The sequence below is a fragment of the Coenobita brevimanus genome, chromosome 104 (genome assembly GCF_032717465.1).
Source record: "Coenobita brevimanus isolate Jiangsu-jjx chromosome 104, ASM3271746v2, whole genome shotgun sequence".
NCBI classification, from domain to species: Eukaryota; Metazoa; Arthropoda; class Malacostraca; order Decapoda; family Coenobitidae; genus Coenobita; species Coenobita brevimanus.
This window is the reverse complement of record NC_137057.1, coordinates 6,306,881-6,378,969: the sequence shown is the minus strand read 5'-3', so window position 1 is coordinate 6,378,969 and position 72,089 is coordinate 6,306,881. Positions and strand designations below refer to the sequence as shown.

Genomic DNA, 72,089 nt, shown 5'->3' with positions numbered 1-72,089 from the left:
GTAAAGTAAATTTATTTCATTGTAATCAATAAATTTACAGTTCTTTTCTCTTGAGCTTAATGTAATGTAAACTCATGTTTTATTTCTCCATTAAACTTATTTCACTTATAGCTCCTAGTTTGCATAAACGCTTTGCATTATTCATAACTGGTACTTAGTCCAATCCTTTTGTATTAAACTTAAAATCCGTTGTGCAACCAGGAGTTAATTACACCAGCAAAAACCTGTTTATCATTAATAGCATTAGTTACTGATTGTGAGGGGTGGAGTCACTTTCTCCAGAGGCCAACAGTACTAATAAACAGCACATGTGAGTGATTAGTCTCTGCTGTCTACTGTTGAGAAAGTTTATAAATTCTCGTTCTTAGAGAATCGGCGAAGTAAGCCGGCATAAAGCAATCATTGCTTGATTTTCACAAGTCAATTCTTTGTCCTGTTCTCAAGTATTATTGAATATTATCTTTTAATATTCCATAATCTCAAAAACCCTGACATCTGGCGACCTCACCAGGATATTAACTCCTAGCTTTAAAGTTATTCACGAGATAAAACTCATTCGCTCATACTTAGGTCTATCTATCTATTGCCAGATGCCTCAATCCCGTTTGGGGTGGCCACAAACAAATCGCCTCCAAGCCGCCCTGTCCCCCGCCATTTCACTGCCCTGCTCCCAACTCACACCCCCCTCTCTCATATACCTCTCCACCCCATCCCTCCATCTCATCCTCAGCCTCCCCCTCCCTCTTCCCCCCCCACCTCACTCACATACACTCTCTTCATCAGTCTTTCACCCTCCATCCTCTCCACATGGCTAAACCACCTCAGTGTGTTCCTCATAACGATTCCTATCACATCCACATCCACACCACACCGCTCCTTTATATCCTCATTCGTCAGCCTGTCTCTCCATGTGACTCCATAGGCTCCTCTTAAATAACTCATTTCTACTGCTCTCACTCTTGACTTGTGTCCTTCCAACAACGTCCAAGCTTCACTTCCGTACGTTAGAGTTGGTATCACAATACTGTCATGTAGTAACTTTTTCACTTCCATGCTCACTTCCCTGTTTCTTATCACTGCTTTCAAAGAACCAGCAACCTTTCTTCCCTGCTGTACCCTTTCAAGCACTTCACCCTCCAAACCTCCATCCTTACTCATCACACTACCCAAGTACTTAAACGTACTCACATTTTCCAATTCCTCACCATCCAACCTCGTTGTACATTCACTGACTTCACCTCTCTCAAAGACCATCACTTTACTCTTCCCTACATTCACCTTTAAATTCCGTTTCTTACACACTCTCCCAAACTCATCCACCAAGCCTTGCAGCTTCCCTTCGTCTTCACTCAACAACACAGTATCATCTGCAAACAACAGTACAAGGAGTTTCCAAACACTATCCTCTCTCACCAGGGCCACTCCAACATCCACTACCCTACCTTGTACCTCTTTTATTACCCCATCCATGTACAGATTGAACAACCATGGACACATGACACATCCCTGTTTCAACCCAACTTTCAAAGAGAAAAATTCACTTAGTTCACCATCCACATGCACTGCAGCCTTTGCACCATCGTACATACTCTTCACAGCATTCAACAACTTCCCTTCTACTCCATATATTCTTAACACTTTCCACAATCCTTGTCTATCCACCCTGTCATATGCTTTCTCCAAATCCATGAAAACCGCATACAACTCCTTTCCCTTCTCTAGAAACTTTTCCACTAAAGATCTAAGAATGATTATCTGATCTACACAACCTCTTTCCTTCCTAAAGCCTCCCTGTTCTTCTCCAACTCTTTTCTCTGTTCTATCTCTAACTCTGTCAAGTATCCTACCATACACTTTTCTATTATACTAAGAAGACAAATGCCCCTATGATTACAACACACTTCTTTTTCCCCTTTTCCCTTGTACAAGGGAATAATTATACCAGACTTCCAATCCTCGAGGACTCTACCTTCCTCCCAGGCCAATCTGCACATCTTCCACATCCATTCGACTACTATCTCTCCCCCATGCTTCAGCATTTCACCACACACTCCATCAATTCTTGGGGCTTTCCCCGATTTAACTTTCTTCATTGCTTCCACAACTTCTATCCTACTGATTTCTTCTTGTCTTCTCACCTCCCTCCTTCTCCCAGCCATTCCCAAGCCACTTATACTCGCATTACTTGCATCCTCTATGTTCAACAATTTCTTAAAGTGTTCTCTCCATCTGCTCACTTTTTCTCCCTTCTCCAGTAGTAATCTATCTTTTTTATCTTTCACTCCCCTGCTAACTTCACTTCCACCCTGTCTTACTCTTTTCACCTCTTTCCAGAACATTTTCTTTCAGTTCCTCCACTTTACACTCAAATTCCTTCCAAATTCCTCATCCACTCTCTTCTTTCTCTTACTAATCTTTTCACCTCTCTCTTTCTTTCTACAAATAACTCTCTCTTCCACCTCTCAACTTCTTCCACGCCCCTATTTCTCATCCATTCATTGTATGCTTTTTTGCTTTGTGCCTCAGCCTGTCTCACCTCTTCAGTCCACCACGCTGGTCCTTGCACCCCCCTCCGTCTTCTCTTCCTTCCACACACCACATCACATGCTGCACATATTTCTTCTGTAAATATCTTACACACACCTTCCACGTCTCCCATCTGCTCCAGTTCATATTTGCCCAATCGTTCCTCCACTTCTCTCTTATACTCTGCCTTTTTCTCATCCTCTTGAAACCTTTCCACTCTCCTTCCAACTACTCCTTCCTCTCGTCTTTCCCTTCTTCTATTCCTCCATCTTACTTGAATTTTAATTCTGGCTACCACCAAGTAGTGGTCAGAAAGTCCACTCCCCCAACCTCTGTAAGTGCTTGCATCCATTACACATCTTTGCATCCTTTCATCCACACGCACATAATCAATCATTGCCTTCCTTTCATTCAGTTCACCACCCACCCTTCTCATCACTCGCCATGTATACCTGTGGATCATTTTATGCCTGAAGAGGGTATTGGCTATGACCAACCCCCTCCCAGCACAAATGTCCACTAACGCACTCCCATTCTCATCTATCTCAGCAGGCACACCCCACTCACCAACTATTCCATCCACCTTCACATTCCCAACTTTACCATTCATATCACCGATCAAAAACACTCTCTCATTCCTTCCAAACTTTTCCATGCCCGCTTATACATTTGTCCAAAACTCTTCTCTCACTCTTCTAGCACGATCTTGCTTTGGCGCATACACACACACAATCGCCCACATTTGTATTCCAACTTTCAACTTTACCCACACAAGGTATTTATCATTAAAGTCTATAGGCACTATCTTACTGGTGATTATTGATTCATTTCTACTAATTTACGTATTAGTTTTTCACAGTCAGTGTTTTGTTTAAATTTCTTGCTTTACCAGTTTAATTAGATAAAGCTGGTCACCACTAACCTGTGCCTATATTCTTTATTCTCGATTATTGGCGTCTTTCTCTCCAAACTGCAGTCAGTACTGGGTCTCTAGTTCATTTAGATTGAGTTAGCATCATGACTACCAACGTCTATGTACAAGAAGCCAAAGATATGAGGCTTACAGGCCCCACAGAAGTAAAAGATTATGTCCTCTCTCGGCTTAGTCATGAGCAGCAACGCGAGAATGAGGCATGTGAAGAGCGTTGAATCCAACGTGAACACAAGCGAGAACAGCGGGAACACGAGCAAAAACAACACGAACTCGAGTTAGAACAACGCAAAAGAGAACGTCAACACAAGTTAGAACAACGTGAGAGAGAACGTGAATACGAGCGTGAACAACGAGACAGAGAATGAGAACACGAACGTGCCGAGCGAGTAGCACGCGAATAACATGAACTTGAAGTGCTGAAGCTCAAGTGAGATTCCTTGGTTTCAGACACATCTGGTGCAGCTGGCCCAAGCTCCACGAGCGTATCCCTGCACATATTATGGCAACCCCACACATCAAGCTTCCTCCATACAAGGAAGGCGAGCGAATCGAGCCATACATTGCTCGTTTTGAAGACATGGCTCAACTTTACCAGCTGGATGACGCAGCTAAGCGGCTTCAGTTTCTTAGCCTGTTTGAGGGCCCTGCTCTCGATATTCTCCACAGAATTCGTGGAGACAATCTCACGTATGAGATGATGAAGGCCGCACTCATCAAAGCATACGGTCTCACAGTTGATGACGCCAAGAGTCAGTTCATGAGAGTGGGTTTACAGGAAAAAGAGACTGCCGTTCAGTTACTTGACCGGCTTACTGCTTACTTAGATGAATGGATGGAGAAAGATGAAACTCCTTCCACGTGTGAGGGGATAATTGACCTTATGCTGTGCACGCAGCTAGAAAAGTCATGGCCTACTGAACTTATGGCTCAGCTTAAGATCTGCCAGGTAAGAGATGCCAGTCAAATGGTGGAGAAGGCTGACGCATTCTTCACTGCATATGGGTATCAAACTCGTAAACAGCATACCTGGAATAGGAAACCTGATAAATCTGGGAAACCATCTCAGACTGAACCCCAGCAACAAGGCCATTCTCAGAATAATGGTCAAGGTCCAAAACTGCAGAAGAAGGACCAGGGGCAAAACACTCAGACACCTGAGTGGAAGGGGTACAACAGATACCCTAACCAGCAGCAGTATCAGCCACGCATCCGACCTTTTCAGCACCAGCTCAAGTGAATAGGTGGCAGGAGGCAAATGCAGCCTTCATTCCTCAGCAGCAGCATGGTGGTCATATCCCTACCAGTACGGGTACTCCCCTACAGTTCTTTAGTCCCACAGCGACAAAGAACACTGCCACAGATGGCCAATGCTCCATCTCCCCAGGCAGTGAGTACGACCCCTCAGGTATCAAATTCTCAGGGCACCATGTTTGCCGCATCATTTATTCAGCAGCCTAATCAGTGGCTAGCTGCTTCCTCCACAGGCCCTCCCACAGCTGATAGTGCCTTCCTTGTTCAGCCAGGGTTTGTGGGAGACATTCCTGTGAAGGTCCTGAGAGACAATGGTTCCTCAGGTTCCTCTGTTAGGCAGAGTCTAGTTCGGCCTGAGGAGTACACAGGTCGACAGATCCAAGCCAACCTTATTGATGAATCAGTGAGATTGTTCCCTGAGGCACGTATCCAGGTGACATCTCCATTTAACACTGGTATGACAGTCGCAGTTGTCATGCCAGAACCTTTATTTGATCTTATCATAGGCAATATTCCAGGTGCCAAGGATAGTTCCACTGAACATGACGCTACTCAGACTTCGGCTACAGTAACACGAGCCATGGCTGAGGCTCCAAACTGTGTCACCCCGGTGACCATTGAATCACCGCAAGATCTGATGTGTAGCCAAATCGTTGTTCAAGAACAACACTCTGACCCAACACTTGCTGCCGTGTGAAGGAAACAAAAAGGTAAAGTGATAAAGTATTCACGGGGAGGTCAAGCCAAGTTCCTTCACAAACAAGGACGGCTGTACCATGCATCATGAACACCCGAGGGCGAGGTTCGACTGCAGTTTGTTGTTCCCGCTAAGTACCGCCAAACAGTGTTAGAATGGGGTCATTGTTCAGCCTCAGGAAGTCACCTGGGCAAAAGGAAAACCCAGGGCCGTATCCAAGCTGACTTTATCTGGCCAGGGATAGGACAAGAAATAGATAGTTTTGTGCATTCCTGCAATGTGTGTCCATGTAACACTAATCAGGGACATGTCCTTCCTGTGCCGTTTGAAACCACACCCGTAATCTCTGAGTCAGCTGAGAGACAGGGCAGTGGTGAAGTGGGTGCAGACCTGACGTCTCGCCCGTTGGGCCCACAGGACATAGTATGTCCAGGGCCTGTACATACATATGTACCGTAAGTTAAGAGGGAAGTTCGAGAACCCCGCAGAGACAGTCCGAGGCTGTGTATGAATTACCTTGTGGAACGTCTCGAGCTGTGAGCCTCTCAGAGGATTCCTGGAGAATGCACATTATCCACATGAGTGTTCACACCCACGGTGGGTGTTAAAATGTGACCTGCCCGAGATTGCGTAGGGATTCTCAGCTTCATGTTATTAATTTTAACTGTAGAGTTAGTTTAACCAGTAAACTGGGTCCCTAGCGAATTGCAGCATTTGATGTCCTGCAGAAACGCCAGTCTTTTCGCTCTTGACCACGTTCCCTTGTTAATTTAGCGAATTGCAGCATTTGATGTCCTGCAGTAACACCCAGTCTTTTCGGTAATTAAGTTTAGGGTTTAACCAGTAAACTGGGTCAGCGTTTGATGTCCTGCAGAGACGCCTTGACTACGTTTCCTGGTTAATAATGTAAAGAGTGTACTTTTTGTAACATAAGTACTGATTGGTAGGCAGAGAGAGAAATGACACTGTTGATGCTCCACCTTGATTGCTTTCGCAGGTGCAGCTGGCGGGTGCAGCATTGCCATGCAGAACAGCTGATCATCCCTGATGCATGCTGCTGCCTCTTCTCTTCTGCCTCATTGTCATCATTTACTATTGACTTGTATTATATCATTTTACATGTAGGTACAGTTACACCACAACTGTCACACCTATACCATGTATTACATACATCATGCTACATAACAATTAGTTGTTAATGTAAATGTAGTGAACTTTTCACTCAGTTTGACCTGAGTACAGGATTTTTCACTGTCGTCACAGAGATTTTTCCTCAAGCTTGCTTCTATTAACGTAAATATGTTTTTTTTTTCGCTCACTGGTGACTGTGACTTTCTCCTGTAGCAGGATAGCATACACACACCACAGTGTGAATCTTGTGTGACTGATTTAGGATTTATATATATGTATATTGAAATTTTTTTTTCCATGACAAAAAGAAAATTCATTTTTGATGGGGCATAATGTCACGAGTAGGAGCGTCCTATATTTGAATAAACTGATGACATTAGACATAGGTGAGAAACTGCGAATCCTAGTGGAATCCCAGTATTTATCACTCAGTTTAACCGTCCCCGTATTTACCCAATCGGGAATGTTTTCAGGACATTTTTCACTGTTTCATAAATGATCGTCTTTGTGTGCGACATTAGCACCTCCGCCTGAGTGATTTGTTATGGGTGTGTTTCGCTCATTCTAGCCATTAGCAAGTGCGGCTCGACTCTAGCTTCTTTAATTTGAATTCAGTCAAGATCTGAGTGCCGTGGAAGTAGGTTAGCAGCGTGTGTGTGGCAGTGTCCTTCCTCAACCGATGCCCAGTTCCCGCCGCTGCCGTTGTCCAGTTCCTGAATTCCCACCTAGCGTGATTTGGCGAGAGACTCAGCGTGTGCAGCGTCCTTCCTCAGCAACGACGCCCAGTCATCTGCTTAGTCCACTCTCTGACCAGTATTTCTTTTCGTTTTCCTAGGTTTAAGAACTTAGCTTTTGAGTGAGCGAGTGAGTGTATTCTCTTTGTTATTTTGAATTCATTTGAAACATGTAAAGTAAATTTATTTCATTGTAATCAATAAATTTACAGTTCTTTTCTCTTGAGCTTAATGTAATGTAAACTCATGTTTTATTTCTCCATTAAACTTATTTCACTTATAGCTCCTAGTTTGCATAAACGCTTTGCATTATTCATAACTGGTACTTAGTCCAATCCTTTTGTATTAAACTTAAAATCCGTTGTGCAACCAGGAGTTAATTACACCAGCAAAAACCTGTTTATCATTAATAGCATTTGTTATTGATTGTCAGGGGTGGAGTCACTTTCTCCAGAGGCCAACAGTACTAATAAACAGCACGTGTGAGTGATTAGTCTCTGCTGTGTACTGTTGAGAAAGTTTATAAATTCTCGTTCTTAGAGAATCAGCGAAGTAAGCCGGAATAAAGTAATCATTGCTTGATTTTCACAAGTCAATTCTTTGTCCTGTTCTCAAGTATTAATGAATATTATCTTTTAATATTGCATAATCTCAAAAACTCTGACAAAAAACAATAAAACACCTAACATATGCACAACTGTATGAACAGTATCCCTCCAAATTTTGGCACCGTTTTCACGTTAATCTGTCATATTTAGATATCCAAACGCACATAGAAATATCCAATGTATTGCTGAACAGCAAGAAAACCATGATAAAAAAAACACTGAAAACCAAAAAACACCCGACCTATGCACGACTGTACAGTATGTATAGTACCCCTCCTAATTTTGGCAGTTTTCAGTTCAGTCTGCCATATTTAGACATCCAGACACACATAAGAATATCCAAAGTAATGCTGAACACCAAGAAAACCATGAAAAAAAACACTAAAAACCAAAAAACACGTGACTAATAGATGCTTGTGTGTACAGTGCAGTAACCCTCCAAATGTTGGCACTGTTTTCAGGTCAATCTGCCATATTCAGACATGAAAATACACATAGGAATATTTAATGTAATGCTAAACACCAAGAAAACCATTAAAAAATACTGAAAAAAAAACAACACCCAACCTATAGGCTACATGACGGTATATACAGTACCCCTCCTAATTTTGGTAGTTTTTCAGTCATTCTGTTATAGTGAAACATCAAAACACACATAGCATTATCCATATTAATGCTAAACATCATGAAAACAATGCATACACCACAAAAATCCACACACAAACTACTGACGACGATTTGAAAATCTATTCTCTGTGACAAGTGATTGCTCCCGGAACCCCCCAGAAAATTCCACGGCCAAATATGCTGCTGGAAATTGGTTATATTGAGATAAGTGTATACCATCATCTTTGCTGGTGTTTATACTATACGCTAATAAAAACACATAATACTGACAAGTAAATGTACAATAAATTCAGCAAGAATATAGTGTTCAAGAGTAAAACTTCCCTTCATATAACTTCTCATCATCCCAGTGCAAAATTCTGCCACACCTTCCAATAATTAAGCATATATCTAGATGCAGAACTTCATGAGGTTTCTCGTGGTTACTGCAGAATTTCTGTGTGACCAATAGTAGTCGAAAAAATCGCAATAAAATTTGAAAACTCATGAGTCAGTGTTATCACCACGGAAGAGGGGAAGGACTGAGGGAGTGAGTGGGGAGCTGGTAGGGTATGGTGGAGGAACGGGAGGGAGGAGGGAGAAGCTAGGCTGTGGGCAGCATTCTCCCCCTTCTATCAACAGGTACACGGGCTCTTCTACTGTACATTTACTCGTGGCTTGTGGTCTGTTAGAAGCCGAGTGGCCACGCGGAAACACAACTCACCATGACGGGGGGACTTTCTACCTTCGGTAGAAAGGTGGACGGTCGCTGTTGCCAAATATGTACTCGTGGCTAGTGGTCTGTGTTCGGTGATGATGGCGGTTGGGAAAGACTTAGCCCCCGTGGCTGCGTGATATTAGACATTCAGTGGAGAATGCATATAAATGTTTTGACATGGCTTGCTGGTTACAGTCATATTACTTGGGTGCTGGAAGTTCGCTGGGAGTGATAGGACGAGTGTGCAACTTTGACCATTCAGTACAGGGGCAGATGGATATTTTAGCTCTGCTTGTGGGTTACAGACTACTTCCTGCTCATGGCTCCAGCCCAGTGGCCATGATATCGAATGTTTGTACATGTTGGCTGGCAGGCCAAAGTTCTTTGGGACTTTTACGTCCGGATCATGGCATGCAAAATCGGATAATGGTTTAATAAAGCCAAGACCCTGCATCTGATAATGAACACGTCCGAATAGTAGTGGTAATAGTAGTAGTAGTGGCAGTAGTAGTAATAGTAGTAGTCAGCGGATGGGAACCCATTCTACATGTACTATTATATCAAAGCAAGATCTGTTCTCTTGTTTTGTATCCTGTACAAGCTTTGTAGGTGAGCTTCCCCATAAAAAAAGAAAATAAATAAATAAATAATAATAATAATAATGGTCAGATATTTCATTCAGTGCAAGACAATGTCAAGGAACCAGACAAACTGACTTTGAGAAGTTTCATTGAAATCCACCTGCTCATTTCCCCCTGTTTCTGATCATTTGTATTTTTTAGAGGAGGTTGTACCCCTTTAAGAATCGTTGGGGGGTCATGCTCCCCAAATATTGCATTACGAATGAGAGTCCATTGTACAGAGTGTACTGAGGTATCAGAGCAATATCTGTCCTCCTTTAACAATTATTGATAACTTTAAGTATGATGAGGGGGCTGAACCCCCTAAAAACCATGGTTGAAAAGCTATATAGTAGGAGACCTTCGGAGTAACCAAACTCACTTGCGAAGTTTCATTCTTAGCCATCAAATATCCTAGAAGTAGTTAAGGTAACTCCCCCCCCCCCACACACACAGAGGCTGAATCTCCCGCAACGGTACAGGTACAGGTTGTGTTGCCGAAAACATCATTCTGCTGCACAGGATTGATACTGTTTCATAGTTCAGAGATGTAACATCTTTGGTAAACACCATTTCTGGCTCAGTGTCTTCCCTTCAGATAAATACAATCAAGTTTCAGTAATGGTGTACATCCACAGTTAGGTATTACAGAAAAAAAGATATATAGTTTTTCTTTTTGGAACAGGTTAAGTCAAATGAATGAAGGTGTCATTGGAAAAAATACTGACTGTGATGTTCACATTTCCATCATATCTGATAAAATACACAGATAAGAACATTTGGGTCTGGAACCACTATAAATGATGACAACAGTGAATAAATAAACTCTTCACATATGATTCCCATTACCTAACGATTTACTATATCCATTGCTGCTTTAAAATGACTCTTGATTCGAGGGTAGTACGATCAAGGGTCAGATATGGAACAGGTCAGGACATGCACACCAGCTTGCGCTGATGAAGTCATGACCTCACAAAGAGTATAACACAAAAGCAGAAAACTTATCAATCTGGATTTGAACTAGGACAAAAATGTAACTCTCCCAGTTCAAAGAATTTTTCTTGGATGAATAAAGCAATATACAGGTATTTCAGTACTGTTTCTTCCCTAGCAGTTATTTCATCCAATGTCTAACGTCCATTTTTCCCGCACTGTAGTAAAACTATATTATAAGTAACGATCTGGTATTGTTTCATACAGGTATCATTGTGCCATGTAATAATCAGTTAGAGGGTCAGTAAATAAAGATTATTTCAAATGATACTTTTCATTTGAAAATAACAATTTATTAATAATATTTGGTCTGTATTACTTATTCTCTTGCCTGTCCCCCTAAGTCTAACTCTATTCGAAACCAACTCAGTTTTCTTTTTCAGTGGTAACCTCCTTTGCTTGCACCTTTCAGCGTGGAATCAGATATTACTTTTAGATACTGATTGTTCTTTTAGCTCAGCTTGCATGCCCTCGACTTGAGGGACCACAAATATAGATCAAGTCATCGTATTTGACGGAGGCCCTCTTCCTGTCCTATGCTTGCCTGACTCTAGCACAGTGTCATCACTTTTGAGATCAAACTAGACACCATGAAGTGAGGTGATCAGACGATGAGCTCTCCCCAAACAACAATCTCGCGCCATCAATATGACTAATTAAGGTTACCGAAAACCTAATATAATATTGGTGACTAATAGTGCTAAAGAATGTTTGAAGAGGTATTTATATAAAGATATTGGGCTGATGAACAGTTTTCTTCTAAGCCATGGGAAGGGCTACATAAACCAGAAACAGGAAAAACAAGAAGGAGTACCCACAGAGAGCACTGTCTGAGACCATTATTTTGTCTAAGGACCGAATATTTGACTTTGCCTTCTGATCTTGACTTCCGACAGATTATTATCAAAATCAGATTACTTCATTTTCCCTTGAACTTAACTCTACCTCCAACCTTTGGTTCGAAACAGATCTAATCTGTTTGAACTGCTTTGCCCAGTGACACTTATCTTTAATCTTTACCGTGACCATGGCCTTTGACTTCCACAAAGTTTGATGTACACTCTTGAAAAGCTGTTTAAATTTACTATTTCATGTGACCTTCACCTTTGACCCATTGTACTAAAAGTCACTAGCTCAAACTTTTGGGTAATCCTCAAGTCCACCAAGTTTTATTAAAAAAGACAGAAAAGATGAAAGTTGTTTTAGCTATTAATTTACATAAAGACACATGGGTCTAAGTTTGTCCTGGGCCTGTGTCCTTAATCTTTGACTCTGTGCTCCAAATCAAATGCTGTCATTCCTGTAAATTTCTCAAGTATATATGTTTTACATTATATAAAAGCTAGTGAAGGTGAACTTGCCAAGTTATCATGACCTTCGAGCTAATGTTCTGAAAAAATACAGATTTACTCCGTAGTTAATCCTGAACCATTCCACGAAATTTGGTTAAAATCGGATAAAAAATATGAATTATTTTGTTGGGTCACACACAAGGGTTAGACCTGTTTGGAATACAATTATTCTGTTAGTCAAATTTTAGCCTACGTCACAGATTCTCATATTCTTTGACCAGAAAAAGCCAAATATCACGAACATTTTCATCTCAGATGAAGGTAAAACCTACCTCAAATGCTATGAAGGTTTAGTGCCCGCAAATTATGAAATACGCATTTTTTGTAATAGATGACCTTGTAGTTTTGGCTATGTCTCCCATAATATTCAACCTAAGACATTATGAATGGAACAACTGTAAAGCCCTCCCCCCATTTCTTTCAGAGAGTGCAAAAATTCATACATAAACGTGAATATTATTACTATTGTTATTAAATAATAACAGGAATATGTGTAAATATGACAGTTCCTCTTCAAAATGTAACAAAAGGCAGGTGTCATTCAAAACTATTTATTAAGAGTTTCTTTTTTCGCAAATTTCAAAATGCTTTTAATGCATTTCCACAGCCTGGTGAAGTTAGGCGCACTGTGTCGGATCTGTGTTGATAACATTACCCAAAATCAGTCATCATCTTGATGCCTCTCTTGACAATATCATTTACCACTTTTACAGAACTGACAAGCTGCTTAACTGTATTAACGCCTCATCTTGTGGCCATTCTTCAGAAGGTTTGCACAACCATTCTGATCCTACATTTAGAGCATGGAAGGCAAAGTGGGAATCTTGGCCTGTGAGGTCAACAAATGTTGTTGGTTTAGATATTAATGAAAAGACTGGTTGTCCACATTTGAAACTTTGTGGTGGATCAGTGCTGCAGAGTTTAGCTGCCATTTTTTCTTTCAGATCATTGGTCACTTTCGCATTTTAACTAAAACGAGTAAAAGCTGCACCCACCTGTGGTTTTTCAACTCATCCAGTACAGCATTGGCTACTTGAGCAGATCGTGTGTTAATTCAAGGTAATTTAATGAAGCATCTACAGCAGATGTGGCAGTCATCCATTTGTAGATGTACAACAAGGCCAGAAATATGTTAACCCTTTTCAGTTTTGCCAGGGTCACAGCATCATATCCTAGTTCACGAGAAAACACGAACATCTTCATACAATACAGATTCCTTACAATCCACTAGCTTGGTGAATAGCACTAGGTCTCCGCTATCCATTGCCACAGGCAGGTTCTTCACCATATGTATATTCTTCTTCTTCTCCTTCGTCAGCTTTATTTACCCATCTTTATATGGGGTCGCTGTTCTTGATAAGCCTCTTTCACGTGCCTCAATCGCCTGCCATGTTGGTATCCAGACCATTCTCTCTCTTATCCGCCACTATGCAACCTTTTCACTTTATCTTGGGTCTTCCTCTTCTCCTCCTTCCTTGTACTTCCATATCCAGTGCTCTCCTCTCGTCACTTTCTCCATCGCTCCTCATGATATGCCCGTATATTCTAAGTCTTACCTCTTGTGCCTTCTTCGAAACCTCCACCACCTTCACTGTTCCTCTGATCCTTGCACTGCTGATTCTGTCCTCCCTTGTCACGCCACACATCCATCGCAACATCTTCATTTCCGATACGTCCATCCTCCTCTCGTTTACCTTCTTCACAGGTAGTGCCTCCGCCCCGTACGTCATTGCCGATCTTACCATAGTTTTGTACACCGTCCCCTTTAATTTCACTGGCATTCTCCTGTCGCACAATACTCCTGATACGTCTCTCCAACTTCTCCATCCTGCTTGGATTCTTCCGATTATTTCCTTATCTTCACTACCGTCTGCTGATAGGGTGGATCCCAGTTATTTAAATGCATCCACCCGCTTCAGCTCCACACCATCCAGCCTAATACTTTCACTTGTATTGTGCACCTGCTCTGTACACATCATATATTCTGTCTTTGTTCTACTTATTTTCACTCCTCTACTCTCCAGTGCTAATCTCCACTCATCTAGTCTGCGCTCTATCCATTCTTTTAACTCACTCACCAAAACCACATTATTCGCATACATCATGTCCCACGGTGTCCCCATTCTTACATCCTTTGTTAACACGTCGAATACGATGTTGAAAAGGAAGGGGCTCAGCGCAGAGCCCTGATGCAGCCCCAACTCCACTCCAAAACAGTCCTCACCATACATACATACATATAGTTATCTATCTATCTATATAATCACACTAGAATGTATTTACTCGTGTGATTATATTATTTGGCAGCTGTGATTTTGAAGACAAAATCATATATACTCTTATACAGACTATAAAATCAAGTAAGTATGAACAAGTCCATAACGTCCGTTGTATAAAATGATATGTTCATGAAGACTATATAATCCATGCCTGTGTCATTTGAGGTTACGAATACAAGTGATAATCATATTACATGTTTTATTCCACAAGGTACATTTGGCAGTTTGACTGCATAACCAACTGATGTAAATTGAGATGGCAACATTCTCATGATGATGCAAGATGGTCTTCACACAGCAGCAATACACTGATATACTTCTCTGCAAATTGCCACGAGAATTACTGATAATACAAGAACATAGAATCTACACTTTGTATGTTTATTTAGTTTGAAATAATGAAAACGGTGTTTGGGGGTGATGACCCAAGGAAAAAATTGTACCAATCTGAAGTGAATTGGTGAAGAAAAGAAGAAAAGAAGGGTACCAAACTGAAACGTTTGGAAGAAAAAAAAAGAAGGAAACTGAAGGAATAGATCTAGTCTCCACACTATGGTTTGGAGACATAAAAATGTGTAGTGGTAAATTTCCATCAATATTAATACAGACTATAGTATGTACTTCTGCAATTTAACACACCACTATTAAAATTCAATAACACTTGGGCAATGCAGCTGAAAGCCATTACACTGAAGTATTAAGCGGTGACATTAGCAGTCCGGGGCGGCTACTTTAGTCTAGTATGTTGGAGAGGTAATAGACTATTCATCTTCGTGGCTGACAATTGCCTCTTGGATACCAAACTCAGGCCTGTGGTAACGCCGACACTCCGACTTCGGTGTTCTGACCACTAGTCTCCCAGGAGCCTACTGACTAAATATATTAGAAAAAAAGGTACCTCTGATGAAACCAACAACAAAGAGATTTAGATACACTGACAACAAAGGATAAAACCATCAGTATAGAAAAAAAATATTCTTGAAGATCAGTGTGGGAAGTTACAAGTGACGAAGTTTATTAGCATAGCACAAAACATTTGTTGACATACCCTGTACATCTCTCACACAGCTGGCAATCTGGACTGGTACAGTGACAATATGTATGGTTCCTTTTACTTTAACATATGAGGAGACGTTTTTTAGCAGCAAACTCTATGCCAAGAGTGAGAGTTGATAACATCACACCAAGCCCCAGAATGTAGAAAGCACTCTGCAAGTCCTCTATACTAAGTGGTCTCCGACTGTCGCCTGTGGAGGTGCCCCTGGTGACCACACGGCCCTGGGCCTTATGGTACTTCGTTATTTCCTCGGCTCTCCATCTGCCCGCCAGGCCACTCTCAATCATGCTTTCCAAGTACCTGTTATCATAATACATGTGTAAATGACAATGGAACCACTCAGCAACATTCCCACAGACTATAGCTCTCAACATTATAATTCCAGAGTCCACATTTATCAAGGATATTAACTATATTCATCGATAAACAAATTTCCCAAGATAACAGTTGTTATTATGAATATTTTGTTGTGTTGTACCTATTTCTAATAATTACAGTAATTTAATTTGATTTTGAAGTGCAAGGTGAAGGTAAAGGAAAAACGAGGAATTTATATACAACTTAAGCCCAGGTCTCTATTTCAGCTGTATGTGGGAACAGTCTGTACACCAAGAATCAAAAGTAGAAACAGAGGTGAACGATTCCAACCGAAAAGTCTCATAATCGACCAGAGAATAGAACTTGTGACCTCTCGTATGCGGCCAAGCAGGAGTCTGATTACGCCACCGGCACCTCCCTCCCTCTTAAGATCTGATGATTTTATTCAGAACTAATTGGTTTCACAGACTTCGCGTTTTCTAAGAGGCAAAAACATTTTCCACTAACATTCAGGACATAAAATTTCGTTATTATCATTATCAACATCATCCTGACCTATTTTCTCAAGTATGGATCGTGTGAAGTAAGGCTCAGGATACCAGGAAATAGATAGAACGAAAGAGGAACAGCTGTAAACATGGTGGGGCACACAATCATTCACACATTATTGACGCCACTTGAATCCTGACTCCAACTCACAGGCACATATTTTTTGTTTGATTTTGTTTACATATGCAGCCCAGATATACCAGTTAGACAAGATTCAACTATTTTTATTCTCTCCAACGCAAGTGATTCTTCAGTACATCTTCACTGTATAAGGCCTCGTTCACCCAAACACCAGCTATTTCAACTTTTGTGACTTTTTTTTTTTTATGCAGGGAAGAAAGAACCAAAGGGCGATTTAGTGAGGTGATCCGGCCGTCAGATCAAAGATGCGTTAATAGAATAATTTTTGTAGTCTAATGTTCATTTTTAATTGAAAGTATTTAATATTTATATATACTGAATCAAAGTGTAAAGTTTAAACCCATACGGAACTGAAATAAGAAGTGAGAACACGTATATAACATCCAGTATAAATGGAACCTGGAGTCGTAATAGTTCTTTGTGATGAGTCCCAGCAATATTGAATTATCGGTAGTAATGTTGGCCTATCACACCAATTAGTATGATATACTGAAGGCTTGTTATATTTTCCATTACAACAGCTTTCCACCATCTAAAGATCAATGAGATGTAGTAGTAGAATAAACCCGGTCTGTCTGGTCAAGGAGACTCATCAACCGCAAGGAAGTAACAGCCGCTTCAGGGCCGTCCCGGCAGCGAACCGATGTTCTCTTGCAGAAGAAGACGCCTCGCTACAGGGAGGCACTGGGAAAAGTGTGAGGGTTTGATTCCCAGATGGATGCCGCATTTGCATCTCCCCATCTAGTTAGCAGGTGCACCATGATAGGCTCCAAATAACCCCGTTACATAGTTACCGTTACCACCCAGCGATGTAAATGGTTTCTTGGGCTGCAGGAAATTATTAGGTTTGTCACTCAGTGCAGAGCCACGTAAAGTGGAAAGAAGGGTAATAAAAAGCGACAGGAATGATGCGAGAAACAGGAATAGAGGAGGGTAGACACAGAAAAAAAAAATATGGAAGTAGGATGCACTACATCAGGTGAGTGAATAATGGTCACCACCACCTACCACCGGATCAGTATGGAAAATGAAACAGTTCCTTAAGGTTAGACCTTCGTAATGGCTGGTTAGATACAGCCTCCACAACCCCTCCAGTACAAGAGGCCTTTCCTAACTTGAATGTAATTGTCTGAAACCAGAAGGAATAACCACGCAAATGACCAGTGGAATCAAGAGTTAACCTCTCCATTTCGGCATTATTGCATCACCTGTGTACCTCCACGACTGCTTTTTTTTTTCTTTTTGGTTTTTACTCTTTAGGAAACAGTCTCATGGCTCATCAAATGGCAGTATACATCACACTGATCATGAACATGTACATAGTTAAACTGTACAGGCATCTGCCCAACGCTTATGGAACATTTCTTACTTCTGCTAAAATAGCAATTCAAGCATGTTGAACTACTTTATATAACTAGACTGAGTTTGTAATAACTGCATAATGATCATTTGAACACCATCAATAACTTCGCTAAATATTTTCAAAATGGATGTACCCCCTCCACAATATGTCTACCCCCGATGTATATATGTCCCCCCCCAATGCATACATGCCCCCACTAATCTTGCTAGGTCAGCACCCTTTCCCACGCCTGAAGACGGTGTTATTGCATCAGTTCTTAGCAGACAGCCGAGAAGGGCAAACTATTTTACTGTGAGCTTGTAATAAGCTCCTTATCTAGCTGTTTGTACACGGAGTTTCTATTACCAAAGTATTGCAAGTTACATTTGGTAGCAGCGGTGTTTCGAACCATCACATTCTGACCGCCTCCTTGGATTTTTAGTGATACAACAAGCTACAGGACGACTCGCATCTGCCAGCCTCGCCTCTCCTCCGTGCCTCTAGTGGTGTCATACCTTGGCTGTGCTTTTCAAGTGTCCCATTTTTCTCACCAGTGCTCACCTCTCAAACAACCGCACCCATACGCCTTGTTCCTGACCGCATGTGTCGCCGTCGCCAACCTACGCACCTGTTGCACCTGTTCCCCGCACCTGTTCCGGACTCATCATAGCTCCTGCCCCCATGGTGCCACTTATCACTGTCTGCCCGCTGCCTGCCCACCACCATTCTCTGCATTTGCAACTCACCAGCTCTACACCTGCCTTGCGCCGACATCTGCCCTCCCCACCCACCACCGGCCTCCTCCATCGCCCGCATCTGGTCTGCATTACGAGCCTCCTAAGACCGCCACTCCCTGCCGGTGATTCATCGCGTCGTCTCTTCTCCTCTCCGCCCAGCTGTCTCTCCACCGCCGCCCCTCCCCGCCCCGCCCCAGCCCAGCTACGCCCAGCCACCCCTGCACGTCATACATCTCAACACTCCCATCTCTCCTGTGTAACTATAGTATATCTTTCCTTTCTATAGAGATTATCCTCGATTTTCTCTACAGATTGGTTATTGTAAATATTCCATCTCCTTTCCATTACCCCGTTTTCATCTTTACCTACGTTATTTATACTCCATCTCATCCTTCGCATTTTATTTAAACCATCCATGCCCACACCTTCATTCATTTTCACACCTCGTGTATTCCATCCTCTCATTGTTATTTATACATTTCCACCTACGTATCCATCTTCATCCTTTCATCTTCCATTGCCGCATTAAATGTCATACTTTCCACATCAACCGCTTACCACCAGCCCTCTCGACCCGGAAACATCACCTGCTCATACCCCGTCTGCCGACTCTAACACAATCACTCATTTACGAAGTGACAAAGAGTACCACCGCCCTGTACCTGAGACTCCCGTTTCACTTCCCGCAGAATCACTTACTACCCGTCCTACCCTCGTAAATCCAGATACCTCCTCCTCTACTTCTGCCTCTACACTCCCTTCTTCTTCCTCTACTCCTTCCCCTGTCGTTCCCTCTCCTGCCTCCCTTCATACCCCGTCTTGCTCGCCCTTAACTGCCACTACCTTCTCTCTCTCCCACACCTCTCCTGCCGCCACTTCTACACTTCCAGCCATGGCCAACCCTCCACAGTCTATCTATCTCGACGATGCCAATCGTCCCAAATTTACTGGCCAGGACCCAACTTGGTCTGTCTATGATTTCCTCAGAGAAGTCGACACAGAAATAAACAATAGACAAATTACCGAGGAATCGCTCAAAGTAGCTTACCTCCTCGGTCGCTTGCACCACGGTAAATCAGACATCAGATCCGCGATCCGTGCAGGACATTTCGATAGCATTCTTACCTTTGCTGATTTTCGTACGGAACTCATCAGCCTTTGTTGCCAACATTCAAATACCGCATCTCTCATGGGATTCATTAATCTCCTAAACCAACTAGATGAGGACTTGCGCGTCCCAGCGCAATATGCCAAGCTCCGCGAAGCTGCCGCCGCCATGAAAGCAACTAGTAGCGAGATGCTCCAATTACTGGTAGGCACGAAATGGTTAGAAGACAAGAATGGCGTTCCAATGCTTTCACTCACCAACTTTGCTGACTTAATGGGTTACCTCAGATTCCTTCACTGGCTTACTCCTAAACAGCGAGAGCTAGCCTTGGAAATCAGTTTCAATCCAGGGGATAAAATTATTCAGGTCACTAAAGCCATCCATGAAAGAACAGGTTTGAACTACACGCGTCAGGGCACCACCCAACCCTTGGCCTCCTCAGTCTGTCACACCTCCACTACCCCAGACCAATCTCGCTCCTGTCCCACCACACGCGGCAGACCTGCCACACATCGCTCTCCTACCGCAGGTCGTGATCAATCTAGCGCCCGACGAAACAGACAATCTTCGATTCTTTGCTGGTACTGTGGTCATCCTGGACATCGAGCATCCAGTTGCGACCGTACATACAGACGTCCTCACTCCCAAACCAGACAGCGTACGCCTTCCCGCTCACGTCGTCCACAATGCAAATACCACAAATCATGCACGACTCTCACCACTGAGGAATGTCGTTACCTCAACCGCCCAAAGCCGGGGGAAGCGCCGCGCCCGTATCGGACCAATATCACGTAGAACCAGAAACCCAACTCCCCATCTGCCATGTAAGTCCCATAACATCCTCGGGTTTAGTCATTCTCGGAAGCAGTCATGACATACCAATGTCATTCTTCTTGGACACAGGATCTATAGTAAATCTCATCTCCGAAAATTCCTTACAAATTATTCATCGCCATCACAACCACGTCAGTTTCCTAGAACCACCAGACATTCGCCTATGTGGTGTTAACGGCTCAGAGTTTAAGGTTAAGGGAAGAGTCACCCTTGAAGTCAAACTCCACAGAGATTTGCCTCCTATCCCCATTGAATTTCATGTCACCAATGCCTTGCAGTATCCCGCAGATGCCCTTATTGGTTTCTCCACCATGGCACAACATTCCATTGCATTATTACCTGCTTGTGGTAGTATAGACATTTCTGGGTTCCTGGTTTACACTATGGAATGTCCCCGTCCTGTTCTTACGATCAAATCAGTCCTTCAGTTACCTCTGTCCCTATCACTACCAACAAGTCCACCCCAGACCAACCTGCCACTATCATCATCTGAGAATACAGAGACCATTCCTTTACTGACTGCGAGCAAGGACATAAATTCCTCAATGTCTCCTGATACATCATCTCAGCCTTCGAGCATGGCTCTTACATCCTCTCCCGACAACACTATCGCTGACTCAGACATGTCTCAGTTACCTACCTCACACAGTCTGAATGATCTTCAACACGCAGAGACGAAACGTGCAGTAACGAATACGTGCACAATTTTGTTACCGCATGTGTTCACCAAAGTCTCTGTTTGTGTTGCCGGTGCGAAAGAAGGAGTGGATGTACTAACCCTACCTGAGACGTGTTGTGTGAATGGCTTGACTTATGAGTCAGCGTGGTGTAGAGTCTTAGAGGACAGTTTATGCTACCTGTACTTGCTCAATGTCACAAATGCTCCACTAAAACTTAAAAGTGGTGTAAAGATTGGAGACTTCCTAGTATACCCAGCGGCCGTAAAGGTGTGCCAGGATTCCTCAATTCCTACTATTCAGACTGATGATACGCCAATCGGTGTATGTACTGTTAACTCTACGGGATCTGCGCCGACATATTCACCCGATATGCTCTCACATCTCACTTGCACAGATTTCCCAGACAATACGCCTCAACTCCTCGACCTTCTGACCTCGTACAGAAACGTGGTTGCCTTACCCGGTGAACCGATGGGTAGAACAGACCTTGTCAAACATACGATTGAACTACTCCCAGGAACTCAGCCGATTTACATACCAGCGTATCGATTTCCTCACAGCCAGAGAAAGCAGACAGATCAAATGGTACAGAACATATTAGACCAGGACATTATTGAACCCTCCGTCAGTCCATGGAATAACCCACTTTTCTTAGTAACAAAGAAGGACGGCAACTTTAGACCAGTAGTCGACTATCGTAAGGTCACTTCTGTCACCGTTCCAGATCGTTTCCCGTTACCTGTCCTCACTGATTTGCTAGAATCCCTTGGTGACAATAACGTAGTCTTTTCATCTTTAGACCTCCTCAGCGGGTACTGGCAGGTCGAAATGGAAGAGTCCTCTCTCCCAGTTACAGCCTTTAGCACCCCTTCTGGACATTTTCAGTTTGAGGGACTCCCTTTTGGTCTGAGAAATGCTCCTTCCGTGTTCATGCGACTTATCCATTCAGTCTTCAGCGGTATGATGGGACACTCTCTTTTTGCTTACCTAGATGATATCATTGTTGTGAGTAAATCCATCCCTGATCATTTTACCAAACTCCAGCAAGTCTTTGAATGCCTCCAGCTCGCAGGCCTGAAAATCAATCTCAGTAAATGTGACTTCCTGCGAAAGAAAATCAAATTCCTAGGCCATGTCGTAGATGCACAAGGCATTCATACTAATGAGGATAAAACTAAAGCGATCATTAACTTCCCAGAACCTACCACTACCGACGCTGTACGAAGTTTCCTGGGCCTCAGTGGCTATTATCGTCGCTACATCCGGAATTATGCACAGATCGCCGCTCCTCTAACCCATTTACTCAAGTAGAATGTGCCCTTTGTTTGGATTAACGACCAGTCACAGGCTTTCCAAAAGCTAAAGACAGCTCTTGTAAATGCCCCTGTTCTAGCATTCCCTGATTATACCACACCCTTCCTTCTCTGCACAGACGTCTCAGGCACTGGACTTGGTGCCGTTTTGATGCAAGTCGATGAAGCATCAAGTACAACCGCTGAACGTAACTACAGTGTCACAGATCTCGAAGCGCTAGCGGTAATCTGGTCCTTGAAACATTTCAGAGATATAGTCTATGGTTATCCAGTGCATATCCAAACAGACCACCTTCCACTATGTGATTTGTTCAAGAATTGCAACCTAACAGGTAGGTTAGCTAGATGGTCTGTCATCATCCAGGACTTTAATCCCACTTTTCAATATCTACCAGGCAAGTTGAATGTAGTCGCAGACGCACTTTCACGTCACGTACCAGCAGCTATAACATCACTGCAGCCTGAAGTAACTGAAAACACTACACTAACGTCAGAAATTGTTCGAAACTTTCAGCGCCAAGACCCCTTGTGGTCCAAAGTCATTTATTTCCTAGAATCTGGCGATGCCTCGACCTTACCTACTCTGCCAGTATCACTAGATGAGTTCATGCTAGATGATGATCTCTTGTACAGGAAAACACTGCTAACAGGCAAAGATATGCCCAATCGCAAAGTACGCCAACTTGTTGTCCCCACTGCCCTGATACCAAAGGTTCTTCATATTGTTCATAATACTCCTCAAGCTTCCCATCCAGGTAAAGACCGATGCTTGCGCCAAGCACGTCTCAAATACTATTGGCCAACCATGCGCCGCGATATCAATGCCCACTGTGACTCTTGCCTCTCCTGCCACCGCCACAAAGGATCAACCGGCTTACCAGCACCTCTCTTACAATACCCAATTCCATCACGACCATGGGAAACTGTCTCAATCGATCTCTTAAAACTCCCTCTCACAGAATCTGGCGCTGAGTACTTGTTCGTAGCGGTCGACCACTTCTCCCGCTACTGTGTCCTCGTACCCCTCTCCGACAAGACCGCGAAGAGCGTTGCCCGTGCCTTTGTTGATCACGTAATTTGCCCGTTCAGTACCCCTCATACCATTCTTACTGACAACGGTACAGAGTTCAACAATAGCCTTCTAGATGAGATCTGTCGCCACTTTCATATCAGTAAGTGCAATGTCGTGCCTAACCATCCGGCTTCCAATGGCCTTGTCGAACGCCACAACCGAAAAATCTTAGAGTGCCTCAGACATCTAGGCTCCCATAGTTCGTCCTGGGATGACTGGATTCCCCAAGTAGCATCCTCCATCAATAGTTCCATCAATGCATCCATTGCTGAATCTCCCTTCTTCGTCCTCTTTGGTTTTGACAAGGACCTCCCACACTCTCTCTTATCTTCAAAGCCAGAACCCATCTACAACATGGATGATTATGTTAAACTAAAATTGGCCAACTTCCAGACAATCCACCAGTATGTCCAATCCACTTTGGCTTCCTCTCAGGAGGACATGCTGCAGCGCCAACATAAGTCCGCCTCTCCTATCACTATCAATGTAGGCGATCTTGTCTTTGCTCATTCCCATACGCGTTCCTCTAAGTTGGATGACAAATTTACAGGGCCCCACTGCGTCCTCACTCAACAAGGCAACAAATTTCACCTCCAGGACCTGTCCACTAGGGACACCAGATGGGTCCACGTCGATGACTTAAAGCCAGCACCCCGTGGCCTCGTGTTGGAAGAGTCACTTACACAACCTCCTGCCCTCTTTTCCCCTCCTCCCATCCCTCAGTCTACCTTGTCTCCACCTATCCCTCAGTCTCCTTCCTCTCCACCTCCACCTGCTTATTCATCGATCAATCAATATCGGTCCAAACTGCGCTCTGCCCATCAACCTCTTCACGACCTCCCCCATTAACTCTACCCTGATTTTCTAGGTACGATGTTAGCGATCTCCCTGCTGGCAGTGCTGACCCTCCTGGGGTCTGGGTCAGGTCAGGACGATGGTGGAGTACGTCCCGGGGCCTTGGTCGGCTCAGGAGGCGAGGTCTCCTTGCGCTACGATCTTGCGCCCCTGGCCGACGTAGCCATTGCCCTACCTGCCTACGCGCACCAGCTCCACGGAATCAGGAACCATCTCACGGCCCTCATGGGGACACACAACCCGAATGAGTATCTCTATAACCTTTTCCTCCCACTCTTCTGGCAATTCCAATACATAAGTACCAGATTCACTGAGCTCATTGACACATTTTCTTCTTCTACCTCAAACTCAACATGGATATTCTCCAACTAGCCATTGACTCTCTCCTGTCTCCAGTCTCTACCTTGGTTCGTATCCTGGTCGATGCTATCAATGGACGTGTCACTGCCGACTTAGTACCTGTCTCAGCTCTCCGTTCTGTCCTGGAATGGGCTCACTCCACCTTCGATCTCTCTCCAGTCCTCCCTTACTCCTCCCTTGAATATTATTATTCTGTTCTCGAAGCCACTCTTCTCACCACATACGTCGTCGTCCATATTCCTCTCCGTTCTGCCATACCCTTTAACCTTTTCCACATCATTCCCTTCCCTTACCGCCTCAACAACTCCTTGTTACAGGTATCTGTTCCTTCAGAATCTTTCCTCCTCTCCCATGATCATCTTTCCGTTGCCTTCCTTTCTTCCACAGACCTCCAGCAATGTTCCTCCCTTACTCCGACCTCTCGTCTCTGTGCTGCCCACCTTTTCACTATCTTCCCTAGCAGTGCCACACCGTGTGAGTCTGCTCTAGTTCGTAACCATCCATCTACTCGGCCTGTTCTTTTGTCCCAGCTCCTGACCTCCCGGTCCACCATGCTCACCTCAACCATGTCCAGTACTTCTTCTTTGCTGTTCCCATCTCTGTCACAATCATGTGTCCTGGTTCTTCCGTTCGCTCCGTCCCCGCTAGTGGTCTCTGCAAAGCTCCTGACTATTGTACTGTCAAATCAGAGTCCGTCATCACTTACACCACTCGCTATCACCAAGCTGTTCATAAACACTCCTATGACATCTTTCAACCAATCGACATGCCTTCAACCCTACCTTCTGCCAACTTTACCATCAACTCCCCTCACTTGCGCATGCTCACCTTCCTCAATGACAGTGATTTCATTATGGATCAATTTTCTCTGGCCTTCAGCCGTTCATGGGTTCATCCAACAGTTGTGTTTCCCCCTGTGGTTATCGCTTTCATAGGTTTTCTACTCATCATCTGTGCAGTGCCTTGTTGTGTCAGAAAAATGGAACGTCGACTCCAGGAAATCAGAGTCGCTACCGGCATAGTACGCCCTACACACGACGTAGAAACTCCCCGTACTTAGTGCCCTCACATTCCGTGACTACCATTGCCATCTAACATTTAACCAACCTGTGAACAGCACTCTGCTTACTAGAAAATGATAGTATTTCTTTCATGCATTACTGAGTGACAGTGTATCCTACAGAAAATACAAAAAAAAAAAAATGCAGGAAAAACAACAATAGAACTCTCATATCTACTCCTTGTTTATCATGTATCAAACTATTATTGTGTACTTTCCATTATGCTTATATATACCTTCGACCCTTCCTGGATTTGTACCTATTAATCCTTGTATATCTTATATGTATATATCCTTCTAATTCCCTCCCCTCAACATGGCCATGTCTCCCCTACTGCCCCTGTATCATACTTATCCCTTGTACAAACCTCCCGGTCCTGCCTTACTACTATAATCAAACACCATTTAACTCCTGGTGTCAGGAGACACCGTCTCAGCTACCCGGGGGAGTAGTGTACCCCCTTCACAGTATGTCTACCCCCAATGTATATGTGTCCCCCCCCAATGCATACATGCCCCCACTAATCTTGCTAGGTCAGCACCCTTTCCCACGCCTGAAGACGGCGTTATTGCATCAGTTCTTAGCAGACAGCCGAGAAGGGCAAACTATTTTACTGTGAGCTTGTAATAAACTCCTTATCTAGCTGTTTGTACACGGAGTTTCTATTACCAAAGTATTGCAAGTTACATGTAATAAATCATATAAAACATGCAAATATACCGCTATGTACTACGGAAACATTACATGATGATTTCTATTTTTACTACAAAATTTTACTATCACTATTTCTCTCTCTCTCTCTCTCTCTCTCTCTCTCTCTCCAGTATAAACTGTCTTGAAAATGTATAAAATACAAATTCATCGGAGTCCCGTACATACTTTTGCTTTTCTAATTTCTCATACATTTCGTATTTCACTGTCCTTCAATACACCGACTGTGCTAGATGGTGATGTAACACAGCAGAGAGAGACGCCTGAGGGTGAATGACAGCCTGGAGATTGCTACAATTTTTGGGACGGTCTGGTAGTCTTTTCTCTCCAACTGATAAAGTCACGTGCACAAGGTAGGGTGGACTCAAAACAGTCACACAATATGGATGGAAGCAAAAGGCACAATAGTTGGTCTTTGTAAAAAAATATACAGGGTGTTTCGTAATTGTTGCATCAAATTTAGAGTGTCGGTTGCATAGCAGAAACTAAACATATTTTATTATATACAATGTGTTCTAGAAATGCGTTAATTAGGGGGTAAACGACTATTACGAAACGTAGCGATGTGCTGGTAATACTACGGGAGAGAGGGACACTGACAGGCCACGTTTCCGAAACATCGACTCTCTCTCCCTTCTCCCTTCTCCCGGTGGCTGCATCCTGGTACTTGGCTGTTATGTGTTTCATTACATACCTACATGGCTACATCTACGCATCGTATTCCAGAAGAGAATGAAATGGGACGTCGACCAGGGAGGTTACATAATAAACGATATGTCAGAGCACACACAAGCAGGGGTTACAGATTCATTTGATCAGTACCTCACTGATACTACGCACCTTCGTGACATTAAACGCACCTGCATGGACCGTCGGATTATTTAATGTACAGAAAAAAGTTTATTTTCCACACCATGTATTGAACAGGTACAAAGGAAACTGTTACCAGCAGTTGAACATTTCATAATATTGATGTGAGCATACAACATCCATGTAGGCAGTGCATGTATGTACCTAAATTAGGTAATGCTTATCTACGACACAACATACGTAATACACAAACATAATGGGAATAACATACTTACGGTAGGATACAATGCCATCTCACCTCTTACAACAAATATTCAGTGTGGCCGCCTCGTACCTCAATACATAGGTTAATCGGCGGATCATGGATTGCCAAACACGTGCAAATACACCTGGCATGTTGCGAACGTGATCGCAGGCATCCTGGATACGTGTGAGTAAATCCTCCTCCCTGTCAACCGGTTGTGCATGCACCAGGGATTTTAGGTGACCCCACAGGAAAAAGATCTATTGGGTTTAAATCTGGGGACCATGGTGGCCATGCTATGGGCCCACCATTTGCAATAAGTCTACCATGAAGTGTACGAACTAAACACTCGCATACAGTATGGCTATTATGAGCGGGGGTTCCATCGTGCATAAACCACACTACTGTCCGTGTGGCTATGGATACATCTTCCAGTAGGCATGGTAAAGTGTTTTGTAAGAAGTCCACACATGTTTCTCCTGTCAGACAGCCGGGAAGTCCATGAGGACCCAAAAGACAATCCCTAAGTACACCACACCATACATTGATTGAGAACTTCTGCTGATGGCCTCTATTCCACGTGATGTGTGGGTTCATCCCAGTAGTGCATATTATGGGTATTGAACATGCCTGTCCTAGTGAATGATGCTTCATCTGTGAACAATACATTACAAAAGTCGTCATTGTGTGACGTTTGATTTATGACCCATTGGCAGAATTCCAATCATCTTGGATAGTCAGCAGGAATTAATGCCTGTACCCTCCGAATGTGGTACGAATACAGTAACTGTTCATGTAGCGTTCACCACACTAATGTCGGACTAACCCGTGCATCATCCGCAACTGCATGAACGCTAGTCCTAGGATTGTCAGCAACAGCGTCCAACACAGCCTCCTCATTGTATGGTGTACAGACCCTCCGAGGTCTACCTGTGTCAGGTCTTCTTTGGCGCAGTCTGCCAGTCTCTCTCAGCTGTCTGTGTATGTGAACGAATGTCTGATAATGTGGTTGACTTCGCAATGGGTATTTTGCTGCATACGGCCGATGTGCTTCTCTACTGCATCCACGTGCTTCACCATAACACGTAAGCATATCTACCTGTTCTACAAAGGTGTATGGTTCCATCTTTTATACCTGTGTAGGAGAAGTATGGGAACACCATTATACTCAAACATATACCATACTGTGGCCGTAATACCACCCTATAACAATGCCCATCGCCTGTGCTTATCATGAGTTAATTGGAAAACCACGTAACCACCTAGGTATTTGTAGTCTCCTTCTGAAGCCTACGATGTTTGTGTATTACACAAGCTGGCTGAATCAACCAGTCCAGTATACAACATGATGTACAGTTGGCATCGTGGAACTAGAAAAGTTTTGCAATAGTGATATTATTAAATTATTACTCCAGTAATACTAACATGGATAGTTATCACAGTGACGTGACGAGTTTCACTGGGGAAACAAACCCACAATAGGTGATGTCTGGATTTATTTTATATGAGACAATTTCAGCGGCATCCTGCTGCCCTCATCAATGGCCAAAGAAAATAAGGGGAACAGGCTGCTGCCGAAATGTTCTGGCATACTGTACATTACATTCAGCCATCCCTTACTGTGGATGTTTTTCTCCATTCATACAGTTGGCACTGTACTGTGAATGCACATATCTGCTAGCAAGCCAGAGGGTGGCTGGCTCTGTGCATGCGTACTGCCCACAATGCGACTAGTTTGGAATTGAATAATCTGCAAAGTCTTGAACCCCCAAAAAACCTTATACCTGTACCGAGCTGCACTGTTGGACATTCTGGCACAGGCTACGTCCATGCTATGTTACCAACTACCGCTGGTGTCTGCTACATTTCCGACACATAGCAGCTAAACGCTGCTCACAGTAAATATGTGCTCAATACTCCTGGGCAAATAAATATGTGTATGTTATGCACGTGTCATACCATGACTAGGTGTGGGAGTACATGGCATCTGTACACAGGCTCTTAAAACACCTTAACCCATTCACTGCGTCAGTGTTTGTTTACACGTACATCATGTGTGCGGCAGTTTTAAAATATTTAGCAAACAACTTTAGAAAAAAAATAATACCGTCAAAAGATAGAGAAAAAATCACGAGTTCGGTGGTATATAACACAATACGGTAAACAAAAAAATTACCTCTGAAACAGGTCCATGAAGCCCTGTGCAGTGGTGCGAGGTGAATGATGTGTTATGGTTGCCCTGTGTCGTCAGTGTCAATCTTCCGATCACATAAGGTGTAAATCAGCATCTGAACCATCATACTGTCATCATCTAACAGTGTATCACTATCATCACAACATTCATCCAGAGATTTCATCCAATATTTGCTTGGGCTACTGCTAGTGGTGGCATGGAGAAAATATCGTACCATTACCTTCGTCATTTTGTAGGTAGCTGATCTGAGCTCTGCTCCTCGTAAAAATGCATAATCTATGTATGGCAATATTCTATACGGTGCCATGAGTTGCTTGCTGATTTATTTCGTGCCATTTCTGATGGCGGAATTTTTGAAAGCAGGAAATCATATATGATACAGCCACAGTCAGAGCCATTTGGACTCAGATATCATTTATGATACAGCCGCAGTCAATGGGTTAATATCGTTAATTATGTTAATTCAGACGCTGTATTACTACATATCATAATAGTCGTCTATCTCCTAAATAATGCATTTCTAGAACACATTGCATATAATAAAAAGTGTTTACTGTCCACTGTACAACAGACCCTCAAAATTTGATGCAACAATTACAAAACACCTTGTATTCTTAAATCTTATGCACAAGAGCAAAACGGGGGAAAACAGGTTCAAAATGCAAATTATCAAAGGGAATGCACAACAGTATTATGCAATATGATCAATGAGTTAATGAAAAGAAGATTACGTGAACAAATCTGACTGTACACAGGACACCTTAACACCTGAATAACTAGAGACTTAGAACTAAGCTAGAACTCCAGACACTTGTAGGGCAGTGGCGTACTCACAGTTGCATATCAAGGTTGAGGGCAGGACGGTGCTTCTTTACCCATCACGTCCGGGTGACATGTATACATGACAACCTGGGGACGTCTGGGTGGTACATACACAGGATCTAATGTTTTGCAGCACTGAATATTTTGCGGGTTATTTTCACCGCACAAAACCACTGGTAATCCTCTTGCACGCAACTGAGTCATGCTCCAGTTACCTGCGTATCTCCATAATGGATAGACCTGCACAAAAAGTTTTGCTTGTTCCAGATCCTTGGCTATCCTTAGGTGAGCGCCCACAACTGCCAACTTCAACACCAATGAAGTCCAAAGGCCAGAAAAGAAAACGCCTTAGTGATAGTGCGATAAGGACAGAACTTGAGGTGACATTATTGCCAATTGTGAATGGAGAAAGTGACTCTTCTTCTGAGGAAAACAACTGCCATGATGAGTGTTGATATTTATGCGTTGCATGAGGAGGGTGGATCATGTTTGTCCTCTACTGTGCGCCCATCATTTTCCCCTGTACGTTCATCTGCTATTTTCAATGATAGGGAACGTTCAGAGGGTATTGACGATACTGTAAAGGGGGATATTGGCATGGAAAGAAGATGGAAGAGGAGGTAAGGAGTGGAGAAAAGGAGGAGGGAGGGAGGAGGAAGCATAGTGCAGGAAGTCCCGCATGACCGCTGTGTCAATTTACGTGAATAATGGAAGCAGAAAGTTTGTTTCATGATGAAATCAGTGCCTTATTTTTATTGGAAGTTTTCATGTGTGTATGTGTGTTATGATGAAAAAGTATAATTCACAGGAAAAAAAAGTTCTTTTCTTTTATAGTGGAAAATATAGAAAATATAGTGGAGTGGAGAAAGGAGGAGGTGGAAGAGGGAGGGAGAGGAAATGCTGTAAGGTAAGCCTTGCACCATCGCTGTGTCTATTTATGTGAATAATGGAGGCAGCAAGTTTGTTTCATGATGAAATCAGTGCCTTATTTTTTACTGAACGTTTTTGCATCTGTATACTTCTTATGATGAAAAAATACAAATCGCAGGGAAAAATTCTGTTGTAGTGGAAAAAATATTCGATTATGGACAGTACATGAAAACTATTTTGTTCACAACAGTTTTTTTAGGTTTTATGTATTAGTAGTAGTATGGTTGTAGTAGTAGTAGTAGTAGTTGTTGTTGTAGTAGTTGTAGTATTAGTAGTAGTTGTAGTAGTGGTAGTTGTAGTAGCAGTAGTGGTTGTAGCAGCAGTAGTAATAGTAGTTGTAGCAGTGGTAGTAGTAGTAGTAGTAGTAGTAATAGTATTTGTAGTTCTTGTAATACACAGACTTCTAGTGGCAAATCGGTGCTAGAATCAAGCGACAGTGCAAGCCAAACATACATCTGTGTGTGTGTGTGTGTGTGTGTGTAAGGCGGTGGTGGTGGAGCGGTGGTGAGGCAAGCAGGCGCACGGACCTGTATCTGAGCAAGCCTGCCTCAAGGTCGTTGCTATGGATACTGGACTCACAGCTGCAATCATACCACACTTGCGGAAAACATACACGGAAATGGTATTTGTGGTGGATTGCGGTCTTCTTGAAGTGTTATTATTGTGGACGGCTTGTCTAAACCTTAGTTGTGTCACTGCACCTCTGCCACCATAAGGACACGGGCAAAAAAACAAGAAAAATTGTCCCCATTCCACATTCACTCTCTCTGACCACACGCACTTCACGGACCATCTGAGGCAATCAGCTTGAAGTCGAAGGATTGATGAGTATTATGGCACTTAGTTTTAATTCTTGGAAGTATTAGCTGAAATATGAAGGTTTAAAAATAGATGATCTTCTCAGAAATGCCTGGCTGGGAGAAGGGTTGGCGGGAATATATGCCAGATGCAGTGGGTTAACTGAGGTCGAAGAGTGATTACAGGTAAGGGTGGAAGTCGTGTGGAGGCTACTTGTAGTGTGGACTTAAAAGATGTGAGTTAAGTGTATACAAGAGTATAGTAAAAAGGTGTGTAAAAAGAGGGTCACCAAGATGTAACTGTGTGTGAACCAAGTGTGATGGAAATACAGTGTGTGTGAAGTCTGCTCTCTCTCTACCTTCTTATTGAGTCCAGCCTGCCCCAAGCAACAGGAGTAGAAAGACTTCTATGGTGGCACTGGTGTCGGCAGTTGGTGAGGTCCAGAGATTAGAGGACGTGCTAGGGTGCTGGACCATGCCACTTTTACACCACGAAGGTCCTGGGCCGTGGCATTTCCAATCGAAGGGGGACAAGGAGTTGGGTCAGGCCCCAGGAGAGAACAGGTGTTCAAAACAAAGGTCAGGAGAGCTGTCAGACGTGACTTAAATGGGTTAGTCCCATAATGGGTTAATCCCATAATGACAGCTTGGTGCTGTTAGTCCTAGGAGCTGCCACTCTGCCTCTCCTTGCTTCATTCTCTCCATTTCTCTGTCTCATCCATTCTCTACCTAGGACGGGAGTTTAGCTCCTGTTACACCTCTCAACCTTAGAAAGAGTTTTGACAGAGGAGAAACTCGTCTGCTATGAAAGGCAGGACAAATAGTCCGCCACTGGGTTATATGCCTAATGTTAAGGAAATACTCCTGTAGAAATACAGTCCATCTAGTAAGATGCTGGTTCTTGTGCATCAAGTTGACTAAGAACTTAGGAGGATGGTGCTTGGTGCACACTTGCAATGGGAGTCATCCAGGACCAACGTTGACAGTAAAATGTTGTAATGCCAAGATAAGAGCTAACAGTTCTTTTTCTATAGTGAAGTACAAGTGCCCATTGCCCTTCGGGCCCCTTGCACTTGCTCCTGTGGAGGGCTCTCGCGTTTATGTGCTGTTCTAGTGTAATATTGTCACTTGGATTTTTTGCAGCTAACAAATAGATCGTGTAATTTGCAGCTTCGGGAATGGAACCCAAGTTGTCCCAACGCAAGTCTGAAATACTTTACTTGTACCTGTGGGCAAAAATTATGGAGATCCTATGCCGGGCGCCAGAATCGGCGTTTTTTTTGGTCCAAATGTGATCGCTCATTAAATATAGTAAAAGTTCTTCAACCGTGATGGGACCAATTTTTTTTTCCATCAGCGAATTTTTTGCTATTTCTGTACCAATTTTGGTGCGATTTGAATGTGTAATTTGGGCTGCCCAAAATACACACACACACACACACACACACACACACACACACACACACACACACACACACATACGGCTACTGCTGTAGTATATTAGATTTACACTGAGTAGGGGTGAACTTTCTGATAAAGTATGATATTGGGATTTCTACTCCTTGGTCACTGTCTTGCGATAACACTGCACCAGCTGCAATACCATTGGCATCTACACCTGGTGGGTCAAGGTAGATTTAGCTCGAGAAAGGCTTCTTTGCAATTTTGATCCCAATTTAATTTAGTGTCTTTCTTGAAAAGATCTGTGAGGGGAGCTTCTAAGACAGAGTAGTTTACTATGAATCTCTGATAATATCCTATCATACCCAAGAATCTATGAAGTTCTTTCTTATTCTTTAGATGGGGGGAGTAGGTGATTGCTGTGACCTTAAAATGAGAAGGGCTAATTTTTCCTTGGCCAATTGATGACGTAAATACTCCACTTGAGCCTTTACAAAGTCACACTTACACACATTCAAGACTAAATTTGCGTCAGACAACTTCTGCAATAAGTTCTCTAATTGATGTAGGTGTTCAGGCCAAGAGGTGCTAAATATAATGATGTCATCAATGTAAGTAAGGCATTTAAGGATCTCTTTAGTGAGGTCATTCATGAGTCATTGGAAGGTAGCAGGGACATTCTTCATGCCATAGGACATAACCGTACACTTACATGTCTCACCTTCAACAGCCTTTCTCCACTCCCTACCTCCTCTTCCATCTCCTCATCCATGCCAATATCTCCCTCTCCAGGATTATCAATACTCTTTGAACCATTCCCATCATCGGAAATAGCAGATGAATGTACAGGGGGAAACAGTGGGTGCACAGTGGAGGAGTCACATCCTCCACCCTCCTCACATGACGCATAAATATCGACACTCATTATGGCGGTCACTTTCCTGAGAGGAAGAGTCACTTTTTCTACTCACAATTGGCAATAATGTCACCTTGAGTTCTCTCCCTATCGCACTATCACTAAGGGCTTTTCTTTTCTGGCCTTTGGACTTCATTGATGTTGAAGTCGGTGGCTGCAGGCACTCAGCCAAGGATCCAGACACAGGGGAAATTTTTTGCATAGGTCTTTCCATCATGGAGGTATGCAGGTAACTGCAGCATGACTCAGATGTGTGCAGGAGGGTTGCCAGTGGCTGCATGTGGTGGAAATAACCCAATGAATATTCAAACAATGCCCGAAACACAGGATCATCTATACGTGTCACCCGAACGGCCCCAGGACAATATGTATACATGACACCCGGAAAGGATGGGTTAAGTCAGTCTTGGAGATGAACTGTGAATTACCTATTGCATCCACACAGTCATCAACATGAGGAAGAGGGTAGGAGTCTGCTTTTGTGAGGGCATTCACTTTCCTGAAGTCTATGCACTGCCTATGTGACCCACTGAGCTTAGGGATGAGGACAATCGGAGAAGACTAGGGACTGGCTAGGGTTGATCAGGCCTTGAGTCAGCATGTAGTCGACCTCCATCTGGAGCATGGATTGCTCCCGGGGGGTGACATGATATGGTGGCTGCTTCACAAGGCACACATCTTCCACATCAATGTCATGGATCGCCGTCTTGGTCAGGCCTGGATTTCGTGGAAAATGTCTGGATACCTGCTAAGGAGAGCAATAAGGTATTCTTGATGCTCTGGTGAGAAATGAGAATGCTGGGTGGACAAGGTAGCCCAAACCTGTGGGGTATCTCTCCAGCTTGATGTCTCGACGGATGTCCAGCAGCATTCCTCATCATTTGTCTCCTCCTCTGTCTCGCTTGTTGATATCACACATGCAGCACCTGGTCCATCCTCATCTCCGTTGTGGTATTCTTTTAGCATGTTGACATGACACAAACTTCTGGGCTTTCTCTGATCTGGGGCCAGAATGACAAAGTTAACATCTCCACTTCTACTTTCTATTCGATATGGGCCCAAGAAACTTGCTTCCAGTGGATGACCTAGTACTGGCATTAAGAACAATACTTTATCTCCTGACTGGATCTGCCTACTTACAGTTTTGTGAGAGGGGTCATACCACTTCTTCATTCGGGTGTGAGAGGACTCCGGATTCTAACTCCCTACATCTTAACAATCTCTCATTGGACTTGAAAACATACTCTAAGAGATTAATTTGAGTTATCCTGGATTCACTGTTCTTTCACTAACTTAACCCTTCGTGCATGATAAGTTTCATTAAGTATTCTGGCTCACGATTTTATTCCACGCCCGTCTCCAACCCCCCCCCCCATGTGCCTATGAAAACATGTATTCTTGCCATATTTTCGCCACCCAAACATATATATATATATATATATATATATATATATATATATATATATATATATATATATATATATATATATATATATATATATATATTGCCATAAAAACTACATAATTTTATCCGCTGATGTTTGTTCTAGCCGACAAGCAAAAAAAAAAAATTAGGAATAAAAGTATATTAGTCAATCTATCGGTCTATTGTCAGATGCCTCAATCCTGTTAGGGGTGGCCAGAAACAAATCGCCTCCATGTCGCCCTGTCCCCCGCAATTTCATTGCCCTGCTCGCCGCTCACCCCCCCTCTCTCATATACCTCTCCACTCCATCCCACCATCTCATCCTTGGCCTCCCCCTCCCTCTCCCCCCCTCCACCTCATTCACATACATTATCCTCATCAGTCTCTCACTCTCCATCCTCTCCACATGTCCTGACCACCTCAGTGTGTTTCTCCTAACAATTCCTATCACATCCACATTCACACCACATTTGTCAGTCTCTCCATGTGAATCCACATGCTCCTATCAAATAAGTCAGTTCCATTGCTCTCACTCATGACTCCTGTCCCTCCAAGAAGGTCCAAGCTTCACTTCCATACGTTAGAGTTGGTATCACAATACTGTCATGTAGCAGCTTTTTCACCTCAGTGCTCACTTCCCTGTTTCTTATCACTGCTTTCAAGGAACCAACAACCTTTCTTCCCTGTTGCACCCTTTCAAGCACTTCACCCTCTAAACTTCCATCCTTACTCACCACACTACCCAAGCACTTAAACGCACTCACATTTTCTATTTCTTCCTTATCCGACCTCACTGTACATTCACTGTCTTCACTTCTCTCGAAGACCATAACTTTACTCTTCACTCCATTCACCTTTAGATTCCGTTTTTACACAGTTTCCCAAACTCATCCACGAAGCCTTGCAGCTCCCCTTCGTCTTCACTTAACAACACAGCATCATCTGCAAACAACAGTACAGGTCGTTTCCAAATACTGCCCTCTCTCACTAGAGCCGCTCAAAAATTAGGCCAGTGTGAATAAACACTCTGGAACAGCACTCTCACTTCCCTAGATTCCGTTTTTACACAGTTTCCCAAACTCATCCACGAAGCCTTGCAGCTCCCCCTCGTCTTCACTTAACAACACAGCATCATCTGCAAACAACAGTACAGGTCGTTTCCAAATACTGCCCTCTCTCACTAGAGCCGCTCAAAAATTAGGCCAGTGTGAATAAACACTCTGGAACAGCACTCTCACTTCCCAACATCATAGCTCGAATGTTTTTTCATCATAAAAAAAAAAATTGTTATTAGATGTTTAGAAAGAAAATTTCATCAGCTTTCTAATAAAGAATGTGGCTTTTTGATACGATTTTTAGTTTTCGAGAAAATAGCTAAAAACTAAAAGTCATTTCCTACAGGTAACTGTTTTTTGTTCAGGTCGCTCTAGTGCAAAAGTTTTCCTGCAGAGGTTATGTGTTTATTTCATAATCTTGTGTAGAATTTCATGGGCTTTCTCAGAGTATTCGGAGATTTTTTATGCACCTCATAGTTTTCGAGTAAATCGTAAAAAATTATTGGGTACCCATGCTTTGATGCACTTTCGTCATGCACGTATAATAACCGATATATTCCCGCCTATGTAACAACGATTATTTATCAACGATATTAAATTATTATTTCATGTATATATGTAGAATTTTATGCTCTTTATCATGGTTCTTTCACGAAATCGATACGTCCAATATTTTTCGAGGAAATGATACGACAAAGGTAGAATACTTCTCCTCGCCAGCAAGTGTGATAAAAACCATCTCTTCCACTGCCCCACCCACAGCTACATATTTTCGCTTGAGAGGTTTTATTTTGTTGTATTCAAAGTACACATGTATAATATCATAAGCTTTTTGATAGTGCTGTCAGAAACTTGACATGACCATTAGTCTTTTTGTTAGGTACTGATGCTGGGGCTGAACTTTCTTCCGTCTCATTTGTGTATATGTAAAAAACAAGACTTATTTGTGTAAAAAAAAAAAAAAATAGAAATAGGTCAGTATACAAATCAACAAATTACGGATAACTCACTTCCTCCAGAGGGGTTGAGCTGCTGGCAGGACTTTGAGGGGTTTGAAGATGAGGAGTTATATAATGTGTGTGTGTGTGTGTGTGTGTGTGTGTGTGTGGCGTATTTGTTCTCTCTCCTTGCGCTACATATGCCTAACACATGCGATGCACACAATAGATTTCTCCACGAACACTCGCTGCATGACACATATATTTCACACTAAACCATATGCAATATAGCACTGTCTGAGATTGGTACAATACTTTTTCACTGAAGTCTGTGGTTGTGTGGCCTATTTATTGTCTCTGATCCTTGTGCTAGGTTTGCACTTAGTAAGTCAACGCACACAGTATTTCTTGACGAACTCTCGCTACACTATTTTATACGTATATTTCACACTAAATCATATGCAATAGAGCACTATCTGAGATTGGTACAATACCTTTCCACTGAAGTCTGTTGTTGTGTGGTGTATTTGTTGTCTCTGATCCTTGCGTTAGGTTTGCGCTAAGTCAGTCAATGCACGCAATGTTTCTTGATGAACACTCGCTGCACTATTTTATACATACCAACATACCATTTGCAATATAAAACACTATCACAATGATTCTATCCCAAACTCCTCCATCATTCCCTTCCCTACTCTATGGCATACGTGACCACCTGTTCTCTTACCGACTATGGCGTATCTCTATGGCATACATAATGCCTGCTAGTTCAATTATTTCACTAATCCAGACACTGTATGTTTCATACAATATAAGTATTGGCTTCACTATATAGGTAAAATACTCACATCATTTATGGGCAGGATGAAGCAGAGTGCCAAACCCATCTATAGCAAACCTGATTCCTGCCTCTAAGCCAAATGGCTGCTAACGGACCCCAGTTCTTTACAAACAATATATCTATGTTCCATAGACACAATCACTTCGCAGTATAGTCAAAAACACTATACAATCTTAATATTTCAATCAAGGCTTCTGCCTCAGGCAGGAGGGGGAAAATGGAGGAGTTAAAGGGATGACTGATGCAGTGCTACCCATCAGCCCCACTGGTCATGAGGTACTGAGGATTACCGATGCACATTGTCCCATCTGAGCAGTCACAATGTTGCCAAGTATTCACTTTGGACGTGAGACTGGCATGCTAGAACGCACCAAAATTTGATGCAAATCGATTTAGCTGAAAACATATTTTTTGCTGATTTTTTTCTGCTTTGTCACTTGATATGCGTCGATGTGCTTTTACCAGGAAAAACCCATAGAATCGCATCATTGTGCCCGGGAGGGACCCCTCACCTCATGTCCAAAAATTAATTCAAAGGGGGAGTAACCTCGAGACTCACTCAATGTCTCTTTCCCTGCGAACAACAGGAAGGGTAAACATTTATCCCAGGCTTTTTCCTCCACAGACAGCTATTTCAACATTGCTTCAAGAGTTCAGTGATATCTCTCTAGGGCTCCATGACTTTCGGGGTGATACATGGTTGAAGTGATCTGGGGGATACCTAATTCATCTAGAGATTGTTTGAATAGCTTGGAAGTGAAGTTGCTACCTTGGTCCATCTGTACATCCTTTTGGAGACCAAAGTGAATGATAATGGTTAGCATGTCTCGTATTACTGCTGTAGTTGTGGGGTGTCTAAGACAGATGGCTTCAACATATCGAGTGGACATGTCAATCAATTTTAGGATGTGCTGGTGACCTGATGGGGCTTTTGGTAGAGGTCAACGATGTCAATGAGGACTCTAGAATAGGGTGCCTCGAACAATGGCAAAGGTACTAAATGTGTGGCAGTGATTGTCTTGTTCCATTTACTTACTACCTGGTAGGTATGGCAGGTGCAGCAATAATGGGAGACATCACGTCGTATCCCAGGACAATAAAAATGTCACCACACTCGAGAGAGTGTTGTTCTCACTTTTAGATGTCTGGCTAATGTGAAATCATGGACTAATGAGAGGATTTGCTGGTGATATGTATTTGGTACCATCACCTGATGTACATTCTCCCATTCCTGATCATGCACCACTCTAGGAGAGCTCCATCTTCTCACTAAGATCCCACTGTTGGTGACAATAACATGACGACAATTCTTTGTCGCATTCTCCCTCTCTTCCTGCAACTTCAAAGATAGGTGGTAACTCAGGGTCACCTCCCTGTAGCTCAGCTAATTGCAAGATTGAATCATTACAGGGTATCGTGTTCTTCAGAACCAAGTAGTCCTGTGAGAAAGGTATTTGCTAAACCAACATTCTCGCCACTACTTTCAGTGCCTATTTCTATGTAACTGTCAGCCCCACTGACGATTCGACTCTGGTCATCAGGGTTCACATGGTCAGACTCTCTACCCATCACAGACCTAGTTACAGCACACGAAGGGAACACAGTAGCACAATCAGGCACTAAATCTGGTGCCATATCATCACTTGAAGGGTACATGGACACACAGGGAACAACACTCACCTATCCTCCAGCTAAATTTTTACCCATAAGAAAAGTGACTCCCTCCACTGGAAGTCATTCAACTATTCCCACATGGACTGTTCCACTAACTAGGGGGGACTCTAACTTCACCTCCACAAGAAGGCTGCTAATACTGGCATTGATCCCTTGAAGGACCACAAATTCGGCAGGGTCTGACTTTGGCACTACTCCTTTCAATATTTGGGATGGGGAAGCTCCTGTATGTACACCTTTTGACAAGAAGGGGGCATATCCACCAGAGGAGTCACTCTGCTTACTACGTTTGGAAGGAGAACGCTTCGAGCAACTAGAACTAGTGTCATTATCCTCACAATTAAATAACACTTCCATCATGCACTCGTAGCAGCACAACACATGAGTTTAGCTGGAGCCTCGACACCTACAGGCTCTTTGCTAGTCTCCTCAGTTACTTCAGTTATGTTACACGTTACAATGGAAGCTTATTCCCTTATGGTGCCAATGTGAGCCTTGAAGTTTAAACAGCCCACTGGCTTAACCTCTGGGTCCATCCAATGCCTCTTTCAACACAGTGCTTCAGAGTGCCCTGTCTTCTTACAATAATTGCACACTCGGACACTTCTCCCTGACCCTCTTGCAAAGTTATTTCCCCAGGCCTTATCCGGCCTACTAAATGTGGCATTAGGAGACTTAACACTTGTGTCCTTTTCTGCTGACTTCAACTACCAAGAAGGGGAGTTTACAAATGACGGTCTTTCTACTCTCCGACCTCTTACAAACTTCTGCACCAAGTAAGTATGCATATTCAGCAAAGAGAAATTACTGAAGCGACTGCCACTTCAGAAAGAGTGCAAATGTCCTGCTCTATCAAATGGGTAGTAACATATCTATCATTGCTGTTAAAGAATTGTTCAACAACTATCATCAACCTTAACACGTGGGCTGCGAGCTACAGCTCAGCCTGGGTAGCGTCGCATTGCGAGCCACAGCACAGGCTGTGCTGGCCGTGCATCACTATAAACAACTCGCCCCCTATGCAAACTTACGCATGACGCTACGCAGAGAGAGAGAGAGAGAGAGAGAGAGAGATTTTTTCTTTTCACCAGATGATGTCTATGATGTTTATCTTCAAGTTTATAATAAATAAAAACGAAAAAGATTTTTTTTCCCATTTTTTCAGTACCCCCGTACGTAAACTTATGCATGGCCCTACACAAAGAAGGAGAGAGAGATTTTTTTCATTTCACCAGATGATGCCCTGGATGTTTATCTTCAGGTTCATAGTAAATAAAAACTAAAAAAAAAAATCCTTCGTTCTTTGCACACCATGGGGCAGCATAAAAAAAGATAATTGCACAATCCACGGGTTAAGGGCTGAGAAACTGTTTATGTTCTTGGCACACAGCCACCTATCAAGCAAATCTTTGATAGTACAGGCATGCTTCACCAAAGTCTTGTCTCTAGTCATAGGAATGGTCCTGAAATGATGCGGAGGGCATCTGGGACTAAGTCATAAGTTCTCAAGATACAGTTTTATACCTCCTCATAATTCAAGCACTGCTCTACAGATAGCTCAGCAAATGCCTCCTGGGCTTTACAGTCAGTACACTCTGGAGCAATATAATTTTTTTTTTTTTTTGTCCACCCGAGACATCCCGTTGTCATCTTGAACATCATAAATATTTAGTGATATCATGTTCATTAAACTTTGGAACCACTGTCATCTTGAACATCATAAATATTTAATGATATCATGCTCATTAAACTTTGGAACAAATTTAATGTTGCGGTGCAAATCAAAAGCTACCCTGGTAGGCAGGCTGGATGAGCTTTCAACCTCTCTTAATCTTAGCTCATACTCCATCTCCTGTTGTCAAAGTTGAGTTTTTAATTCTAGCTTGTGTAGCTGCATTCGGGTTAACTCAAAGGAAGCACTGTCACAGGAATCAGGACTAGTACTGTGATTATTATTGGGTTGTTTTTGGGCAGTCGATTCTTCGTGAGTGTCCGTGGTTGAATTTCATGACTGGGGGATGGATCCGTAGAGGGTTTGTTACCTCCAAGCCATTGCAGCACAAGATTCAAGAGTTCTGTCTTCTTTGTGTGAGGGGAATGAGGCACAGTTAGATGGCAGGGAATGAGCTTGAGCTCCAGGAATGCCTTACCATCCGTGTCGCTGGATAGGGCCATTGCCATTGATTGTGGAGGAGTAAGTGAGATTTCCACAGTAGTGAACAGATATGCGTGTGCCTTGAATTTCTGCTAACTCTCTGTTTGGGGACAGAATGCAGGGCGAATATCGTGATTTCACTTAATAGCAAATGAATCCTGGGAGAGGTATGCCATTGTCGGTGTGGATATGAAATAGGTGCTGGCGAAGTCGCCAATTTTGTCATGTGCACAAGGTAGGGCTGGACTCAATACAATCAATCACACAATGTTGGTGGAAGCAAAATGTCACAATAGTAGGTTTTTGTACAAAATTATATTCTAAAATCTACCTCCCACATAAGAGCAAAAGGGGAAAAACAGGTTCAAAATGCAAATTATCAAAGGAGAATGCACAACGGTATCATACAGTCCGATCAATGAGTTAATAGAAGGAAGAAATATTACGTGAACAAATCTGATTGAACACAGGACATCTTAACACGTGAATAACTAGACACTTAGAGCTAAGCTAGAGCTGCAGACATTTGTAGGGCAGTAGTGTACTCACCGTTGCATACCAGGGACGAGGGCAGGAGGGCACTTCTTAACTGAGGTTGTGGAGTGATTGCAGGTAAGTGTGAAAGTCGTGTGGAGACTACTTGTAAAGTGGACTGTAAGAATGTGAGCTAAATGTATACAAAAGTGTAGTAAAAAGATGCGTAAAAACACTGTCACCAAGACGTGACTCTGAATGTGTGTGAACGAAGTGTGGTGGGATGACAGTGTGTGTGAAGCCTTCTCTCTCGGCATCTTTTCATTCAGGCCAGCTTCTTCCAAGCAAGATGAGTAGGAGGAGTTCTCTGGTGGCGCCGACATCGGAGACTGGTGAGGTCCAGGGATTAGGGGTGGAGCTAGGGTGCTGGATCATGCTCCTTTATCACCACGAAGGTCCTGGGCCATGGCATTTTTAGTCGAGTGGAGACAAGGAGTCAAGTCAGGCCCCAAGAGAGAACAGGTGTTCAGAAAAAAGGTCAGGAGAGCTGTCAGACGCGGCTTTAGTTGGTTAATCCGGGACACCTTAATCCCTTAATGACAGCTTGGTGGGGTTAATCCTGGGGGCCACCACTCTGCCTCTCCTTGGTTTATTGTTTCTATCGCTCTTCGATTCAGCTTCCGTTACAATATCAAAGATTGGTGAATGAGATTGTATGGTATACTATATATGCCATAACTCTGCCCGTTCTGCTGCATGTGATATGAATACCATACCCGCAGGACAGGGGGTAAAGCATGTTTCACATACTAAGAATCACATTCTTGTTGACAAAGGAGATCCCATAGCATGTGTTCCTGAGTCTGTTGCACGCCAATATCCTCTTGTATGTTACTGATTCAGACTGTATTCATTCAGTGATTTGAACAGAATAGAAATTTTCTTTTTCCTTCATGCTGTATTCCTTCATCAGGTGCGCAGGTGCCCAGGGCTAGGCTACTATACTCTCTGTCAAGTAACTTATTTTTAAAACTCTACCCCTCCCCACCCAATCTCAGGGCGGTGAGTGAGGAGGGGCAGGGCTTAGGCGAAAAGTTGCTTGGCGGCGAGTATAGTTTCAGACATTTAAGGTGAGTGATCTGTGGCTCAACTCTACATACCAGTATGTGAGCAAGAAACTCCAGTCACCTAAATAATTTAAACAATTAAAGATCAAAGCAAGTTGGAGTATGTTTACCTTCATTTCCAGGTTTTATGGTTAATCTCTCTTGTAATAACTGGTTCCCTGGATTATACAAAACCTTATGGCCTTAAAATTAATGTTCTTACCAGTTGAAAGTGGCGACCCATGGTGTTCCTTTCTGGTATACCCATGCTATTTGGGTGGGGTAGATTATTTCCTCCACGTAGTACATATCAGTGTGCCACTTGGCTACAGTGTACTCCACGTAGTTAGTTGACTCTGTGAATGCTCCATCGTTGCTGAGTACCTGAGTCAGCCAGGATAATTAATAAGGAGTACAAAGGAAAACACACAACAGATCTAACGATCCCTTTTAGGCTGTTTTTAAGAGATGACTGCGACTAATGATATCTAAATCAATAAGGTCATGATACGGATTCTAAAAAGAAAAAGCCTCACATCCACCTACCACCCTCCAACCAAGGCCACCAGGAAAAAAGTGAGAATGATCACCAAGCAGCACAGAAAATTTGAGAAGGAAATTTCATATAAATGACTGAAAGAATGAATTATATTCTAAACTATCTTAAGCTGCAAGGGGCAAGCAGCATAATTTAATTATATTGGTGTTTTTCTCTATTCTCCACGATCTGAAAGAGAGGAAAACAATTAATCCTTTTTTCCTAATTGCTCATACGTGATTGCTGGGGATTCCGAGCAACAGTAGGTACTGATCCAAAACATTTTTAAAAGTTATTAAAATATTGCAGTGAACTGCATTCCTAGGCAATATGTTCCACACTTTTACAACCACGTTGAAATCTTGTTGTTGTTGCCTTTCTTACTGGAAATTCTTCCCAATAATATTTTATCCATTACCTCAAGTGTAATTCGTTCGAACTACTGTGAAGTATTTATCGACTACCATACTCTCATGTCCTTTAAAAAATTTGTATACTTGTATCGGATCTTGTAGTCTGTCTTTGGCAAGTAAAATAGTTTAGTTTTTCTTCGTATGATTTGTTCCTTGATCTGGGTATATTGTTGTTACTCTTCACTGGGTTTCCCCTAGTTTCTCAATATCTTTTTTGTAATATAGTGTCATAAAAGTACACAATACAATGTATGCAGACGTGCTAAGGAATGTGAAAATTGATAACAATATTCTCTCATTTGAATTGAAATGCCCTGCTTATACATCCATTTAGTTTCAGATTTCTTTATTGTGTCTGTTCACTGACGACTTGGTTCATAAATAATTCATATATATATATATATTTTTTTTTTTCGCAAATTTTATTCTTGGTTTACATTCATGTGTTGAGTAATAAATATTCTTGGAATATTTTTTATTACTACCAGTATAATGTATAGGAATTTGCATTAGTCACTATTAAAGCCTATTTACCATGTTTGAGCCCAAATGAAGAGTAATCGAGACCTTACTGAACCATCAGTCTTTATTTATGATTATCTACTTTGTTACCAATCCTCATGTTATCAGCGAATATGGATGACTTAAAGCAGAGACCTTATCATTATAAATTAGACAGGACTCAGAGAATGCATGCCTCCGCCAGCGCCTATACCAGACAATCACAACCAAAATTTAATCAACTCTCTCTTGGCCTAAGTGAAAACCATCGATAGCTTTTTGAGATATATTGTGGGGAAAAAAAAAAAGTTCTGAGCCAGGACTGGAACTCAGATCACAACCAAAATTTAATCAACTGTCCTTTGGCCCATGATACACATATTCACAAACTTCTAGTTGAAATCCACCAATAACTTGTTGAATATTTGAACAAACAAGCAAACAGCGGTGAATCTATTACTTCATCCAACCTGAGGCGCACCCAGGAATATTTTTCGGGGGGGAGGGGGATACAAATGAAAATTTTGGCTAGAAAAAAAAAGATATAATGCAAGTCACTTTTATTTTCTTACAAGGAAGGAAATTTCAGGGGGGGCCATGGTCCCCTTGCCCCCCGCCCCCTGGGTGCGCCCCTGTCTCCAACTATGTTGGCGGAAAATTAGAAACATTATAGAATCCGAAAATCAACCTTCTGGCACTTCCTTCGTAACATATATTCAACCCGATTTCTTATAATTTATTACAACTACATATTGTATATTTTTTCGATCCGCAAACCAGCACTCGTTCATCTTCATACAGTGCCAAACGAGTCCACACACTTTCAGTTCAATAACTACTTTACCTCAGTATTTCACCAAACACTCCATCAAACTTCTTTCTTTTTCATGTTGACTTTCTCCAGTAGCTCGCACACTTCCATCCCAGTGATCTCCTCCTTCTTTCTCACTTGTCTTCTGCCAGTCATTCCACACCCTCTTGTAGCTTACCTGTATCACATTCGTTCTGTATACCCAACAGTACTTATATTTTTCTTTCTGATCACTTCCTTTCTCTCTTCCACCAATATTCTACCAGTTTTATCTTCACTCCTTTTGTTGCTGCCCTTATCACCCTGTCTTACTTTTTGCCTTCCTTCCCCCCATAGTTTCTTACATTCTCTCGATTGTACACTCATATTAGCTCAAACGCTTCTTCTTCTTTTTTCTGACTCTCTTACCAGTGTCTCATCTCACTTTTCCTCTGAAAATACAACTAATTTTTCCTTCTCTCCACATTCTCCATTCCTGTACTAACCATCCAGTCACTATATGCTTTCTTCATGTCTCCAACTGTTAGTTTCACCTCTTCATTCTCCCAAGGTGTTTCTTTCATTCCTTTCCGTCATCACCCTGCAAACTACCTCACAGGCTGCAAAGATTTTTTCTATGAATAACTTACACATACTTTCCACCTTCTCCATCTGCTCCAAATCATAGCCATCCAGTTGCTCCTCCACTCCTCTCTTATACTTCACCATCTATTCCTCGTGTAACCTCTCAAGTTTGTTTACAGCTGTTACTTTTCTGTCTTTGTGTACTTCTGTCCACGCGTCGCTTATACAACTAGGTCTTTGACAAAGTTGAGTAATGACTAGTTAATCCACTACCCCAACGTCTCTGCACTCTTGCGCCAAGCATAAAATTCTCCTCGCTCGATTATCTACACAGTTACATTGTCAATATGTTGAAGAAAAAAAGACATACAGGCAAATTTGAAAAAGAAAAAGATGAACTGTAAAGAGTAGCCATACTGTGGGTATATAGCTGAAGAGATTAAATTTACCGAAGTTTGAACAAAGAATAAAAGAAGTGCATATGATGATGATGATGTACAGGTTTATAACGGGAAGGAAGAAGATAACTGACAGAAGAGACTGCAGGAAGCATGCAAATATACTGCCAAGACAGAATCGTAAACTACGTATAATAAGTGGTGATAATAAACTCTTGGACCCAGCTATCAGATGAGATTTTCTGTGCCAAAACCATTAGTAAGTTAAAGGAAATGTTGATAATAACCTTCACGGAATCGGTAGCTTGATTATAATAACAGTACAATAATGAAAGAAAAGAATTCGAGAGCCGAATGCTAATCGCCTGCTAGAATATGCTGTTGGCCAAGTCCAAGATTTCGACCATATCTTCATACCAGGAATGTTTCATGCTGACAGCTCAAGCTGTTCATGAGATATAATGGAGCTAAAGGCAGGCGATAAAAACTAGTTAATCTTTGGGAGCCATTTTGGTGACCTAGAACTTGACCTCGAGTGCCCATTTTCGAACTCGTCCAAGATTTTGGCCATATCTTGATACCCTGAAGGTTTCATGTTGATACTGTAGTTCAAGCCGTTCATGAGATATAATGAGAACACACACACACACACACACACACACACACACACACACACACACACACACACACAGAGGCGGGCAAAAGTTTTATCGCTCCGCCTTGTAAAGGCGGGCTATAATGTGTATTATAAACTGAGACTGAAATATTAATTTATGTAAATCATAATGAAGTTACGGTTTTCTATTTTCTCCTCACTGATTTTTATAGGGTTTCTGTTTTCTCACTGTTTTCTTTTCATTTTATTCAGTTCCTCCATATGTAGTGCCAATGATGGCGTCCTTCAGAACCACACATTGCACACCTCTGAAACTGGCACTGAAAAGTGAATCCGAAAGGCAATATATCTGTTCTACTGACAGGATGCGATTAAGACTGATATGGAAGTTTGAAAAATGCAGTAACTACATACATAATGTTCCAGCTCGTTATAATTCTCGATGAGGTTCAGCTTTTGTGAGAGTCGGCGGTATACTGGGTCTGGTGAAGTGGCCAGGTACTCGGGCAGAAATGTTCCGTAGTCGCCCATATACAGCCTAAGAAAGAACAACAGAAATTCATGTGAGAGATGAGTTTCTTAACAGCAGCATATTGTAAGGATTATATTATTCCCATATCAAGCCATGACAGAAGTTGCTTACTATTTCACTGTGTCTGCTTCACACCTAGGTTATGATCTACACTTCCCTCAATGACACGTCATATCAAAGAGAATTAATGTGAAAAAAAAAAAATACCGATCATCTCAGCTTAAGAATATTAGCCGATAGACGAATGTGAGAAATAGCAATATAAGCGAACTTTTGTCACTGTTAATACAACCTTGGGATAATCATGGCAAAGCGGGTGAGGGATAAGTCTGCAATAATCTTATACCAATGTTTGAACCCAGTGTTTAATTATTAAACTGCTGAAAACTGCATCTTTATATTAAGATAAAATATATTCAAAACATATAGAGTTTCACTACTGCCTCACGTTATTTAATAAATGATGTTTAACTCATCAACACAGGACTCTTTTTTTTTTTTTTTCTATCATGTTCTGGTCGTTTTAATGTGGTATGGCAGGCTCAATACCAAGTATATTCAAGGGTTTTGCAACACAGTTCGAAGTCTCGCAACTTGTGCACCATGACTAATCTTCTGCCCGGAATTGGCTGCTCAAGGTGATTCACTGTTCTCCTAGGCCTCAGTCACGTGTAGCCAGGTGCTGTGGAAGGACATGCGACAACTTCTCAGCACATCCATCTCCCTAACATCTACAATGAATCCCTGTCATGTGTGTTGGGGGTTGGACGACAGCGTATTAGTGCATGAGCATCATGACTGAAGTAATGTGATGCCTAATACTTCAGAAAGAGGTGAAGTTTGTGACTGTGCATCATGTGGAGCGGAAAATGTGAAACTTCAAGACATGGCTTGAAAATCTAGTGAGAGTAGTGACTTAGAAAACTGGGACAGTGGTAATGGTGGGCTTGACCAGTGTGGTACATCAATAAATAATTATTTTCATCATGGTATTTCTCTATCCATGAAGAATGTGATCAGTGAAAAATCGGGATACTGTATGTGTAGCACTAGAAATTTGGATAATTAATAATTCATGCTCTACCGTCCTGTACGATAAGAAATTAGTCTGTAAAAATGGCAGTATTACACTGTTATGACAGTATACCATGATTCAAAAAGGAGATAAAAAGAATGAAGATGCTATAATCAATGAATGAAGTATAAATAATGATATAATATTCTGTTATTTAGGTATCTGCGTCATTCTTCCTTGTTATTGTTAACATAGTACTGAGTACGGGTGAAAACGTTACTGGTTTAGTACATGAAAGAAGTATTAATTTTAAATGTTTAGGAATAATTTGTACCCCTTAAAAATATATTCTGAAACTATCTTTGGCGCTTAGCTGAATAAAATAAAACATTATACGACTACTACCACCGTGTTACCATGCATCATCAGGCAGTACGCAGGAAACATCCCACAATCCAACAACGAAACACTCCATGCTGGTTGTAAGTTCTTCACTGCTACAGATGTCAGTGATTTTCCTCTGTCCTATCAACGCAAATACATCACTCAAGGAAGGTAAGAAACTGCATTTTATTATTCTCCGTGTTGTATTTGCCAATTTTATTTTGATATCAATTATTTTCGAAAGAGATGATATTTATCGATTTTAAAGTAGTTCGATTTGAACCTGGCTGTGACGAGCCACCTCCTTAAATATTTCCAGCGCAGAGAGGTGCACATTTAAGATGCAATATTACTAAATATTTGCAACAGAAATAGACCTACGAATGTTTAGAATCTGCCAGCTCTTTCAGAGTTATTATTTTCTTTGGTGCAGCAGGAACAGTGATGTATGCAATGATGTTTGAGACGAATGATGCTGCCAACACCAGCGACACAAGCCACCAGCACACTAGGAAAGGTTGAGTACCGGGAGAGGATGGTACAAGGGGCACCGACTGGCGTAGCAGCGCACGGACCATCCACAGCAGCGTTGATACCACGTCTATCTCTGGCAGGTAACATGATTTATGATCAGTTCGCCTTCAAGTGTATCGGCCAACATTTACGGTTCATTCACGCACACATCAGTCGGTTTGCCCAAGAATTGTAGTCATATCATGCACAAACTGATTAGCTTTTGAATCCATTTGGACACATTCAGTGTTTATTTTTCCACACTGATATATATTTTTCCTAAACTTTGTCAAGGTTTATTTATGTTTGTTAATGTACTAGACAACAGTGTAATATACATACCGGTATGTGAAATCTGAAAGATGTAGCTTACATCAAAACACACACACACACACACACACACACACACACACACACACACACACACACACACACACACACACACACACACACACACACACACAATGAGGTTTTTAAAAATCATCTACTTCAAGTAGCTGTAGCGCAAGAAACGTGCTACTTCGTCTGAAAAGGTGGTATGGTAATAAGTCGTAGAGCACTTGTGAAGGTACCATAACAAAGTAAATGACCCGATAGTGTGGATGACTCATCTCTACTCGTATAGTTCATGAAGCGACCTGAGTGAGTTGTGTGGGAGAAAGACTCAATGATGTTGATATGACTTGTCGGTAAACTGGATGTACTGTGTCTCCAAAATAGCCTTTGTGGCCCATAAGACCAGAATCTTCATTGTCATCATTATAAACATTATCATATTCACATGCACAGGACTCATCCTCTTTATCGTCGCCAACACAAATGAATCACAACAACGCTGACTGCACCTCAGTCTCTTTAGCACTGTCTGTCTCTGTCTCTTTCTGTTTATATAAAATCCGACTGTCTTAATTCCATAAGGAGTGACCACATACAAATCGTCTCCATGTCACCCTATCCTTTGCCCTCCCTTCAATTCACCCTCTTTCCTCTTATATATCTCTTCACCCCATCCCGCCATCTCATCCTTGGATTTTGGGCGATGTTTCTGAGCATGCACAAAATGACAGGTCTTGGGAACCCGATCAGAGAAGCTGATGGAGAAATACAGAAAGATGATTTGGTGCTACAAGGAGAAAACTACCAACATTTTAATTTCAGTCATAGTCCCAAAGATTCACACAGGGAACGTCTTGATCAGTAAAGGATTCGGTAGAAATAATAGGGTCAAATCACTTTGCTTGTATTAAGGCGTGGAGTTCATTAACACATGGAACCACTTTTGAGCAGCAAAGATTATTCTCGAACTATGGGCTACACTTGAACGTCACTGGTTCTGCGCATCTCTGTTGTCTGCACAGTGATTCAGTACTTTTTTTTTTTTTGACAAAAAAAAAAAATCATCCCCAGAGGCTAACATAGATATCATACAGTCTGATAACACAATATGTAATGTAAGCTCCCCACGTCGGAAGAGAAAATACATCTTAAGCTCCTTCTGTAAAGGCGTGTAGTCGTTGTAATAAATTTTCTTACAAGAGGCTCATATTTGCTGAAGTTTATGATGTAATAGGTATAACAGAATCGTGGTTAAATACTGAGCAGAGATTTTCCAGCGGAGTTTAATTTACCAGGCCATCATATTTTCATTGGCGAAAGGAATAATACAGCAGTGGGCGGTGTGTTGTTATTCAGTAAATCAGGATTCCATCTAGTCATAATTACCAAGACACGTCTTGAAAACATTGACACTATTTACATTCAGCTTAGAAATGAATCATGTCATAAAACCACACCTAGTTTAATTTATCATCCACCCATCCATCCACCAAATACTGACAATGAAATCTACAATCAAATTGCCAATATGTGTTGCATGCAGTGCGCCATAAAATTTGGAAGTTTTAATTTACCAGTTCTAAAATGGGGGGAAACCCTATCCTCTCACACAGGGTTAGACCTATACACAAACCTGTAAGAAAGTTCATTGTAATAATAAATTATCCAACACATGGAGTTAACATCTTATATCTTGTCTAAGGAACATCAGAAAATTTAATAAATAATGCTACTGTTGGAGGAAAATATAGTACATGCGATCATCACATAGATACATTTCACCTTAAGTTCAGTGAAGGCAAGATCAAAGCCAGTTGCGAGAAAGTGCCCGAGAGTGCTAATTTTAATAAAAGCAATTTGAAGTGCAGCTGACTGCCATCCCATCGTCAAAACGTCGGACAGCAATGATGCATGGCAATTTTCAACAGAAACTCTCTACAGTGCAGAGAAGTTAAGTATTCCAATACGCAGCAACACTCACCACCATACCAGGGGGGGAGGTTTGAATGTCGGTTGACAATGAGATACATGCGACTGGCTAATTTAGTAGCACAATGATATTTTACATCAGTGTCGACATCTCGTTGGTCATTGTAGTATTGTACAGCCATCATCATTGTCAACATCATGTCTATCATCACCACCACAGTCATAATCAGAATCATCGTAAAAAATATACGTGAATCAGTCACACCATCACTAACACCACATATGCCTTTATCCAATACCAGCAGTGATCACAGATGTGTATTTACGGGGTAGGATCATGAGTCTGTCCTCCGCTTCATATCTTTAAAGTTGCAGAATGCTGTTGAGTCAGCCCAAGCTTAATAATTTCATGCCAGTATCCAGGAGATACATTGTTATTCCACTGCACGATGTAGAATGCCTTTTACAAATATTGGTCAAGATGAGCGTTAACAGACTGGGACTAAACAGGGGAGAGGAAGAGGGGAATGGAAAGATAAGCGTGCAGATGCCATGCGACCTTGGAGACTGAATTAAGGTACAGAATGAACGAAGTGGACAGTTGCAAATTTGTTTGCACTTGCTGTGGTTATATACGACCAAGCTGTTTGAGGTTACCAAGAAGTGAAGGAAAGGGATTTGATGAAAATGTATATACAGAACAACATAGTGTATTGTTATCGGCCGCCTTTAGAAGACGGAGTGATAATGTTTTTGCCTGTGTGTGTGTGTGTGTGTGTGTGTGTGTGTGTGTGTGTGTGTGTGTGTGAGTGTTCCCATTATATCTCACGAACGGCTTCAACTATCGATATGAAACCTTTAGGGTATCAAGATATGGCCAAAATCTTGGACGAGTTCGAAAATGGGCACTCAGGGTCAAGGTCAAGGTCACAAAAATGGCTACCAAAGATCAAGTAGTTTTTATAGGCCGCCTTTAGCTCCATTATATCTCATGAATGGCTTGAGCTATCGACATAAAACCTTCAGGGTATCAAGATATGGCCAAAATCTTGGACAAGTTCGAAAATGGGCACTAGCGGTCAAGGTCACAAAAATGTCTGCCAAAGGTCATCTAGTTTTTATCGCCCACCTTTAGCACTCTTATATCTCATGAACGGCTTGAGCTATCAACATGAAACCTTCAGGGTATCAAGGTATGATATAAATCTTGGACTTGGCCAACAGCATATTCTGGCGGGCGATTAGCATTCGGCTCCCGAATGCTTTTCTTTCATTATTGTTGATTTTATTGTTGCTGTGGCCTCAGGCTTTCGAGACGTCAAGCTAGTGAACTGCAGGCTTAATTTGCCACCCTTCTGCAGTTGTAATCCTCCTTTCGGGAGATAGGAAGCTAAAGAATTATAGTATACACGCTGATGTAGAACTAAATCGACACCTTATCAATTCTGAGAGCCAAGTGGTGTAAACAAGCATTCGTTTTTTAACAGTAATGTTTCTGTAGGAAATTATGACAGTAAGTCCAACATGTTTTTATCGTTGGTGACTGCACAATGCAATGTTGAATGCAGGTTGATCTCATCTTGCAATTACGGGTATTCCTTAAAAAAAGAACATGAAAAACTGTAGGCCTCCTTGTTCACTCTGTACACTTTAAACCATACACTACAGGAGACTCAGTATTATAAATGCACCGAGTGAAGATAAAAAAGTTAAAAACATCACATAAAATGTTATCTTTTGGTTGCTGATAGAGAATGTGATGAAGAACATGCATGACAATTATTAGGTCGATATGTGCCACAGATTAGCACCTACAAAGATTTTGATTTCAGTCTGTTGGGACTTGGGGCTTAGAGAGAAGATAGAGAGAGAGAGTGTGTGTGTGTATGGTGGCGGCATTGTGAGGTGGTGAAAATAGGGTTAAGGGATGGGAAGGGGCGAGAAAAAGGGTTAGTGGAAGTAAAGGAGGAGTGGGAGTTGGGAAGAGTGTTGGTGGGGTAATGAGGAGTGGAAGAGTGGGTGGAGAAGTGGTGGAGTAAGAGGGGGCTTTTGGGTAAAGGAGGTTGGTGGAAGGGGATTGGGAAAGGAAGGGATGTGGTAAAGATTTTGGAGAATTAAAGCTGGAGTGGCCTGAGACGTCAGTTGCAGTCCACCTCAGTGTGGCTCAAAGTGTCAGTCGCAGTGTATGGGTATTATGGCTCCAGGTCACTGCTGACAGCGGCTACAGACGATAGAACTGTCTATGGAGAAAAAGTGAAGGAACAAGAATGTAATAGAGAGAGAGAGAGAGAGAGAGAGAGAGAGAGAGAGAGAGAGAGAGAATCAGTTCAGTCCCTACTCACTATGGTTAAAGACGACCGAGCTGTCCTTGAATATCAGGAGATGGAAAAAGAGGGTAGTAATGACGCAAGTGGCTGCCAGAGCAATCCAGGTGATGGTAGTGAAGGGGTAGAACACAGCATGCCAGCGAGGTGGTGGTGGAGGCACCTGAAAGAACATAATACACTTTACTGAAAATATTAATAATTATTATTTTTAGTATTGAAGACAGATATTTAGATGAAAGATTCTAGCATAGCATGGAAGATATCAGCCAAGAGTTAGAGAGATGGAAGTGGGATTCTTGGGAAATGTTCGTGCAGTGCTGGAAGTGGAAAGGATGAGATATAATGTGGTTAATGAAAGTAAATCAGTGAATAGAGCGTGCCCAGATGGTATGTTTTGGGGGGAGAGAATGGATGGATATAAAATGGTGAAAGAATATAATTATGTAATCGAGGTGAAGGTGGTAGGAGGCGTGGTAGGCCAAGAAAACGTTCGACTGACAGGGTAAATGAGTGTGTGAGATGGTGAGGTATGGAAGCTGACGAGGCTAAGGAAGTGGCAAGGTACTGAGCATGTTGGATCAATTTGTACGGAGGAGTGCACGAGGATGGTTTGGCACCCCTTTTTGACTTGACAGTACTCGGATTATGAAGCTACGTGTGAACAGGAGTACCTATGAGGGGGAGTCAGGATTCCTGGAGCTAGAATGATGAATGAATGGGTGTGTAATCCATTGTATTGGGTATCCTGTTCATACGTTCCACTATCACTTTCTTTCATTTCATTGAATAGGTAAAAGATCATCATACGAACTTGTCAGATGTGCTTTGCGTATGATTATAAATTTGTACATGGCACAGCGCAGGGGTTGTTGCTTCCTTTTCAGGCCTACAGTGGGGGACGGGGATGCCTTGGGCACAAATTATGTGACAAGGTGAGACAACTTTTACCTGATCGTATTACACAGGAAAGCTGAGTATCTCTGATCTGAGAGTTCCAGGTTCAGTTCCTGGCACAGCATTGGCAATATATTAGGTGACTTTTCCTGTGTTTGCATAAGTTTCTTTCATCATTTTACGTATACTGTTTGAATAACCGCAGTAGCAATTATCCTAGTTAAACGTCGTTGTATTGTATGGGCAATGTGTATTTGACAGGTACAGTACCTTTCATAAAACGATCATGAACTATCTATCTATCTATCTATATACCTAGGCTGCATCCCTCAAGGAAAGGGAGTTAGCAGAGACAGGACGACACACTCCCCATTTAATCATCCATTCAAACACATTCATTCGCATCTTAGCCCCAAAGGGGAGAACGGACAGATCCTCACCGCACCACACCGCACAAGGGTCAATTGCACAATGCAATCAGTGACATCTGCAGCAGGGCCCGACAGCAGAGCTGGTTTACCACTGCCACATCATAACAGACCCATCCCCTTACCCGCACCTGACCTGACTAGCTGATCAGACCAAATACGGGAGAATATCCCCTCAGGTCTGCGTCATCACTTATTCATTCACAATTTCTCTCCATTTATTTCTGTCACGCACAGCCACTCTTCCTTGCCCAACAGACATCCCTCTCGCATCCAGCGCTCTCTTCACACTGTCCATCCATTCTATTCGTGGTCTTCCTCTCAGCCTTACACCTCTCACATCAGATCTAGTTATCTTTTTCACCAATCGCTCATTATCCATTCTCTCCATATGCCCAAACCATCGCAACACCCTCTGCTCAACTCTACCAGCCATCTCCCGAACAACTCCAGCTCTCCTTCGCACTTCATCATTTTGCACTCGATCCATATGCGTCACTCCACACAAACTCCTCAGACACCTCATCTCCAATACATTCAAACTTTTCCTCTCTGCTACATCCATATTCCATATTCCGTGTTTCAGCCCCATATAAAGCAGTCGGTACCACAACACTCTCATACAGCCTTCTCTTTACATCCATTCTAAGTGAACGACATCTAAACACTTTTTTCATTCCTCCCAGCACCTTTCCTACTTCATTTATTCTAAACTTCACTTCTGCATCTATTCTTCAATCCACAGCAACAAGTGACCCTAGATATTTAAAACACTTTACCTCCTCAAGCAACTTGCCATTCTAAAGTATATTAATCCCCCTACCATCTACCAACCTCGTATATTTCATCACTTTACTCTTCTTTTCATTTACTTTCAATTTCCTCCTTTCACACATCCTTCCAAACTCCTCTACCAACTGTCTCAATCTCTCCTCTGAATCAGCCACCAGTGCAGTATCATCTGCAAACAGCAGCTGCTTCAGATTCCACTCTCCACCATCAACATTCACCAGACTCAGACCTCCACCTAAAACTCTTGCATTCACCTCCCTTACAACACCATCCATATAAATATTAAACAACCAAGGCGACATTACACATCCATGTCGCAGCCCCACTCTCACTGGGAAACCAATCACTCTCAGCATTTCCCACTCTTACACACGCTCTACTATTTACATAAAAACTTTTCACCCCTTTTAGTGACCTACCAACAAGTCCATACAATCTTAAAACAGTCCACAAATCTTCCTTATCAATTCTATCATACGCTTTCTCTAAATCCACAAATGCCCAAAACACATCCTTGCCTTTCGCTAAATACTTTTCACACACTTGTCTCACAGCAAACACCTGATCCACGCATCCCCTCCCTCTCCTAAAGCCACACTGCTCATCACCAATCACTCCATCTGTACCCTCTCTAACTCTCATAATTAACACTTTACCATACACCTTACCTACAACACTCAACAGACTTAGACCCCTGAAGCTAGTACATTCATTCTTATCACCCTTGCCTTTATACAACGGGACCACACAAGCACTTGCCCAGTCAATTGGCACCATATATTTCACAAAGCACACATTAAACAATCTTACTAACCAGTCAACAATAGTCACTCCACCACCCTTCAGGCATTCCACAGCACACCCATCCATACCTGCAGCTTTCCCTGTTTTCATCTTCTTTACTGCCTTCTCCACTTCCTCCTTTGTGATCAAAGAATCATTCAACTCTCCCAACACATTTATTTCTTGCACCCTTCCATCCGCCACAAACTCAGCCACCCTTTCCTCCTCTACATTTAACAATCTTTCAAAATACTCTGCCCATCTGTTCCTTACTGCATCCATCTCAATTAACATCCTTCCATCCTCTGCTTTTACTCGTTCTTCCTTCCCAGACTCTCCCTTTCACACCCTTTTCACCTCCTTCCAAAACATTTTCTTATTCTGTTGAAAATTCTCTGTCAGCCGCCTACCCCACCTCTCATCTGCTGCCACTTTAGCATCATGCACAGCCCTTCTCGCCCTATTCCTCTTTTCCTTATACCTTTCATATGGCATTTCATCCTTCCTCTGCAGCCACATTTGATATGAACGTCTCTTCTCAGCCACAGCCATACTTACTTCCTCGCACCACCATTCACTTCCTTTTCTTACACCACCACCCACACGTCTCACACCACACACCTCTTCTGCATGCGCCACGACAGCACTCTTAAACAACTGCCATTCCTCCTCTACACTGCCATTTTCCCGATCTTTCACTGCGTTCCACTCATCTTTCAATTTCTCCTGATACTCTATCTTTTTCTCTCTTTTATCCAACTCACTCACTTTCAAAACCTCCCTGCCACACCTAACCCTCCTAGCTCTCACCCATCTCTTACCTACTCTTAACATTCCCTCCACCAGGTAGTGGTCAGACATACCTCGACCCTCCCCTCTCAGAACTCTCACATCCAACAATCTTCCTATTACAATCCTAGACACAACCACATAGTCCATCAAAGCTCTATCAACAACCCTTCCACCCTCCTGTCTCACCCATGTATACTTATAAATATCTTCTCAAACAGCGTATTTCCAATCACCATCTCTCGCTCAACACACATCGCTATCATTCGTTCCACATTTTCATTTCTTCCAGGCACACCATGAATACCAACTACACCTTCATCTGCTACATTTCCCACTCTAGCATTCAGATCTCCCATCATTACCACATTCACATTCGCTCCAAAACTCTGCAGACACTCATCAACATCATTCCAGAAAGACTCCCTCTATTCTTCATCTCTTTCACTACCAGACCCATATGCACTCACAAACACCCACAACTCACATTCAAATTTCGCTTTCACCCACATCAGTCTCGATGACACCTCCTTTTATTCAATCACACACTGCTGTACTTCCGGACTCACTAACAAGGCCACACCTCTTGCCCTTCCTCTGTCAAGACCTGACAATCTTCCATTCACACTTCCAAACTTAGACTCACCCTTCCCTTTCATCTTCGTTTCACTCAAAGCTAACACATCCAACTTTCTTCTCACAAACATTCTCCCAATCTCCTCCCTTTTAGCCTCAATCGTACTACATCCACGCACGTTCATAGACCCAATCTTCAGGGGATAACTCCATCCATGAACTAGAAGAAAAAAAAAATTATTCTAATGTAATTGTCAAAATATGAGTAAAGAAAAAGTGTAGAAACGAGAGATGGAAATATCACAGAAAGAAGAGAGCAGTTGAGATGGAAGAAGATTTAGAGTTCTATACATATTACTACATTCCACACTGTACTCACAAAACGCTTGTAGCTGATGTAATGTAACACTGGATGTTGAATTCTGAATCTCCTCCCAGTCCGACTACCTTATTATTTTTTGTCCTTTTTGAGCTCGTTCCTACACATTTTCTATCTCCATTTTTTTTTTTTTTCTGAGTCATCGTCTGGGTGACAGACAAAGTTCTTAATTAGGAACTCTCATACTGCAATGCTTCTGCTAGTATCTTTGTTGCGCTACATGCTCGTGAACGTCCAAATTATTTGGGGGTTATGGCTGATGAAAATTTAAGAAAGAACAACTCAATATTTTAGCGACACGATTTCGCGACTCCTACGAAGGTTAGTGTGGCTTTCAGCGTAGCTTTGCACAACAGCGAAGATCTTTTTGTCAGTTTCTTTAAACTTGGACTTTGTGAGCCCAACATCATCATCATCATCATTATAATCCTGTTTCTTATAATCGCTTTACGATGATGTATATTTCATTATTGCTACCTCTGACTGACTGTCCACTTCTGTATGATATTTAGTAAAGAAAGATTAAGACAGCTTATATGTAACCTGTTCAGCATGCAATGGCATCCAAAGTTGATTTACATTTTTAGGATATAGAGTAGCTTGAAATATACTTGCTGTGATTGAAGGATGCCTTATTTTGAGCATGGTGCGATGTCATTCAATAGTCACGGCTATCAACAAATCCATGACAGAACTCTCAGTGTCTAATTATATGGTCAGACGATTTCATCCATATTAAGATTGCCCTATCATCACCTTACGGGTAAACAAATCTTCCCATACTCAGATGATGCAAGAAATCTCGGATATCCGGTTTTTTCATCCGGCAGACGACTTAATTCAACTTTCGAATGACCCCTCGACGTCTCAATCTCTACAACTCAATGAATGGTTTTCAATCCTATTCGTACGAATGTCAGACAATTTTCCTCAGCTTTCGAGAGTGACATTTCGTGCTGGAGAGCAGTACCGCCACCAAGAATTTTAGAGAATCTGATGCTGGATGAGAATCTGTAGATTCACCAAAGTAACTGTTCTGTGAAAACCACTATAACACAATCATGCAACTTTGGGTGGAAATGGGGATTACACCAAAGTCTAATATTTTCCACAGTCTCCCTCCCCCCCTGGATCCCCGTGAATTTTTCACTAACTGACCAGAGACGTCACATACCATAAGTTGAAACAGAATTTGGCCAGAATATCACCACTATTTAGACATTTAAAAAAAAAAAAAAAAGGAAGAACGGTGGCAGGGAAGGGATTTTTTAAATTCGAAAAACAGTGAACTGTGTATAGGGGGTTTGTTATCATCTAATGGAACTGGGCCTCTCAGACAATTTGATACAAAATAGTGGTTGCACGAATTTTTATGAGCCTGAATTATAATGCAGGAATGAATCTCCTTGGTTATAAGTCAAATCAACCTTCCAGTCTGAATACACTTGTGATAACCCAATATAGCACTGGACCTAAGCCAAATTTAATGCAAATACAAAAAGCTTTTCTAGGTGGGATTATATCGCTCTGTCCATCCCTCCGGTACACAAAGATAGCGTTTTGCTCAGCTGAGCAAAGTAGATCACAGGGCGCTTGTGAAATTTTATCTTATAGGGTAACTTTAACTAAAATAATCAGAAAGCTGAAGTAATATCTGTATGTGTTGAGTTTCATTTTATCAATGAAGAAAGTGAAGTCTTTATTATATACTGAAAATATCTTCCCATACAAAAATATGCAGTTCATACTCCTTTTTCAAACAAAATCTGGCATTTGGAAAATACGCATAAAAATAAAGATCCACTGATTAATATCAGGAAGTGTCAACACTGCTGGAGAGGTTAGGTTTAACCTTCCCTTACGACTTCGCTGAAAAAGGTCTCCACAAAGTGGAGTAGATCGTATGGAGGTAGCACGAATAAGTCAATAAAACACGTTACCGGATTAAAGGGGTTAAAATTAGAGATACATTACCTAAAGGGTTAACCAACTACGAACACAGTGCTGTACGAATCAGTATTCGTGACACTGTAAAATCTATAAATATTAGTTAATTGTGCAGGATACCGACATCGTTGATGACAATAATGAATATCTTATTTACTTCTGTTGCACCCGAACGAGTTGATTCAGCCTGGGAGAGAGCCTTGTAGTGAAAGAGATAATGGAAGCTGTACTTAACTCCTCCAGTTAGGAAAGTCTGCCCTAAGTTCAACAGCGTCCTTTAAAAGTAGCAAGTATAGAAATACGCCATCAGAGGAAAAGGCATAAAATGAGCACGCTCATTTGTCAGCCGTGTGACCTGCTTTCCCCCATGAAACAGCCATGTAAAGAAACAGCATGATGAGCAAAGGTTAGGTGAAGTGGGTCGAAATGTTGGTGGGTGATGAGGCATTTAGGGTAGGCAGTTTTATGGCAATAATGTATACCGTGCAAAAATGGATGCTTTAAATTACGTGGGCTGAGTGCAGAAAAGGTATTTTTCAAAATAGCCTTCAAGAATGAAACTGTCGGGACCTAAAGATATCGGCGTGGAGGACAAATAAATAAGGAAAAACTGGAGTTGTAGTGAGCGGTGGAGAGTGGGCGTGAGGGCATATGCTGTGAACATGGGTGCTATATGCTTCATGATCTCGGTGCACTGAGGCTTTATTTGAAAAGTTTCGTAAAGGAAAAATAGCAATAATAAGATAACATTGGATTACTTCCATAATACTGTACATTTTACCTTGCAATGCTGGAATAAGAATGAAGGTGTTAACTTACTCCGAGAGCAACGCTGAACGAATCAGTCATCACAGGTACCGAGAAATCCACGACCTTCAGCCTATCATACGTGATGCCGACGTTGTTGAAGGTGAGGTCTTTCTCTCTCCTCACCAGCTGTCCCAGCAGTCCTGTCCACGACCCGTTGACGTAGTCTGTCCACTGTCCATCTGGCGTTACGGTTTGGACCGCGTACGTGAAGTTTAGACGGGAACCCATTAAGTCCATCATTATGATCCCTGTTCCAATTGCTGTGACGTCTGGAGTAAGACAATTTAGTAGGTCATCTGTCCATCTGGCATTACAGGCTGTCAAAGTGTGTGTGAAATATAGATGTCTGTCCCTGTTATCGCCCGCCTTTACCAAGGTGGAGCGATAGTGTTTTTACCCTCCTGTGTGTGTGTGTGTGTGTGTGTGTGTGTGTGTGTGTTCCCATTGTAACTCATGAACGGTTTGAGCTATCAGAATGAAACCTTCAGAACATCAAGATATGGCCAAAATCTTGGACGAGTTCGAAAATGGGAACTCGGGGTCAAGGTCAAACACACCAAAATGCTGCCAAAGGTCAACAAATTTTTACTGACTGCCTTTAGCATCATTATATCTCATGAACGGCTTGAGCTATCAACTTGAAACATCAGGGTATCAAGATAGGCCAAAATCTTTGACGAGTTCAAAAATGGGCTGTCGGGATCAAGGTCAAGGTCACCAAAATGGCTGCCAAAAGTCAACTAGTTTTTATTGACTGCCTTTAGCACCACTGCATCTCTTGAAAGACTTGAGGTATCAACATCAAACCTTCAGGGTATCAAGATATGGCAAGAGTCTTCCGGACCTCCGTCCCTGTCCCCCCCCGGGGGTGGAGCCCCTTTGGCCCCCCAGGGAGGGGAGCCGCCATCATACCCCCTCCCAGGGGAGCGCCACCTCTTGGTCCTCCCCTGGGGGGGCCGTGCTTGTAACTTGGCTAACAGCATATTTTGGCAGGCAATTAGCATTCGGATCCCAAATGCTTTTCTTTCATTATGTTCGTACACCCTCTTAAAAAATTTTTGGCACCCCTTGCTCTGATACCCTTCGCAACGATTGCTGTTACAGACGATGTGAATACGTGGTGTGGTTGGTACCCCTGTACCTTTCTGTCTCTCCCATTCCCTTCCTTGTGTGTGTGTACGTGATGATGCGTTTTTTCGTATGTAAGGGATAATAAACGGAATTTTTGCATAAGATGTTTGTTGGTAAGCCTGTAAATGGTAATGTAACATTTCCCGCATGTAATATAATGATCAACCCAACAGTCTGTAATAATGGCTACATGGCAACGAACCCTTCAGGGTTTCCACGATGGGAATAGACATTAACTTGGCCGTGAAGAACGAGTAGGTGACAAACTATGTAATAACTGTCTAGTACTATAAGAACACATGCTGGTATAACAAAAATTTGCAGATTGTGTATTATATTAGTGTTGTAATATTAGGTTCAGTATTACCACGAATATGCAGCAAAGAATGACACGGAACGGGGTATCATACATCAGTCGTATGACAAACATGGTAAGATTAGTCTGCTCATTGTCGAATAGGTGAGGGTGTTACGTGGAGACATATAATACACCTATCTTAAGTTTTAGCATACGGTAGACGTTGACCACAGGTGGTTAGTGATCTGCATACAGTGTATCGAATATGGGTATGAAATAGGTTTCCTGCAAGTCTGCAATGAATGGAGCATCAAAGCAAGTGGTATACAAGTTGTAATGGTGGCTTCAGAGCATAGCTATGGCCTTCACAATGAAAACCTCGGAGAAGACGCATACAGCTATCATTGCACTACATGGTGCTGGCCTCAGCAACGGTAAAATTGCTAGGTACCTTGACATCTCCAATCACACGGTAGCCCGATGGATACGGCGTTACAACGAAACGGGTGACACCTAACATTAGCATGGTGCAGGCAGGCCTCGTTGCACGTCGGCAACACAGGACAGGGCGATTGCAGATTTCATCGACAATTCGCCCTTTACTCTAGCCAGTCATCCGTCAACAGCTTGGCTTGCCACACAACAGACAATTTGGAACCGGAACATATCCCGTGGTCCCCATGGCCATATACCAGCTAGGAAGCCCTGGTTATGCGAGGCTGAGTATGCGTTAAACTACATAGACAAGTATGCTGCATTTTGGGATAACGTCGTCTACTGCGATGAAAAAACTTTTCTGCTGATGAGACAGTGACTACAAGAATGTGGTGTCCGAAGATTGAATGGTATGTGTGCGTGCGGTGTGTGTGTGTGTGTGTGTGTGTGTGTGTGTGTGTGTGTACGTGCGTGCGTGTGTTTGTGTGTGTGTTTGTGTGTGTGTGTGTGTGTGTGTGTGTGTGTGTGTGTGTGTGTGTGTGTGTGTGTGTGTGTGTGTGTATGTGTGTGTATGTGTATGTGTGTGTGTCCCTTCCTCTCTCTCTCTCTCTCTCTCTCACACACACACACACACTTGCGCCTTGTGCAACCAACACTATGAAAGTGAAAACAACTCATACCTCGCATGTGTCACGCTCATAGTGCGTTGGCCAGGCGCTTAACATGCTCGTCTATGGCTCAACGACTTTCTTGGCCAGGTGGATACCAAGGGGTTCTTTGGTCTCATGAGTAAATTTATAGCTAAAAGCAAAGTTTTTTGAAAGCGTCTACTACTTGCTGAAAGAATCTCTTCTCTATCCCACATAGCAAAAAGTTATTAGTCTGTGAAGACGATCTTTGTTGGGCCTTGTCATGTTGGGCCGCTCTTTCTCAGATGAACGTAAATATTGCTTCGCTACGCTTGCTTCCTCGTAATATGTAACGTAAGTACGGCTGTGGTTTGCAGCTACAATTCGATTATAGTCGCGGCGCACGTCTCTGAGGTTGTCATTATCGTATCTTGGCAACGTACCATTCAAAAGTGCATCCGATTTCGTATCATATTGTACACGAATCATATTGTTATGCACGAATATATTATACACGAATGTTATTGTACACGTACATATTATACACGAATCACATGCGTCTCACATTATGCACGAAATCAGACGCACTTCTGAATGGTAGGTTGCCAGGGAACGATAATAACAATCTCAGAGTCGCGCACCGTGACTATAGTTGGTGCTCTGCCGCGTGCGCATCCGTTCAGTTACCGTACAAGCAGGTCCTGGAACAGGGGTTTACTTCTTTGCAGCGACTCCTACTGTTAACCTCTGATTACTGTATTAGTATATTCATTTGTGATTTCTCCTTTGATTTGTTCTCTAATGATGAAATGCAGTACTCTTTACAAATAAGGTATCCGTATTTGTAAAATCAGAATGACGTAATTATCACTGCATCACCTTACAGTTTTTGTCAGTTGTCTCGATTACTAAAAAACAATATTTTTTTTTTGTGACTACTGCAAATTAGTCTGTACGTAGCCAAAATTTACGTGTGTTTATTTCTTTATTATTTATTATTATTTTGTGTAATTTCTATCTTGTCTTAATTTTGACTCTTTACCCATTTTGCATTCTAAAGTAGCCAGGATATACAGTTTCTGTCATACATGGAAAGTTATGATTGTGCTGTCCCTTTGTACTGCATTCCATAAACATGGTTTGGACTAGGATCAGAATATGCTTGGCTAGACTTTGAATTTAGGCTGAACCAGGTTGAAAGCCCCCATTTTTTTATAATTATTTTCATTTGTCTAAGGGCGGACATTTGGTGTCACCAGGCAAGTTAAGGTGCTGTTTTGTATGTGTGAGGAGGCTGTCACTAGTTATTTCCAGATGCTTCAGAAAGTAGAACTTTATTTATATGGCATGAAAAGTTTTGAACTCTTGCACTGTAAGGAGTTCCCAAAGGCAACACTAAGAAGGCTTAAGGCTTGCATTTCTCTATCTGCTGTTCAGTGCTCTTATCTTGATGTGATGAAATATGTATTTCTGAAGGCATATGGATCTGAACTGAAGCCAAAAGACTTAAAGTTAGAAAAACTTACGAAGATAAAGACCAGATCTATTTGGAATAGGTTAGAATACTAGAAAATTTGAATACACCTTAGAATAGTTAATGCAGATTTTGACAAACTGTGCAATCTAATGATCTTGAAGAACTTTACCAAGTGTATCACAAAGGATGTCACCTCACAGTGAATGGGGTGGATATTATTTCTGATGTTGGCATTATAAATGATGAACATAACTTGATTCATGAGACTGGGTCAAATTATTTTCATAAATCTTTCTAGTACTGACTAGAGATGCAAAAACTGTTCCGTATTCATTCTTTTCACATTACTAACTTTCCGTGAACTAACTAAACCTGACAAAGTATAAAAGTTGCAGGTGCTTTCGATGGGAATTAATGCGAGTGGATTATTATGCATTTAATATTAATATTTTGTAGTCATTCTGTACATGTCATTGAGATACTTCAACGGGGGTGAAAGGGTACGAACAAGTATGTACACATAGAGTATGATGACTTAGTACTATATGTACTGCATTTTAAATGCCTTCCCCTTGGTGGGATTCACCTGGACACCAGGCTAACACCCGGGCTCCTCCTGCAGCTGTTTATTACTGTATGTTTATCCTATACTGTACTTTCAAGACCGGCTTGAATAATGGTGGTTTCTGAGTGCAGTAATAAAACCATTTATATGTTTGACTTTACTTGTTGAATCAGACCAGTAGAGGATTGGAAAGTCAACTACCCAACTGGCCAGCTCTAGAGTGTGCCCTCCAAAATCAGTAAATCTGTCAGTAAGCAGCTGTCGTCGTGTTACTGAAATACCAGCTGGCAAGATCTGGGGAAGAAAGAAAGAGCAACTTAGGGTAGAATTCTCGCACGGTTTGTTCACCTTAACCATTTCACTCCATACCACAATTTTTGTCCTTGCTCCTTTCATATAATTTTACTTAGTTTCGGAGAAACTGCTCGAGCTAGATGGGGTTAGTTAAATAATCCTTTTACATCACTGCCAGCGGTGTCACTTAATGCATGATTATGCCACTGCCATTGGTGTCAATATAGCAGATGATTAATAATCTAGGTACAACTTTTAGGAGATAACAAGTACATCAATTGTCTTTGGGGTTCCTCTGCTCCCCACCTCTCTCTCTCTCTCTCTCTCTCTCTCTCTCTCTCTCTCTCTCTATATATATATATATATATATATATATATATATATATATATATATATATATATTTTCTTTCTCTGAAATCTCCATTCTAGGAGATTTCAATGTTTACCACCACCTTTGGCTCCCCTCTCCTTTCACTGATCCACCTGGTGAACAAGCCTATGCCTTTTCTATCCTTAATGACCTAGAGCAGCTTGTACAGCACCCTACCCGTATCCCTGACTGCCTTGAAGAGAGCTCCAAAATACTTGACCTCTTCCTTACAACTAATCCTTCTGCTTACACTGTTAAGCTTTTCTCTCCATTGGGCTCCTCCTATCACAACCTTATCACCTTAACCTGTCCTATCGCTCCTGTGCGGCCTGTGGACCCTCCAAAGAAATGTCGTCTGTGGGACTTTGGAGCTGCAGATTGGGAGGCCCTCAGGCAGTACATCTTTGATTTTCCCTCGAATGGTTATTGCTTCCATGGCCGGGAGCCATCTGAATGTGTCTTGCGTATTACGTAGGTTATTCTCTTGGGCATGGAAGCATACATTCCTCTCTAATGTCCTTTGACTAATTCAAGAAAGCCTTGGTTTAATCATGCTTGTTCTAATGCTGTCCACAACAAGGAGAGGGCCTATAATAGGTGCCGGAGCCAACCCACCCCTGAATCACATCTTTTATACGCTTCTGCTCAGAATCGTGCTAAGTTGTTTCTTCTCTCTGCTAAAAATAATTTCATCCGTACTAAATGCTCTCAACTCTCCAACTCGAATTCTTCTTGCTCCTTCTGGCATCTTGCCAAAAACCTTTCTAACAACTTTACCTCATCAACCTTTCCTCCTCTTTTCTACTCTGATGGCTCTGTAGCTGTTTCTTCTACTGAAAAAGCAGATCTCTTCGCTCAGACTTTCTCCTCCGATTCCACCTTAGACAATTCCAGTGCTGTTCCTCCATCACTTCCCCCCCTCTGACTTCTTCATGGCTGACATTAAAATTTCTTCAGCTGATGTATTTTCTGCCATCACAGGCCTCAATACTAATAAGGCATTGGGCCTGATGGAGTCTCTCCTGTTGTTCACACGAACTGTGCTTCTGTGCTTACACCCTGCCTAGGCAAACTCTTTCGCCTTTGTCTATCAACTTGTACCTTTCCTTCTTGCTAGAAATTTGCTCTCATTCAGCCAGTCCCAAGAAAGGGTGACCATTTCCAACCCTCTAACTATCGTCCAATTGATCTAACATTCTGTATCTCAGAGTTCTCGAGTCAATTCTTAATAGAAAAAATTTAAGGCATCTGTCCCATCACAACTTCTTTCTGATTGTCAGTATTGGTTCCGTCAGGGACATCATCCTCCTTTCGGGACTTTGACGAAAGCTTTGCCATTGCACTTGACATCTCAAAGGCTTTCGATCGAGTCTGGCATAAATCTTTAACCCGCGGCGTCCCGTCGACGTACTTCCACGTCCTCACATTATGTCACTGCCAATCCCGTTGACGTACTTCAACGTCCTGCAATTGCAAGGTTCATAATTTCCACAATTTTCAAAATTCGCGCGAGATTTTCGATTCGCCCACGTACCCAAGTCTCCCCTACCTGCCGCCAGGTGGGCAGCATCCTAGACCCCGCATGACCCACGCTCGCCCTTGTCTCGGTCACTCACCTGCTAGCAGTGACCCAGGTCAGACATGGCGCGGAAAGGTCTCTCAGACGAGGAAATTGCATCCACCCTGGAAGCCTTCACTGGAGATAGTGATTCTCCACTCGACGATGATGTGGTAGATCGCGATTACGTCCAGCCAGAGGAAGAAATAAGTAGCAGTGATGAAGAGGTCCCTTCACCCCGAAAAACGCGGTGTGACATACCGTAAGGCAAGGGAAGGCCAGCCTGCTCCCCAACCACGTGCACGGCTATCTCTCCATCCCGAATCTGATGAGGACGAGGATGAGGACGATGAGGTTGACGGCGGCTTAGGACGTGATATCGCCTCGTGGTTGGGAAAAGAAAAAATATCACCCCGAGGATCAGAAGGTGGGGCGAGAAGACATATAAGGTATGGTGAAAGTCTTTTGTCTGGGGAAGTGGAAAGTGGTGTGGTGGGATTGCTGGGTGAAAGGGAAAGTGTTGTGGCAGCAGTGCAGCGTGAAAGTGAAAGTGGTGTGGGGGTAGTGCGGGGTGAAGGGGCACGTGGTGTGAGGGAGGCAGCACGAGCACGTGGTGCACGTAGGCCTAGGGGAGAGGAGGTGGAGCCACTCCCCAGCACGCCTTTTGCCCCACAATATTCCCAAACTTCCTCCCCACAGCCCCAGGATGTGGGGAAAGGAAAGAAAGGGAAGGGAAAGGGTAAAGGAAAAGGGAGAGGGAAGAGAAGTGCGAGTGATGAGAGGCGCCGCTTTCCACCTCCCCAACCTCCCCCACCGCCCTCACCTCCCCACCCTGACGAAGGGGACAATGGGGACGTGGCTGGAGATGGTGGTGTCACGTGGAACTGGGAAGATGGGAGTAATTTTACTCCCATCATTCACCCTTTCACTGAGGAGTGGCGGTCTGGTTGCACGGCTCCAGGTGTGCATGCAGGTTCGTCTAGGGTGGATTTTTTCCACTTGTTCTTTGGGGAGGCGTTTGTGGGGCGCATAGTTGAACAGACTATTATATTTTCACGATCACAGCGCCGTGAAAGTGAACGTTTGGGAACCACGAGCAAGCATTCCCAACAATATGACTATCCCGTTACAATTTCAGAGATGTTCTTATTTTTGGCCCTGGTTCTCTTGATGGGTGTGGTAAGGAAAAACCAAATTCCTGCCTACTGGACAACTGACCCAATGATCCTCACACCTTTCTTTGGAAAGGTGATGAGTCATAACAGATTTCAATATATTCTCAGCCGCCTCCACTTTTTTGATGCAGAAGATCCAGCCAATGCAAATAACACAGATAAAATGAGGAGAATTAAGCTGGTATTTGATCATTTACGGGAAATGTTCCGCTCCTCATTTTATCCCTACAGAGACCTCGTCATAGACGAGAGTCTTGTGTTGTGGAGAGGCAATTTCCTTTAGGCAGTACATACCCAGCAAGAGACACCGTTTCGGGTTCAAGATCTTTGTTATGTGTGACTGTAAGACTGGTTATGTGCAAGACATAGTCTTGTACACGGGCGCACAGACAGATATAACAGAAGATCGGAGTATAGGACCCTCTGGGGCCATGATGAAGACAATGATAGAAGAGTACCTTCATCGTGGTCATGTGTTGTACCCGGACAACTGGTACACTAGCCCTCTTCTCGCTAGGTTCCTCCACCAACACGACACCGGAGTCTGTGGTACAGTCAAGAGAAACCGTCGCCATTTGGTCAAGATAGGGAGGAAACTTGACAAGAACGAGGTGGTTTTCTTCCAGGCCAATAACATCCTTGCCACCCTGTCGAACCACAACAGGGAAGTTTGCCTCCTATCAACTGTTCACAGCCCCCTGATGCACCGCACAGACTCCGTGGATCACCATAGCGAGAGGAGGCGCAATGTATGGAAACCCAAGTCTGTACTGGACTATAATCTGAACATGAGGCAAGTGGATCAGTCAGACTCGATGATTTCAAGTGTTGACTGTGCCAGGACCACGATGAAGTGGTACAAGAAACTCTTTTTCCACTTGCTCGACATCACGGTCCTGAACGCCCACTACCTGCACGCAATGACCACCGGAGTATCCGAGACCTTTGAGGGGCTTGTGAGGGAGCTGGCACGTGAAATAATCGCCAAGCATGCCCAGGACAGACCCACACACCGCACCCGCACCCCCATGGCTGCCCAGACTCCCCTACGTCTTGCAGGACGCCACTATCCCAGCGCAATCCCTTCTGACCCAAACCGTCATAAACCCCAGCATCGCTGCCATGTATGTAAGCACTCGACAGTCAGACCATCCACTCAGAGAAAAGACACAAGGTACGAGTGTGTCGAGTGCAATGTTGCATTGTGCCTTCAGCCTTGTTTCAAAGAGTATCATAATTTCCTACACTACTGAAACTGTGTGGGAAGGCGAAATGACGCTCATTATAATGGTAAGGCCAGTCAGTAGGTGCTAAGTCAAATATAAAGTTGAAACGGGTGTTATGTTTTCAGGAAAGTAATGTATAAGTTGAGAATTAGTGTAAGTTGAAAGAAGTGATATCAAAACTACACCCACTGTGTAAATCTGCGAAAATATTACGCTCAGTATAACACTCTGGTCAGTAAATATGTGATAGCAAGAATATAAAGTGGAAACGGGTGTAATGTTA

The 72,089-nt window shown here is 42.6% G+C and overlaps 1 protein-coding gene across 1 annotated transcript; it reads right to left on the bottom strand.

The window, feature by feature from the left end:
* Positions 1-15,568: 15,568 nt before the first annotated feature.
* LOC145415972 (putative glutamate receptor) lies at positions 15,569-62,888 on the bottom strand. Its single transcript, XM_080285075.1, has 6 exons — positions 62,658-62,888; positions 55,266-55,410; positions 50,527-50,752; positions 48,629-48,752; positions 44,597-44,757; positions 15,569-15,809 (listed from the first exon to the last, which is right to left on the bottom strand). Exons 1-6 carry the CDS (start codon positions 62,886-62,888, stop codon positions 15,569-15,571), a joined length of 1,128 nt encoding a protein of 375 aa, XP_080141201.1.
* Positions 62,889-72,089: the final 9,201 nt, after the last annotated feature.

Excerpts from the sequence above, each read along its gene's own strand:
- LOC145415972 (XM_080285075.1), bottom strand. The coding sequence starts at position 62,888 with ATGATGGACTTAATGGGTTCCCGTCTAAACTTCACGTACGCGGTCCAA. Across the intron at positions 55,411-62,657 it reads CGTTCAGCGTTGCTCTCGGA|GTGCCTCCACCACCACCTCG; the intron begins GTAAGTTAACAC and ends ATGTTCTTTCAG. Across the intron at positions 44,758-48,628 it reads ATAACGAGCTGGAACATTAT|GTACTCAGCAACGATGGAGC; the intron begins GTATGTAGTTAC and ends TGGCTGACTCAG.